The following is a 59377-nucleotide window of genomic DNA, read 5'->3' as shown; positions in this document are numbered from 1 at the left end:
TAGCCCCTGGACCGCCAGAGAAGTTCCTGGATAATTCTTTATTTGCAGTCTGTAAGGCTTGGAGAACCGCACTCTGAAAGGAATACTCAGGGACAGCCTCTAGTGGACTGACAAAGTTTATTATCCAGCTGCGCAGTTTTATGGTCTCAGGGAACAGAGCATAAAGCAGACTTGCCCGTAGCCTTTCTCGAAAAACATCAAAGCATTCAAGCATAAAATACAGTTCCCACCGCCCAAGACATAACATAGCTTTGGCGAAACTCTAAAGGGAGTCTTATCATGAAACAACAGTCCTTGCTCCCAGAAACAGGTGGTCAGAAGGAAGCCTTCGAATGCCTCAAGACCGGGCGTATAACCCTTCGTTATCCGTTCCCAGCCTCAGGCCCTCGGTGAATGCTCATAACCCTTTGTTATGCTCGTTCCAGCTTCCAACCTTCATCACGAGTGGAGCAAATACATTTTCAGTATTTGCTCAAAGCCTTCCAGCTCCTCCACACAGTCCATCCTGCACATTGTAAGATATTGACCAGCATCCTTAGCCTTCACCCTCTAAATGTTATTTTCACTCCCACCTCAGTTGTGACAAACAAAAGTATCTCCAGACATTATCCACTATCCTGAAGGGATGAAATCACCCTGCAGTGAAAACCATTCCTCATGGAACTCCAACTCCTTTGCCTCCTGCCTTCTGGGACCCCAGAGGTAGAAAGTATGATCACATTCCCTGGACTCTCTTTAGACAGGATTCTGTGTGTGAGACTCAGAACATGGCCGCGAACATACATCAAAGAGCAGCAGACAAGTGATTTTTCTGACAAGCACAGTCATTGAGGTGTTTGTTTTGTTTTGTTTCTAGAACAGTAGTGATGATGGCCTAGTCTTAGGCCTCATGTGTGTTGAGTGCAGTGGCAGCAGTGTGATTTTGTTATAACAATCCATACTTTGACCACCTGATGTGAAGAGATGACTCATTGGAAAGACCCTGATGCTGATAAAGATTGAAGGCAAAAGGAGAAAGAGGGCAACAGAGAATGAGATGGTTGAACGACATCACTATATCAATGGATATGAGTCTGAGCAAACTCCAGGAGATAGTGAAGGACAGGTAAGCCTGGTGTGCTGCAGTTCATGGGGTCACAGAGAGTCAGACACTACTTAGTGACTGAACAACAACTGGATAACTGGATATTTCTCTTCGCTCTATTTCTCCTCATTATGTAACATCTACGTTGGTTTCTTGGCACTTGAAGAAATTTGAAATGAATTCTTTTCTGGTTAAACTGGATACAGATGATTCTGTTATCTGAAATGCAGTCATTTTCCAGGACTGTGTGCAGAAAGCATCACAATGTAAACTGGCTTTGGTTTCATGAGAAAGGTAGGGAAACAATACTAAGAATTTAGACTTTGAAGACTGGAAAGCTTGTGAACCTAGTTATATGACGTTCAACAATCCTTAGATGGCAGAACTCATGCTGACCAAGCTTGTTACATTAACCAATATGTTAGGGAAAATTCAAAATGTTAATGTGTATGTGCTGGTTATTGCTGCTTTCATCAAAGTCTGGCAAGATACAGATCAACTCAAACTATAGGCGAAAGGAAATAGAACTTGGCTAAAAGAGGCCATAGGCTTGTTGCCTGCAATCTAAGTAGGTTAAGTCTTCAGTAATTTGGAATCTTGCAGAGTTAACAAAATTCAACTCTGGTGTTTAACCAAATGAGTTGAAAACTTATGTCCACACAAAAACCTCCACATAGATGTTTACAGCAGCTTTATTCATAATTGCCAAAACTTGAAAGTAGCCAAGATACCCTTCAGTTGAATGGATAAATAAAATGGGATATATCCAGACAATGGAATATTATTCAACATTAAATAGAAATGAGCTATCAAGCCATGGAAAGACCATAAAGGAAACTTAAAAGCATTTTATACTTTTAAGTGAAAGAAGCCAACTTGAAAGGGAAGCCTGTATGATTCCAATTCTATAATATTTTGGAAACAGTAAATCTGTAGCCACAGTGTTTGCTGGGGGTTAGATGGGAGGAAGAGATGAATAAGCAGAGCACAGTGAGTTTAGGAGAGTGAAGCTACTCTGTATGATACTATAATAGTGGTTAAATGTCATTACGCATTTGTCAAAACCCGCAGAAGGTACAACACCAGAGTGAACCATAATATAAACTGTGGACTTTGTGTGATAATGATCTGTTGATTTTTGTTCATCTGTTGTAACAAACCTTCTACTCTGGGGCAGGATATTGATGGTGGGAGAGGTTGTGCTTGTGTAGGGGAAGTGAGTATATAGGAACTCTTTTTTCTGCCCAATTTTGCTGTGAACCCTAAAACTGCTCTAAAAAAAAAGTCTATTAAAAAAAAATCAACTGTTTTCTTACTCCAAAAGTAAAGACTATTGTTTAACCTTAAAAAGAAATAAGTTTCAGATCTCAAGTTTTTTCAAGCAAGTCCCTTAAGAGTTGTTTGTCTGATAATGGGAGCTAGTTTATTAATAAACATCAGACTAAGCAATATCTTCCCATTTAATCCTCTTTAAAACAGGCGTAACATAGCTCTCATTAACAGAGCTGGAGGGTGGACAAAGGATGGTGGCCAGTAAGTCTTCTAGCTTAAAACTTCACAACACGTGCTCAGCTGTGGTCATAAAGGAAAAAGGACTGATGTGTTAGAAGCCGTGATGCACAGTCCAGACCCCCTTTAGGACTGAAAGACAACTCTTCAGCTGCTGGGAGTGTTCTCAGCTGTCAGTCTTATCTGGGAAATAACTGAAGAGAAGTATCAATACTTCACTAAAGGACACACCACCCTTCCTGAAGACAGCCTGCATCCAATGACTTGTCAGCACAAGTATGTACAGTCCCAGTCCTCTCAGCCAAACTTGAAACTTCTCTAAGGGACCAGTCCAGTTCCAGATGTTCCCCTTGTTGGCTGAAGTCTTTCCTGAGACTGTATCATAGCCTCATTATCCCTCTGCTTAATACTTCTGTCTTCTCTCTCCTTCCATTCAGTGATCCCTAGAGCACTCTTTACTAAATTTCCTGCGTGCTCATCTCAGCCTGAGACTGCTGTCCAAGAAACTTAACCTTCAGAAACTAGGAAGAGACTTCAGAGCCCAAGGGTTAGGGCAATTGGAAGCACAATTGTAGGAACTGGGCCAGTGTTGCAGCAGGACATCATTGCTCTTATCAGTAGCTACCTTTATTTCCTTTATACCCTTTTCTGTATAGAAATGTGTGTTATCTTTTTCCTACAAGCTGAAAATAAATCATATCAACATTTTTACTTTTGGTTTGAAGTATCTTTCTATATAATATGGAACACTGAGGAACCGTAGTCTAGAAAAGATATGGAGAAATATGTTATTTATATCACAATGGACAAAACATTAACTGATTAGAATTTATTATTGTCATATAATAATTTAAACTATGGGTACTATGTTTATTCTTCACTTGGGGACTCCAGTTGTTCTAAAAGCAGGCCTCCTTTGTGTTGCTATATCATTGCAAATAACACTTTACTCAATAATCAAAAATGCTTATGAATTTTTAAAAAAATACTATCATAGAAATGTAGGGAGCATATGACTTAACTTTTAGTTCATAAGTCATAGAACCATGAGAAGGTACATGCAAATCTGATGCAGAGAATATGTGTCGTTCAAATAGCTCAACTTTGGACAAACTAGTAAGGTAAGATGTTGATATTGTCTCTTGGAGAGGGATGTGTGTTCAAGAATGTGTAAGTGCTTGAAGCTTTGGGCCTTTTTAGTAATGGAATCTAGACATTTAGTTGTGTATATTTTTCTTGCCTAAATGAAAGATTTTATTTCCAAGTCTTCCTTGCAGGAAAATGTGGTTATATGACTAAGTCATGTTCAGAGTGTTGTTAAGTGCAAGCTTGGTATTGGATTACCAGAAAATCTCCCTAAAGCATCTCAGTCACCCCCAAGGTCTGCTCCCCTTGTCCTCTACCTCTTTCTTTGAACCTATAACTCAGACACGATGCCTGGAGCTGAGCCCGCTCATCTTAGATCTTGGCCCCAGAAGATGGATGTCACAGTTAAGATAGTGAAGCAAGAAAAACCAGGATACAGGGGTGCTGATTAATGAGGAGCCACAATATCAGCCCTGTCCCACCTACCTCCATACTTCTTTTGCATGTAAAAGAAACAATGTTCTATTTTATTAAAACCATTACTACTTTGGACTTTTCCTCTATACATAGTGAAAATTGCTCAGTCATGTCTGACTCTTTGTGACCCCATGGACTGTATAGTCCACGGGATTCTCCAGGCCAGAATACTGGAGTGAGTAGCCTCTCCCTTCTCCAGGGGATCTTCCCAACCCAGGAATTGAACCCAGGTCTCCCGCATTGCAGGTGGATTCTTTACCAGCTGAGCCACCAGGGAAGCACATAGCTGAATTCTATCTACACTGATATGGAACTCAAGTGATGTAATCCTAGAATAGCCCTTTGACCCATGCCATCACTTTTCCTAGAGAAGGTTAGGGAAGTGCTGCCTAGTGGTCTCCATAGTTACCAGGTGCACGAAGCTTCACAGGAGATGAGCTAGGCTTGAGAATTTCTAGCTTCTTATGGTTCAGCCTCACCCACACTATTTCTAAAAGAAATTCCATGAAAGTTTTAAAAATGTAGCAAGTTTCCTTTTGTATTAGGATAGATGATTTACTGGACATTAACATTTTGACCTTTGCTGGGAATTTGCATGATGGAGAACAAAACATTATTCTTTACTATTCTACTGCCACTGTAATAGCACAAACTGGCTTAAAACAGCACGAATGTATTCTTTTACAGTTCTAGAGAATCAGATATCCAAAGTGAGTCTTACAAGACCGAAATCAAGATGTCATCAGAGCTGGTTTATTCTGGTGGCTCCAGAGAAAAGAATCCACTCCTGTCTCTTCCAGCTTCTAGAGGCTGCTGGCATTCCTAGGCTTGTGGCCGTACCACTTCAATCTCTGCTTCTGTTTCCTTCTCTTCCAACCCCAACTCCTTCTGTTTCTCCCTTATAAGGATAATTGTGATCACATCAGGCCTACCTGACCAATCCAGGATAATTTCTCTCAAGACCCTTAATTTAATCAAACCTGTGAATTAGCTTTTGCCATATAAGGTAGCAGGGGTCAAAGGGCTTAGGATGTGGACACATTTGGGAGGCTGACCACATTTATCTGGGCATCTTGATTAGAAATCATCCAGGAAAGATTTTTCCCTAATTTAAAAGCAGTATAAATTGTTACATATGGTTACTGTTAGATAGGGTTGCCTTTTAAAAAAGGTGCTTTCAGTAAATTGAAAACTACTATTAAAATGATTAATGGAAAAAACAATTTGCTGAAAATATAATAGGCACAGTGGTGAGAGTTGATATATGCAGCATATGCACTATAAAAAATTTTTAAACAGTAAGAAAACTACTGATTCCATTATTTTGATAAACAGTTAATTGTACAAGAATAACAATTCACAAATGACAAAAATATTAGGCATAAAAATCCAAAATGAATGGAAAGGTTTACTTTTTAAATTATGATGATAATAATAAGATATTACTAATGGTAAGGGTACAGTTAACCAAATCTGGATGCTTTCATATCTTGCCTCTAGAAATGTACATTGGCCTTTCTTTATGTTGCACAGGGTTTCAAGGATGCTAAAAATGCTCTACTCAGTAATACTACATTTGGGAAATCATCCAAAATGCAGCAGAGCAAAAATGCTTATCTTTATGTGAAAAATTAAGAAAACTTTAACATTCTGCAATAGGAAAATGACTAAATAAATACTGTTATAATTATAAAATGAAATATTACTTAGCTATTTAGATGTATGCTACTGGGGAGTATTTTTTCCTAAATCACTTGGAGAAATGCCCAAGGTAAGGGCATGGAAAGCAGTCCTACAAGGCAACTGAGCAGCAGCTAAAAGTCAGCTCAGAAGCTGGGAGAACATGCTTTTCCTGGACCTGGCCTTTCTGAGTTTCCTTTCAAACCATCAGGGGAGAAAATTTAAATATATAATTATTTACGTATATTAGCACTGACTCCAGTTAGCATGAAAAGGATAACCAGGCCCCAAATCTAGTCAGTTACCACTGATACCATTTATATGAGTCTACGAAATGCAGAATGAAATGCTATACTTCTGAACTGATTGGTGAAAGGCAATTAGTTTCTGCCCGGACTTTGAGTCCTCCCTGCTTTTCTGGTCCCCTGGGAACCTTCCTTTAGACCTCTCATTTGGGGATCTCTTCATTACTAAGCAACTGAAATGTCTGGCACAATTGGACATCCAGGAAGCTGCTGGATATATAACTATATAATTTCAGATGTGCTGCAGTCCACGGGATTGCAAAGACTCAGACACAACTTAGCAACTGAACAACATGTAACTTCAAGACAAATTTCTCCCAAATTCTTTCTTTGACTTATTCCAAAATAAAGCTAACTCCATTTTGCTTTGCTATGAAATACTATTTACTTCATTTGCATGTTCTTTTTCTCATAAAGCCATGTAAATAAGGAGAGGATTCTAGTGCTACAACAAATGCAAGTGAAGCACATGCTGCTGCTGCTGCTGCTAAGTCACTTCAGTCGTGTCCGACTCTGTGTGACCCCAGAGACTGCAGTCCACCAGGCTCCCCCATCCCTGGGATTCTCCAGGCAAGAACACTGGAATGGGGTGCCATCGCCTTCTCCCGAAGCATGTGCAGTGCCGCTCTGAAAAAGACTTCCACTTTATTTGGTCTGATTCCCACTGTGCTCTTAGCTACTTTCACTTTTATACTTAAAGTGATGTGAATTTTTCAAGTTTCTGCCTGCTTTACATGCCTGTGTATTTTGGTGGTTTTTTTGTTTTGTTTTGTTTTGTTTTGTTTTTACTATTATTCCCATTGATTGGCTGATCTTCACAATTTCTCCCAAATTGACTAACTTAATACTGTCATTTCTACTAACTAGCTTTCATGTCTTCCCACTTTCTACAAAATAGATTCCCCTTAAGAAGAATATTACCCATTGAACAGGCATGTAGAAAAGCAAAATGAAAAGTTGTATATTCAACATTGTCATAAGTATGCAAAATTGATGTGTTAGACTGGGTGATCCAAAAAGCAGGCTCCTTGAAATAGGCAAGGATTAGATTAGGGGAAATCCCTATGAGAAAAAAAAAAAAAAAAAAGCCAGGGAGAACTATTAGATTACAAAGTAAGTGTGATCCTGAGTGAAAGCAGGAAGCAGGTTGCATGGAACCATGCTTGAGTGCTGCCTACTGCGAGGGAGGTTTGGCGAGATTCTAGGGGGATCTTTAAGCTAAAGTAGATCATTAAAATGATGCTGGAAAAGATTGAAGGCAGGAGGAGAATGGGATGACAGAGGACGAGATGGTTGGATGGCACTACTGACTTAATGGACATGAATGAGTTTGAGCAAGCTCTGGGAGATGGTAAAGGACAGGGAAGCCTGGTGTGCCGCAGTCCATGGGGTCGCAAAGAGATAGACATGACTAAGCGACTGAACAGCAAAATGGTACAGATGAACCTAGTTCCAGAATAGGAAGAGAGACACAGATGTAGAGAATGGACACGTGGAAACAGGCGGAAAGGGAGTGTTGATGAATTGGGAGATTCGATTTGACATAAATATACTACCATGTGTAAAACAGATAGCTAGTGGGAACCTGCTGTACAGCATAGGGAACTCAGCTCAGTGCTCTGTGATGACCTAGAGCGATAGGATGGAGGCAAGGTGGGAGGGAGGTCCAAGAAGAAGTGGATATATGTATACATATAGCTGATTGACTTTATTGTACAGCAGAAACTAATACATGTAAAGCAATAATACTCCAATAATAATAATAATAATAAAGAACAGTCCTGTGTCTTTCAGAAACGCACCTGCCTTGGTGTTTCTGTTGTACTCAGTCACTGGCTAGGAAACAGAACCTCATGGCACAAACAGGGTGATCAATCTCAGTGTGAAGAACCTGGGGCTTTTGGTCAATTACAACCCTTGTATTTGTAAATCTACAGGGTATGCCACCTGTCTTTTCCATGTAAACCCAAACAAGTTCGTGGCTTCAGACCCTAACATTTTGCTGATATCTGAAGCTGCAGGCACATCAGAGCATGTGCATACCCACAAAAGCAGAAGATGAAACAATTTGCAGAGCAATGATGCATGTATAAACTGGTTCATGACAAAAACAATGAGATAAACATACAAAATGGCATAAAAATAGAAGCACATACAAATATAGTACACACAGGTGCCTAAGGAGAAGTCTTCTCTCTCTGTGCCCATGCTTCAAGGATACAACCAAACAAGACATAAGCAGTCTATACAATTCATCTGAGTGGGAGGAAAGACAGGAAAACACAATTACCAGAATCCTGGTTTTGTGCTCCTGTGGCTATGATAAGTGGTTTCATGTTTGTTAAACTTAAAATATATGTTACTATTTTTGTCTCTTCTTGAATACTTCATGACAAGGTTCCAGGTAAGTCTAATGATTCCTGCTTTACAGAGGAAATAATCGGACTCAAAGAGATAATAGATTCAGAATTAAGTAACTTGTTAAAGGACACATATCTAGTAAATAACAGAACCAGAACATTTTAAGTCTACCAATACAGAAGTAAAGGGAACAGGGTGTTTGGGCATATTGCATGTATATATACTTTTTGATTGCAAGGAATTTTTTTCCCCCAAAGCATCCTCAAACTTTTGCATCCAAGGGTATTTTATATTGGTTTTTAATTTTTTTATTAACCCTATCCACCTCACAGTATGAGACTGATTCTCGCACCAAAGGGACACTTTAAAGAGCCAAGAGGAGGAGCTCGATATCAAGTCAGCATCCTTGCCCATCTCAGGAGTGGTGGCAATAACTGTGATCCTTTTCTGTACTCCACTGTCAGTAAGTGACCCCTGCCTTATTTACCCATCCAGCCCTCCAGTCATGCTGTGAATACACAACTGCTCAAGAAAATTAGAGATACCAAGGTAACATTTCATGTAAAGATGGGCTCGATAAAGGACAGAAATGGTATGGACCTAACAGAAGCAGAAGATATTAAGAAGACACGGCAAGAATACATAGAAGAACTGTACAAAAAAGATCTTCACGACCTGGATAATCACGATGGTGTGATCACTCATCTAGAGCCAGACATCCTGGAATGTGAAGTCAAGTGGGGCTTAGAAAGCATCACTACGAACAAAGTTAGTGGAGGTGACGGAATTCCAGTTGAGCTATTTCAAATCCTGAAAGATGATGCTGTGAAAGTGCTGCACTCAATATGCCAACAAATTTGGAAAACTCAGCAGTGGCCACAGGACTGGAAAAAGTCAGTTTTCATTCCAATCCCAAAGAAAGGCAATGCCAAAGAATGCTCAAACTACCACACGATTGCACTCATCTCACATGCTAGTAAAGTAATGCTCAAAATTCTCCAAGCCAGGCTTCAGCAATATGTGAACTGTGAACTTCCTGATGTTCAAGCTGGTTTTAGGAAAGACAGAGGAACCAGAGATCAAATTGCCAACATCCACTGGATCATGGAAAAAGCAAGAGAGTTCCAGAAAAACACCCATTTCTGCTTTATTGACTATGCCAAACCCTTTGACTGTGTGGATCACAATAAACTGTGGAAGATTCTGAGAGAGATGGGAATACCAGACCACCTGACCTGCCTCTTGAGAAACCTGTATGCAGGCCAGGAAGCAACAGTTGGAACTGGACATGGAACATCAGACTGGTTCCAAATAGGAAAAGGAGTACGTCAAGGCTGTATATTGTCACCCTGCTTACTTAACTTATATGCAGAGTACATCATGAGAAATGCTGGACTGGAAGAAACACAAGCTGGAATCAAGATTGCCAGGAGAAATATCAATAACCTCAGATATGCAGATGACACCACCCTTATGGCAGAAAGTGAAGAGGAACTAAAAAGCCTCTTGATGAAAGTGAAAGTGGAGAGTGAAAAAGTTGGCTTAAATCTCAACATTCAGAAAACAAAGATCATGGCATCTGGTCCCATCACTTCATGGGAAACAGATGGGGAAACAGTGGAAACTGTGTCAGACTTTATTTTGGGGGTCTCCAAAACCACTGCAGATGGTGACTGCAGCCATGAAATTAAAAGACGCTTATTCCTTGGAAGAAAAGTTATGACCAACCTAGATAGCATATTCAAAAGCAGAGACATTACTTTGCCAACTAAGTTCCATCTAGTCAAGGCTATGGTTTTTCCAGTGGTCATGTATGGATGTGAGAGTTGGACTGTGGGGAAGGCTGAGTGCTGAAGAATTGATGCTTCTGAACTGTGATGTTGGAGAAGACTCTTGAGAGTCCCTTGGACTGCAAAGAGATCCAACCAGTCCATTCTGAAGGAGATCAATCCTGGGATTTCTTTGGAAGGAATGATGCTAAAGCTGAAACTCCAGTACTTTGGCCACCTCATGCCAAAGAGGTGACTCATTGGAAAAGACTTTGATGCTGGGAGGGATTGGGGGCAGGAGGAGAAGGGGACGACAGAGGATGAGATGGCTGGATGGCATCACGGACTCGATGGACATGAGTCTGAGTGAACTCCGGGAGTTGGTGATGGACAGGGAGGCCTGGTGTGCTGTGATTCATGTGGTTGCAAAGAGTCAGACACGACTGAGTGACTGAACTGAACTGAACTGAACGGATACTTTGACCTCTTCCAGGCTTTTGGAGGATATAGCTCTTTCCCTGAGGAAGAGGCCCAATGGCTAGACCCTTTTTACATCTCCTGTTCTCAAGCCTGTAGATCTTTTTGCCCTTCATTCCTGTGGCCTCTTTATGAAGCTGATCCATCCTTGTAAATTTTCTGGAATTCAGATCTTCTTTAAGCTGTTACATTTCTTCTGCTCAAATCAAAGCTTTGCTATGACTTTTCAGTCCCATTCTCGGTACAACGATGACTGCTGTTAGCAAATTAGCAGTTTCAATTTGTTCCACCATCTTATTAATACAGGGCTTCCTGATATTCATGTTATCCAAATGAACACCCATCTTTGGTTCAGAAATAATTATTGATACAAGTTACTGATCACTTTGCATACATTACCACATTTAGCCAACATAACAGATATTACCATCTGTGTTCTAAGAACAGAAAATGGAGATGTAGAACAGATTTAGTTCTCTGGAAGCAGACATCAAAATAGACTACAGATCAACATCTGTGAAAGAAAGGTGGTGGAAGGGAGATCGGGCAGAGAAAGACGTCAGACTGTAAGCCTGACATAATCTTAGCTGTGTCAGCTGGGAGCTCTGAGTCAAGTATTGGCCATCAGCATTCCGTTTGGAGTCAATGTGGCTGGCCCCAAATAGATATCTTTTAAAAAATATATTAGGTGTTATAAAATTTTTTTCCAAATTTTATCTAATTAGCATAGACATTTTTATATGAAAAAAATCTTCAGAATAGGGAATCATGAAGGTTTTAGCTGAGATAAACAACATTTTTAGAACTTCTTTCTGATTTGGGATAATATCCTGAGATCCTTGGCATTGTGGCTTACATCTTTTGACTCCTAGGACAATTTTAAAGGCACAGTGAGCTTATCTCAGCTGCTATAGGTCATTTGTATTCCACCTTGAGCATGGGAAAGAAAGCTGTGTAAATATTACATAAATATTTTGCAGGATGTTTACTCCAGTAATGGAAGTATTAAGAAGCTACATGTAGTTGCTCTGGGTTACAGTGTGGTGGTTGAAATGCCTGAATATTTAAGTCTCAACAGTAAAGGCTGATATGAGGCAAGTACAGTGCTGGTTGACTGAGCTCTTTAAAATCAGGAAAAGTTATTTTTCATCTTTGTGCCTCCAACCATTCAGTGTCTATTTGAATCAGTGAATACATGATAACTGTCTTTTAACCTCAGTGTTAGTGGTTTAGCCACTAAGTCATGTCAGACTCTTTGCAACCCCTATTGTCCACCAGGTTCCTCTGTCCATGGGATTTCCCAGGAGAGAATCCTGGAATGTGTTGCCATTTCCTTCTCCAGGGGATCTTCCCAACCCAGGAACTGAGCCTGTGTCTCTTGCATGGCAGGCAGATTCTTTACTGTCTGAGCCACCAGGGAAGCTCTTAATTTAACCTTTGACCTTGAGTACTTAAAGTCATGAAATTTAGCCTTGGAAGAAAATCACCAGCCTCTCAGACAAAGACTTACAAAATCAACTTTTGTCAATGACCACATATGTCACAAATCTAGATTTCTCACTTGGAATCTCAGATGAGTGAATTTAACTATCTTCTATTATTAGAAGTGGAGGTGACAAAAATGGTTCCACATTGATCCTGAGCTATCTGATATTGAACTTTCATTTCTTCCTTTATTGTTTCTATTCTATGTAATTCAGATAGTTATCATAAGAATGTTGAAAAATGCTGAAATTGGAAGTTTCCTTTAGTTGATATTCAAGATGTTATTTAGCTTAAAACTTGAATATTTAGAGAAAACATGTAGCCAGTACTAATGATGATCTTATCCCATTGATATTTATCTACAGACTGAAGACAGTTGCCTTTCCTTCCTTTGTTGAGGCAGGGTTTCTTATAACTCATTTTCTCCATAACCTCAGATGAATCTCCACTGGCCTAATGACAGGAAGCATTCTCATCTTTTTATGACATGATATTTGGAAGATAAATCTAAAATCTCTAACATAAAAGAAGTTTCATAATCACAAACTGTGAAAAGGTGGGGAAATATATACTTATTATAGGTAGTTTTTACCATGAATTTTCTGACCTTGGTTTGATTAAAATCTCAACCTAAATATTTCACCAATATAAATTTCTTTAGAATTTAATTGTTCATTTCACTGAACTTGGAATGAGAAAAACCCCAATATGGGGCAAAAAGGCTGACACAAAAGGAGTATTTAAGGACTGAGCTGCTTTACAGATCAAAGCATTTGAAACTGAACAGCCAATCTGACAAGAAGCAAAAACCACAGAACAGAGTCCCACCTAGTCTTTGTTTTGTTTCACAAAATATTTGGGCTCTTCTTACTGTCCTCTCCCACCTCCTCTCTCTTTGTTTATTTTATAGATGTCATTGAGGTAGATAACCTGATCCAACTCTGAAAGATTCAGGGGAGGAAGGGAAGCTTTCTACCAGAACATCCCTGATATAAACAGGAAATGAAGACATCACTCACTGTGCTTGGAACTGGGAAATTGTTTTGGGGCTTCTTCCTAATTCCTCATGTAGGCATTTGGAGTATCAATGGTAAGACACCGACTTCTTATATATTTCTAGGGGGATGTTGGAAGCAATGTTCTCCCTTGCTGATCTTAGTAGGATGTAGTGTTTTTGCCTAGTGGATAATGGTAGATGAAACCAAGTAGTTGGATTTGCTCACTGAAGACATGGTAGAAAGAACATAGACCAAATTAGAAAACAGTATTTAAGTCAGAGTTTGGCTGGTTTTCTTAAAAACATATTCTGATGGTAAGAACAGAGAATTGGGCAAATGCTATAAATAGTTCAGTATAAATTTATCACTATACTAGCAAAATTGTTCTGGATGTCATGCTGTTGGCGAATAAATAGCTTCTTCTTTTCAAACTGAGACTAGAGGAGTGTTGGTTAGGTTACGTGTTGGATAACTGGGATTATACATGACTCCATGGTTACTCTGGAATGGTGGTTTAGTCGCTAAGCAATGTCTGACTCTTGCAACCTCATGTACAGTAGCTTGCCAGGCTCCTCTGTCGATGGGGTTCTCCAGGCAAGAATACTGGAGTGGGTTGCCATTTCCTTTTCCAGAGGATCTCCCAGACCTAGGAATCGAACCTGGGCCTCTTGTGTTGCAGGCATGTGGCTAAATAAAGTCTCCTTAATTGCTTCATGGGGCATGTGCCTTGAGAATACTGAACGAGACAATGCTGAGAAATATGGGATCAGTGCATTCTGTCGCTGCTTTTATTATATTGTAGGTTAAAGGTGTCATGTGATATAGAAAACAGCTTAAATTCTGCATTGATGTTTGGCCACTTTTGCAAAAATTTTATACAAGTGAAAAAGTGATGAGTTCACTTGCTCCTTTACTTTGCCAGAGATGCCCATATATTGTAAAGAGGGAGGGGCCATGAAAGACAACAGAAGTTTCTAATTCCCTGGTTGTAAATAGCCTGCCTTAACCCCGCAAGCACATACTCTTACAAGTTTCAAATCAGAAAATATGGTCACTGAAATCCTTTAGCATGTCATCTTCAGTTCTGAAATTGTGTTTTGAAATTTGTCTTCATGATACCAGGATGGCACACAAACAGCTGCAAAATAAAAAGTACCCTTCTCTTAAGCATTTTTATGTTTTTAAGTATTTGGTATTAAGGGGCTTCCCAGGTGTGCAGTGGGAAAGAATCCACCTGCAATGCAGGAGACTCAGGTTCAATCCCTGGGTCAAGAAGATTCCCTAGAGGAAGAAATGGCAACCCACTCCAGTATTCTTGCCTGGAGAATCCCATGGACAGAGGAGCCTGGTGGGCTACAGTACATGTGGTCGCAAAAGAGTCAGACACAACCAAGCACAACAACAACAAAGCTGGCATTGTGCTGATGAAATGTGTAGATGGCCAGCTGTATTTTTCACTTTAGTTACAACTGAGGTTAAATATTATTAAAGAGAAATCATACCAGTTTGAAGAGTGTGCAGTGCTGTGTCACACAGGAGCACAGTTCAACTCTGCTCCTCCTTTCAATGTGTGTCAGAACTGGGTTCATTGACTGGCTCTGCCACTTTCTGCGTGACCTTGGTTTAGTTTCTTATCCTCTCTTACCCTTAGTTTCCTCACTTGTAAAATAGAGATAATAATAATTTATCTAAATTATGGGGCTATTGTGAAGACTACAGATACAATAGGTAAAGTGCACAGCATAGTAAACTCACATAATAAAAGTCTGATAAGAGTTGGGCACAACGTAGTGACTAAACTACAAACATTAATGTTGTTTTTACTAATATTCTTTATACCAAACAATCCACAGAATATTCAAATAAATGGGAAACAAATTTTAACATTATCATTTAAAATAGTTGAGGTTTTGAAGCTAAAAATAGAATTAATAAATGAAGTATATTGTACAATATATTTAGCCCAAAGTGGAAGGAAATGGCAACCCACTCCAATGTTCTTGCCTGGAGAATCCCAGGGACGGCGGAGTCTATGGGGTCGCACAGAGTCAGACACGACTGAAGCGACTTAGCAGCAGCAGAGTGACTCGAATTATTTGAACGATAAAACAGAAAGCCTTGGACAAAGAATTAGCCAGATAGCTTATATATGTTTTTGGATTGCAGCATTACTTGAATTAAATTAGGGGTATATGTTGTTGAGGGGTTTCCCAGGTGGCACTAGACTCAATGGACATGAATTTGAGCAAACTCAGGGAGACAGTGAAGGATAGGAAAGCCTGGCGTGCTGCAGTCCATGGGGTCACAGAGTAGGACACTACTCAGTGACTGAACAACAACATAGGTTGGTGAGATTTGTACTCCTGACAGCTGATGACTCTGTTCCTTTAAACCTCATTTATTTTAACCTTTATATCTTAGGGATTTCCTGTGATATAGTTACTGAATTCTTTACACAGGCACAAAGTTTCAAAGTCTTTAAGAATAGTTTTAAAATAATGTTTCCTTTCCACTTCAAAGCAATGTGAGGTATGCGTATATCTTCTTAGGAATGTGGCTGCATCAGTAATAAGGTTGTGAAAAAGGTAATGTTCTCTACAAACTTCCTGTTGAAGGTCCTCCTTCATAATGAAATAATTCTTGCTTGCATTTTGTGTTTCTCAAAAAAATTTAGGGGGAGCTTTGTCCCTTTGTATCTGGCGTATGATTTCTGTCTGGATGGAAGTAATAGAAGTGTTAGCACATATACATGGACAGATGGGTTGGTTATGCTGGTAAGAACAAGGCTCCGAGTGGAGATGCTCTTGTCAGTAGCCTGCCCCATCCTCAGTGAGTGACTCCAGCTGAGAGGCCCTGGACCACTTGATGCTCAACTTATTCAATCTGAAGATCAGCCAAGGATTCCAGCATCAAGCATCCAGGAGCACTGCAGTTAATGTCTGGCTACTGTGTAGACTATACACGTTCTGAATAAAGGCAGGAGGAACTCTTGAATCCATACTCCACCTTCCTCCCACATTGTGTTTCTCCAGTATGAGTAGGCCATATCCTTGGGTCAGAGCAGAAACGCTGGAGCAAAATCTCTCATTCCTTCATATTCTGGTTTTGTAACACAGTGTCTTTATCAGGATTATTTATCTGGATATGCTTATTTGTTCCTCTTGAAATACACATGTTTTATGCCAGAAATGGAGCTCAACCTTCTGCCAAATGCCTGTATATTGTTATCACAAAAGTGCCTGCTATAAGATATGAGTAATTTATATGTAGATGTCTAGGAATACATTCTTCAGTTACAGGATTTCCTGGATTAAGGTTTGAAAAGACTAATTCCTGTGTTGATCACAGCCTTGAATAGACTTTAATTAATTATTACTGAACTCTTTAATTATTACTTCCTCTGTCCCACTATCAAAATTTCCGCTATTGTAATATTTAAGTCAGTTTATCTTACTTCCCTGGGACTTTCCAACTTAATTTCCATTGTTTGTGAGTTTCACCTTTACTTACATTTTAGAGTTGTTGAAAGAAAAATATTCACAGGCATTTGTAACCAGGTTCAAAGATAAAACCAATCTTTTGCTTTTTTTCTTGGAAAGGCAATGGTAGAGCAGGTAAGATCATTCCAGATTACTAGATTACTCTCCCATCTCTGCCATTTACTGCTTCTCTGATTATAACCTCTCTGGTTCTCTTTCCTCATCTAAATTACAGGGACAACAATGATATTGAACTTATAGGGATGTTGTTAGTAGTAAGTGAATTAATTCTGTAAAACTCTTAAAATAGTACCTGAAGTTTATTAGCTAAAATCACACAGTAAGTGCTGTGTAAGTTTACTGATAATGGTTTAGTTTTCTTTTTCCCCCCATTTAGTACAAAACTTTATTAGCTTGATAGTCTCCTTAAGGCAGTATTGGGAGATCATCTCTCATTTGAGGTTTACAAAAAGTTGTCTGTAAACAACTCTTTTTTACCAAAAAATATCATTTATTTATTTGGCTGAGCTAGCTCTTAGTTGCAGCTTGTGGGGTCTTTTTCTTTTTAGTTGTGGCTTGTGTGATCTGGAGCTTCTCAGGTGGTGCTGCGGTAAATAATCTGCCTGCCAATGCCAAAGATGCAGGTTTGATCCCTGGGTCAGGAAGATCCCCCGGAGAAGGGAAATCCCATGGGTAGGAGAGAGGAGCCGGTGGGCTACAGTCCATGGGGGTCTCAAAGAGTCAGATAGCACTGAGCAACTGAGCACACACATGTGCGATCTAGTTCCCTGACTAGGAATTGAACTTAGGCCCCCTGCTTTGGGAGGATGGAGTCTTAGCTTCTGGACCATCAGAGAAGTCACTATAAACAACTCTTGATATCATTATCTCCTTGGTTATGGACTCTGATTTCCATGGTTCTCAACGGAAGAAATTACTTGTTTGCCTGTGTACACATGCAGGGGAATCGTGTTAGTATGCTCAGAATCTAAATATGTACAATATGAGGTTCACATTGAACACAGATAAGAAGAGTGATAGAGAGGCCATCTAGACAGTCATGGGGAAACATTAGGTTTGTCTGGTAGAGCTCTCTAACTTTTTTTCTCATTCCTGATAACCACATTTATCTTATAAGCATAACATGGAACTTAAATATATCACAAACAACCCATTGTCCAGAAGTGACTATGAGGAGGGCTGGGACATTTAGATTCTAGCTGGGTGGTGATTATCCCATTTTTTTTTTCTTCTGTGATATTAGGAGAATTAATATTGGAGGGCCATTGGCAGTTTCTGCCCACAATGATAATGCTAAGTATCTTCTAGGGCTTTGAAGATACCAATGAATCGCAGTATAATCTCTGTAGTATAATATCTTAGGAAGGTGAGGAAGTATCTATAAAAGAAGTAGAGATGGACTTTCCTTGTGTCCTTCCAACAGCACAAAATGGAAGGACGGTTACTCTAAATGTCATACATAGCCACTCAAACACCAAAGGCAATATTTAGAAATGTTGGTTTCTTATAAAATGCCAAAGGTTCTCTTGAATGCTACTGTTCACAGCTTCTAAGGTACGCTCTAGGCTTTTCCTGTCCTGCTTTTTTTCCTAAGGTCACTTTGGGCAAGGTGGAAGGCCTAGCATCTCTGAAGGACTGGCCCAGCTTTGCCAGAGTCTTCCCTGCCCAGAACTATCTTCTAAAATGTCAGTAAGAATCATTTCTCTGTAGGGTCTATTGAACTGGCTAGACACTTTTGCTATTCCAGAGAGGTGATTACACACTGGCTAACACACTCTCCACCAGGTACTCATCCTCATCATATAGGACAGGCAGAACTCTGCAAGACTGGAGTGAATCCTCTGGCCTGGGGAGACAAAGACATGACCGGTAGGGAAGAGTCACAGGGGGGTCATTTGTCACTTGGTGGGAAAGTAATGAAGAAGTACTCAGAGAAAGCGTGAGAAAGCACCCAGAACAAAGATTTTTTTACTTCCTAGTTTTGACCAAGTCTGGCCTTCCTCATTAGTATAATTCTGAAGAATTTCATGTCTCATATAGACAATAAAGAATCTGCCGGCAATACAGGAGACCTGAGTTTGATCCCTGGTTTGGGAAGATTCCCCTGAAGGAGGAAATGGCTACCCACTCCAGTATTCTTGCCTGGAGAATTCCATGGACAGGGGTAGCCTGGCAAGCTACAGTCTGTGGGGTCACAAAGAGTCGGACACGATGGAGTGACTAACATACACATAAAAGGACATTTTCCTATGGAATAGAACCCTTTTTCTATCTCTATAATTTTTGTTTGGCTGGTGAATATACAGATCACTGCTGATCCCCAAAAGCAGCTGGAAGTGAGTGTTCAGAGCAGAGGCACTTGGGGCAGGCACTGTGGGTTTCCACCTGGACTCTGCTGCCCACAGGCCTTGTGCCCTTGGACAGTTACTCAACTGCCGTGTCACTTCTGTAAATTCATCCTATCCAAAATATAGTAATGCCTGGCATTGATTATTATGTATTGTGAACCAACCACAGTGCCAACAACCTTCCTGTGTGTTCCCATGTGCTTTCACAACTACTCTTCTAGATAAGAGTTTGTGCCTTGGAGTTAGCCAGGCCTGGGTTCAAGTCCCAGTCCTGGCTCTGACTCCCGCCAGCTGGGGATCTTAAGTAAGTGGCTTAACTTCTCTATACTTGGTTTCTCCCACTTAAGATAAAGATAATAATAATAATAACTCCCTTATAAAATTGCTTTGAGGATCAAAAGAAACTATGTAGGGTACGTAATAAGAACTCAAAAATATTAGCATATCCCTGTTTTCCTTCTGTTGGGAGCACCTAGGATGGGTTCATAGTACTTTGATAATGTGAAATATGATGCAATTGTGGGCAAGTGGCAGTGAAGAGGAGGCAGTGATTCTGAAGGCTGATTTTCCAAATGTGACAAGCTATCTGACCTGGTGATCACTGAAGTTCTCTGCTTGTCCTATTCTTTAATATCTCAGGGAAAGGAAATGGTGCAGGCACTTTGTATACTTTGCTGTTTGACAAAGCTGTGGCAAATACTAGAATGACTGTATCAAGTCAAAAAAAATTTCAGAGTTATGGGAAACTAGGTAAAACCAAGAGCTATATGGCTTAAAATCTTAGATTACTCAATACTACTGAATTAAAGAGATAGACTTCAAACTATTCTCCAAAGTAATCACATCACATTATGAGAAATTCTAGCCCTAGAAGAAATTGTTTCAAAATGTGCTCTATAAATACCACATGAAAGCAAACTTAAAGTTTTCACATACCATTTTAAGAAGATTTTAAGAAGAATATAGTAATAGAAAATGAGTGTGAAAATTCTCTCTATTCATTTCATGGTCTTTGTGTTTTAAGTAAAGGGAATAAATATGAGTTCATACCATATGTATTCTTGGGGTGAAGTTCATTCTTTCCAGCTCCATTTTTGCTAAAGGAATTTTATATCTTATAAGTCTGTGTGTGGCTATGTGTGGTGTATTTGTGTTTAGACAAGGACGGATTGCCTCTCCCTAAGGCAACCAGTATCAGACAATATGCACAGAAAAGGGAAAAAACCTTGAACTATTTTTTCATACTATTTCTAGGTCTGTGACCTCTATTATATTACATCTTGTTTGTCAGGTAAAAATGTGTGACTCCTTCATCTCACCATAGGGATTGAGATCAGCAAATCTTCATTGCATCCCTGAAATCAAGCCACAGGGTTTTCCATTAACAAAGATCATCCTTTAAAACAGAGTTTCTGATTTTAACAATGGATGTGTACACCCTTATTCAAATTTCCCCAGATATTCCCAGCACTTCTGGAAATATCTGACTTGTGGTATGGGTGTGTTTACAACAGAGTTAAAATAATAAGTTTAATCAACACTACGTAATACAACATTAAATTAGTGGTTTCTGCATGCAATGGAATTCCCCTACCCTCATCTCAAGTCACCACATTTCTGATTTTGTGAGCCAGCTTGTGATGGGAAGTAGGTCATGTGGGCTTCCTGATGCTGTACATGAGATTCCTTGAGGCTGTCTGGGTGGATGTCCTTCCAGGATCTTTGATGTGTGATTACACGGCAGCTTTTGTTATGTGTGGACTGGCCTTGCCTCTGCCCTAAGTCCTGGAGGAGGAAATGGCAATCCACTCCAGTATTCTTGTCTGGGAAATCTCATGGACAGAGGAGCCTGGTGGGCTGCAGTTCATGGGGTTGCAAAAGAGTTGGACTTAACCACTAAACAACAACAACATGCTTAAGTCACTGTGTCATGGGACCCCCTAAACCACACCAGTTTGCAAAGGAGAGGCACATGTTTCCCTTCCTTATTAGTACCCATCTCTCTGCTCTACCCCTCTGCACTCTAAAGCAAGAAAGATCACACTACCAGCATCCTCTGAAGGCCTGTTTCTTCCTGAGTCTGAAGACTAATCTTCTGAGGCCTCCCCATCACATATCTGAAGTTTTTGTTAGTTGTTTTTCTACCATAGTACCTTCTGATAGAAGCTAAAATCCTGGTTCATGTAAGAGAAAATTATTGGCATATTATGTCATGGGCTTCCCAGGTGATGCTAGTGGTAAAGAACCTGCTTGCCAATGCAGGAGACATAAGAAACTTGAGTTTGATCCCTGGGTTGAGAAGATCCCCTGGAGAAGGGCGTGGGAACCCACTTCAGTAATCTTGGCTGGAGAATCCCATGGACAGAGGAGCCTGGCCTGCTACAGTCCATAGAGTCGCAAAGAGTCGGACACAATTGAAGTGACTTAGCACGTACACATACTTGTCACAGTCATTTTAGCTCTTAAAAAAATTATTTATGTACATATTTATGGTCAACTCTAAAACAATCTTTGGTCAAACTAAGGCACTCAGGCTTCATTACTGTCATTCATTTATTTCAGTGAATGTAACTATTTTGAACTTTCCATAAATGTAAGAATTTTTCAATAGAGAGGTTAAAATCTGTTGGGGTTTTCCTCATGGCAATAGTTGTAATCAAGGTATATCATCTTTAAAAATAAGAAATAACTATTTCATTCAAGATTCATAACTATAAACCTCTTTTTTTCTTAGTTGTTATTAAGTTTTACAAATTACTTACTCTCTTCAGCTCCTTATGGTATTTACACCTGTGGCTAGGCTTGCTCAGCTGGAAGATATTGGGCCATCCAGTTTTTTGTGGTTGGCATGCCTTTCTGATTGGTTGATCTGGGTATCTGGATGACCACGGAGTGTCATTTCTTAAATATTTTGAGTATCACCCCAAATGGACATAAACCAGGCCTTTCTACACTACATACTTATAAGATCTAGTTTTTCTTTCGTGCTTAGGTTATAACCACTAAAGGGTATGTTGAGATGCATATATCCTTCACCTTGACATTTTGAGTCCACATCACAAAGGACTCAGGGCTTCCCTGGTAGCTCAGATGGTAGAGAATCTGTCTGCAATGCAGGAGACCTGGGTTTGATCCCTGGGTTGGGAAGATAGCTGGGAGAAGGGAATGGCAACCCACTCCAGTATTCTTGCCTGAAGAATTCCATGGTGGGCTACGGTCCATGAGGCTGCAGAGTTGGACATGACTGAGGGACTAAGCACACACACTCTAAGGAGTCAGCTGTGTCTGTTCTGTGTCCTTAGCACACAGACAGGATAGGAGTTGTGAGCAGGGGATTTTTCTTTTCATGAAGCTCTCTCTGTTCAGTCTCAGGGTACATCATGCTTCTCACTTTCATACTTTTTCTAAGGCCATCTCCTTTTGCTATCCCTGGGAAGCAGAAGATCTCCTTTTGCCATCCCTGGAAAGATGGGAAGATCAGAAGACTGAAGCATAAATACATATTTAACTATAACATAGTAATGCATGTCACGCAAAATAGCATGGGGCATTTTGTGTGGCATCAAGTGGATGTGGGTTGCTAGAGTGTGTTGTGGAAGGGGGAGGGGGATAAGGTTGCATAAATAAGCAGGGAATAAATGCCATTTGATGAAGGATGGACATTTTTCAGTAGGCACTGAAGACTTTATAGGGTTTCAGGCAAAAAAAAAAAATCATGCAATTGACTTTTAATTTTAAGAATATAAACTGTGACAGTACTGTGGAGAATGAATTTGGTTGGGGAAGGGGAAAAAGGTCAAGTTTGGAATGCAGAAGGCTAGTTGTTAAGCTGTGACAATAATCCTCATGAAGTAGAATGAGACCCAAATTAAGGCAGTGGCATGAAAACAAATTCAAAAGATATTTTGGATGCTGAATTAACTTAATGTGGTGGCTGAAGGAGTGGGGCAGGAGACAAGGATGGCACCCAGGCTCTAGCCATGTGATTAGGTAGACAGTGATATTATACTGTGATAATGGAAAGGGCACCAGAACTGCCCTGGGGTGAGAATTGGAGGCTGAGAAGATTCAACCTCCTCCTTGAAGTTTTCTGTGATAGTCCAGACAGACAGAAAGGCTTTCTCCCTCTAAGAGATCTGAAAACTCTGAGAGATTATATCTTGTCAAGATTTAAAGAAAAAAAAAGTCATATTGGAAAACTGAAGAGCCAAGTGAGGCTCTTTCTGTATCCCCTTAGCACTGGAAACTGTTCCATTACTAAATAAACATGAACAGTGTGATGTCCACACTCCTGGGATGTGGGCAGTAAGGGCGTACATTATCTGTACAGAGTTTTAAAACAAACAACCAAAGTCAATCTACTTTTAATGACCACATACCAGCAATTCTGAACAATATCAGTGATAAAATATTTCCTCCACACCCAAATATTTTGGTCTAAGTTCTAAATAAACACTGTGGTTACTCCTGAGTTTTAATAATTTATATGTAAGTTTCAAATGAGTACATTTTTCAGTACTTTCCCTTTGATAAATATTACATCTACATGAAAGTTAACTTAGAAAACATCCCTGTTAGAGAGGTGGCCCTGAACACATACAAATTCAGCTACATATGGACTTTCCTGGTGGCTCAGTAGAAGAGACTCCATCTGCAATGCAGAAGGTGCAGGAGCTATGGGGTTCGATCTCTGGGTTGGAAAGATCCCCTAGAGCAGGGCATAGCAACTCTGTAAGAACCCCAGTATTCTTGCCTGGATTAACCCGTGAACAGAGAAGCCTGGTGGGCTACCGTCCATGGAGCTGCAAAGAGTCGGACATGACTGAATCGACTTAGCATGCACACAGGCGTGTTCACTTCAAGAGTAAATTTATAATGTTCAGAATTACTTGAGCTTACTTTAGGCATAGTTTGTGTCTCAAACCCCTGTGGTACTACATATTTCTGCATTTAAACAGTAGATTTTAAATAAGCAATAATATCATAGTGATTAGAGAGACAAGGAAACACAATGTAAAGTTTCATTTCTTTTGTTCCATGTAAATATTTTGAATATTTGTTTAAAATTCTAAACAGTGAAACAAAACACAGACTGTGAGGTGCAATATTTTTTCATGCATGAAATAAAGTTTATATCTGAAATGTTTTATTGATTGATATCTTTATAATTGAAATGCTTTATTGACTAATAGCTATATAGTTGTAGATTTATATTTTATAATCTTTAAAGTGTTGTTTTAAAATTAAAGAATGAATCAAGAAAATAAAACTTTATGATAGTAGTAGTTGTACAGTATAGTAATTGTTTATATTATATTTTTTATAGAACTTTAGTTTTAGTTACTGGAAAATTACTTATATAAACCACAATATCAGGCTGCAACTAAAGGATTCGAGTTCACACTGTTTCAGTTCAGTTCAGTTCAGTCGCTTAGTTGTGTCTGACTCTTTGTGACCCCATGAATTGCAGCACGCCAGGCCTCACACTATTTAGATACATATAAAAGTATTAAATAAATACCTATGCACTTTTCCTTTTTTTGCATTCTCTTTTTCAGGTATTTTAAAACTTTCATTTTTTTTTTAAATAAATTTTTTAGCCATGTGGTATGTGGGATCTTAGTTCCCCTACTGGGAATCAAACTTGTGCCCCCTGCATTGGAAATACAGAGTCTTAACCACTGGACTGCCAGGGAAGTCCCTGCATTGCTTTATATATGAAGTTTAATGACAAAAAAAAAAAAAAAAAGCCAGTTTCTTTTCTGGCCATTTTATTATTTGTTTCATTTCATGATTATTTCTGAATACAGAAAAAAAAGGTTGTTAAAAATGATGCACTCTGGGCATCAATTATACTAGGTATACCCTAGCCATGGAATATATATTCTGTAATAATGCAGTAGCAATTTTCATGAGAATTTTTAAAAGGAGAGGCTTCCTAAACCTATAGTGACATAAAAAGGGATACTTCATCCTATAAGAGCCTGGAGATAGTAGAGGTTTCATCATTCACTGCATGCATTTATTTTAATTATTTTTAGCATTGAAAATGTCCTACCCATTAGATATAAATATTTGAGGAAACAGCAGAAACAACAATAACTAATATTGACTGATATATCCAGCCAAAAGCAACTGCGATCGGCATTCTTTTCCAGGAGATGTTTGGCAAGACAAACCCCTTGGGAAGAGCTTTGGATATCCTGAGTGTCATAAAATGATTATGTGCTGTGTTGTGCTTAGCTGCTCAGTCGTATCCAACTCTTTGTGACCCCATGGACTGTAGCCCAGCAGGCTTTTCTGTCCATGGTGAGTCTCCAGGGAAGAATCCTGGGGTGGGTTGCCATGCCCTTCTCCAGGAGATCTTCCCAACCCAGGGATAGAACCCAGGTGTCCCACATTGCCAGCAGATTCTTTACCATCTGAGCCACCAGGGAAGCCCATAAAATGGTTGGTTGTGCATATTAATAGTTTGGGAAAAGCAGCAAGAAAATGTCAACATGCTTGTCAGACGGAAAATTAGAATTGTATCATTTACCTTAGTGCATTATTCCTGACTGTAAACATCCATTTTAGTTTCAGGCAGGTAGACAGTGTTAACGTCTTCTTTCTAGAGAGAATACCCTTGATGACTTTTAATGCCTGTTCTCAAGTCTCCATCCGTTCTTTCCTTCACTCAAGAAAAATTCCTCTGCTACTCAGTGTGACAGCCAATGATCTTCAGCCTTCTGATAACGTACAAGAACCACAGTGATGTTTCTATTATCCCACTGCAGGTCATTGATATGGTTTGGGCTAACAGCTAACAATCTCCACTTGTAATCCACTTTATGCACTCCTCCCAAGCCCACAGTCATGGAATCCTGGAACTAGTCAGGATGTTCAACAGTGCTACTAGCATTGGGTGATAGCCCAGTAACTAAATGGAAGGGTGATTATTGTTGCTGTTTAGTTGCCAAGTCGTGTCTGGCTCTTTGCAACCCCATGGACTGTAGCCCTCCAGGCTCCTCAGTCCATGGGATTTCCCAGGCAAGAATACTTGGTTGCCATTTCCCTCTCAAGGGGATTTTCCTGACCCAGGAATCAGTCTAGTCTGCAGCTTGCTAGGTAGATTCTTTACCACCAAGCCATCTGGGAGGCCCAAATGGAAAGGTAACATTGTAATAGAATGAGAGACCTAGATGTCTTAGAGACTTAGCATCAGTAACACACTGAGAGAAGTGAAGTTGAATATATGTGTGTAGCAGAGGTTGACTTCCTATTTTTTGTTGTTGTAAAATTTTTTCATCTGCTTTATTTATTTATTTTTCCCATAGTATGTGGCATTTGGGGTCCTAGTTCCCTGACCAGGGATCGAACCCCTGCCCTCTGAAGTGGAAACATGGACTCTTTAACCACTGCATCAGAGAAGTCCCCTTTCATCTTATTTTTTAAAGAATTGAGGGCCAGTGAGGCTGGGTGGCTATCAATATCACACAGTCTGTTAGCATTTGAACAACCAGGTTTAATTGAATATTCTCATTTTTAGCTATTTATATGAACTTTATAAATATTCCAAAAGAATCAGGCTCTGTGTTTTCTCATGATAGATAAACAACATTTAAACTTCTCTCCCCATACCCCAGTGCTTATTCCATTTACTCTGAAACAACTAGTGATCTACATATCAGTCTTTTCAGAAAACCATGATCCAAGAGTGTATCAGTTTCCTGAATCTGCCATGAGATACCTGGATAGTGTACCTTTTTCCCTTCAACTTCCTCAGACTTAAAATACTTCCCCTGTCCTGTTTACTGCTCTGATTATCAAAAAGCTACTCACTCACTAAGGTTCATCTCAAATATAAACTTTCCATTCAGCTTTACCCCTATAGTCACAGTTGAAATTAATCCTCTGCACACCCAAGCAAGGTCTGCACCCTTTTATAGTGTTATTTCATTCTCCCATCTGTCAAGCCTAATTCCCATTAGAAGGCAAGCCCCTTCAAGGGAGGTACCTTGTCTTATTTATTTCTATACCCCCTAATAACTAGCATACAAGGTCCCTCTGAGCCTTCCTTTCAGTTCAGTTAAACTTGAAGAGTGGTAGTTAGTAAATTTATTCCAGAAAAGTGTCATTGATGGCTAATCTTACCTCACCAATTAAATGATACATTCTTTGAGGTTAAAAAGCTCTTTACCTATAACTATTTTGTTTTTCACGATGCTGGCACAGAGTTGCAGGCTTCATAGACTATGATCGACTTATCCAAGAAAATGAAAACAGAAATTAGAAGGCTGAAGTAGTTTATTAACTTCAGGGAGGGGAATAGACTTTTTAAAAGATGGGTTTCACTTGACCTTCCTGCTTTTGACCTCTTCCCTATTTTTGTTGCAGTTCCAACCACTTCCAGGCATAATGTTTTTAAACACTTTCTTTTGGTGAATGATTTTACCCTTCTTCCTCAATTTTTCAATAACCTCATAACCTGACTTTGAATCTGCTTAATTTTTTCTGAATTTTTGGAAACCAAAGGTATTTAAGTGACCAAAATCAGATTGATTATATTCTTTGCAGCCAGGAATGGAGAAGCTCTATATAGTCAACAGAAACAAGACCAGGAGCTGACTGTGGCTCAGATCATGAACTCCTTATTGCCAAATTCAGACTTAAATTGAAGAAAGTAGGGAAAACCGCTAGACCATTCAGGTATGACCTAAATCAAATCCCTTATGATTATACTGTGAAAGTGAGAAATAGATTTAAGGGCCTAGATCTGATAGATAGAGTGCCTGATGAACTATGAAATGAGGTTCATGACATTATACAGGAGACAGGGATCAAGACCATCCCTGTGGAAAAGAAATGCAAAAAAGCAAAATGGCAGTCTGGGGAGGCCTTACAAATAGCTGTGAAAAGAAGAGAAGTGAAAAGCAAAGGAGATAAGGAAAGATATAAGCATCTGAATACAGAGATCCAAAGAATAGCAAGAAGAGATAAGAAAGCCTTCTTCAGCGATCAATGCAAAGAAATAGAGGAAAAGAACAGAATGGGAAAGAGTAGAGATCTCTTCAAGAAAATTAGACATACCAAGGGAACATTTCATGCGAAGATGGGCTTGATAAAGGACAGAAATGGTCTGGACCTAACAGAAGCAGAAGATATTAACAAGAGGTGGCAAGAATACACAGAACAACTGTACAAAAAAGATCTTCATGACCCGGATAATCACGATGGTGTGATCACTCATCTAGAGCCAGGCATCTTGGAATGTGAAGTCAAGTGGGCCTTAGAAAGCATCACTACAAACAAAGCTAGTGGAGGTGATGGAATTCCAGTTGAGCTGTTTTAAATCCTGAAAGATGATGCTGTGAAAGTGCTGCACTCAACATGCCAACAAATTTGGAAAACTCAGCAGTGGCCACAGGACTGGAAAAGGTCAGTTTTCGTTCCAATCCCAAAGAAAGGCAATGCCAAAGAATGCTCAAACTACCGCACAATTGCACTCATCTCACATGCTAGTAAAGTAATGCTCAAAATTCTCCAAGCCAGGCTTCAGCAATACGTGAAATGTGAACTTCCTGATGTTCAAGCTGGTTTTAGAAAAGGCAGAGGAACCAGAGATCAAATTGCCAACATCCACTGGATCATGGAAAAAGCAAGAGAGTTCCAGAAAAACATCCATTTCTGCTTTATTGACTATGCCAAAGCCTTTGACTGTGTGGATCACAATAAACTGTGGGAAATTCTGAAAGAGATGGGAATACCAGACCACCTGACCTGCCTCTTGAGAAATCTGTATGCAGGTCAGGATGCAGCAGTTAGAACTGGACATGGAACAACAGACTATTTCCAAATAGGAAAAGGAGTACATCAAGGCTGTATATTGTCACCCTGCTTATTTAACTTCTATGCAGAGTACATCATGAGAAACGCTGGACTGGAAGAAACACAAGCTGGAATCAAGATTGCCGGGAGAAATATCAATAACCTCAGATATGCAGGTGATACCACCCTTATGGCAGAAAGTGAAGAGGAACTAAAAAGCCTCTTGATGAAAGTGAAAGTGGAGAGTGAAAAAGTTGGCTTAAATCTCAACATTCAGAAAACAAAGATCATGGCATCCGATCCCATCACTTCATGGGAAATAGATGGGGAAACAGTGGAAACATGTCAGACTTTATTTTTTGGGGCTCCTAAATCACTGCAGATGGTGACTGCAGCCATGAAAGTAAAAGACGCTTACTCCTTGGAAGAAAAGTTATGACCAACCTAGATAGCATATTCAAAAGCAGAGACATTACTTTGCCGACTAAAGTCTGTCTAGTCAAGGTTATGGTTTTTCCTGTGGTCATGTATGGATGTGAGAGTTGGACTGTGAAGAAGGCTGAGCGCCGAAGAATTGATGCGTTTGAACTGTGGTGTTGGAGAAGACTCTTGAGAGTCCCTTGGACTGCAAGGAGATCCAACCAGTCCATTCTGAAGGAGATCAACTCTGGGATTTCTTTGGAAGGAATGATGCTAAAGCTGAAACTCCAGTACTTTGGCCACCTGCTGTGAAGTGTTGACTCATTGGAAAAGACTCTGATGCTGGGAGGGATTGGGGGCAGGAGGAGAAGGGGAGGACAGAGGATTAGATGGCTGGATGGCACCACTGACTCGATGGACGTGAATCTGAGTGAACTCCAGGAGTTGGTGATGAACAGGAAGGCCTGGTGTGCTGTGATTCATGGGATCACAAAAAGTCAGACACGACTGAGTGACTGAACTGAACTGAACTGTCTATGGTCTCAGAGCAATTGTAAATATCTAAATATTCAAGGTTTTCTAAATGTTCTGTGCAGGCCACTTATCTCAATCTGATTCTTGAAAATGCAAACAGTTTACAATTAACTTTGAACAGTGTTTTTGAGATGTAAGCATAAATTACAGTGAGAGATTTATTAAGTGATAGGAAATAGCTAAAAATGAGAATATTTATGCTGTCCAGAATATGGAAATAAAGTGGAACATTATGCTAGGCAAAGTGATACATGGAATGCAGGACCATTATTTGCCCCCCAGCTCAACGCCTGACTAGTCCTCAACCTTCTTTATCTTTAAAAAAGAGTTTTGATTATAATCTCAGTTATACTTATATAACTGTAACCTATGATACTATGAATCTATTAAAGTCTGTAAATCTAATAATTTGCAATCACTGAAGGAAATTAATAAAGAGGATGGGTGGAATATGTTGCTGAAGCAAAAGTCACTTAGTCGTGTCCGACTCTCTGCAACCCCATGGACCATACAGTTCATGCAGTTCTCAAGGGCCAGAATACTGGAGTGGGTAGCTGTTCCCTTTTCCAGGGAATCTTCCTCCCAACCCAGGATTGAAACCAGGTCTCCTGCACTGCAGGCATATTCTTTACCAGCTGAGCCACAAGCTGAGGAAGTGTACAAAATGGGGAAAGACAGAGCCAAAAAAGAACTATAAGGATATAGGAAAAGGAACTCAGAGAGAAAACACTCTTAAGACTTCACTGGAAAAAAAATAAGATAAAAGATATGAATCGCTACATAGCGCCTAGGCACCTTGGCCTCTTTTAGTTCTTTTGTTTCACCACCATACAGTGTTGGGCCCATGGTAGAATATTTCATGATTTATATGCACTCATGAGGTAACTGACAAAAAGATTAAGCAGTTGTCATGAACTGGTGCAATTTCTCGTGCTCCTTTATGCATAAGTCTTTAAAAGCACCATGTTGTTGTTCAGTATCTAAGTCGTGTTTGACTCTTTGCCACTCCATGGACTGCAGCATGCCAGGCTTCCCTGTCCTTCACTGCCTCCCAGAGTTTGCTCAAATTCATGTCCATTGAGTCTGTGATGCTATCTAACCATCTCATCCTCTGCTGGCCTCTTTTCCTTTTGCCTTCAATCTTTCCCAGCCCCAGGATCTTTTCCAGTGAGTCAGCTCTTCAGATCAGATGGCCAAAGTATTGGAGCTTCAGCTTCAGCATCAGTCCTTTCAATGAATATTCAGGGTTGATTTCCTTTAGGATTGATGGGTTTGATCTCCTTGCAGTCCAAGGGCCTTCTCCAGCACAATTTGAAAGCATCAATTCTTCAGTGCTCAGCCTTCTTTATGATCCAACTCTCACATCCATACATGACTACTGGAAAAATCATAGCTTTGACTATATGAACTTTTGTTGGCACAGTGATGTCTCTACTTTTTAATATGCTGTCTAGGCTTGTCATAGCTTTCCTTCCTAGGAGGAAGTGTCTTAATTTCATGGCTGAAGTTGCCATCAGCAGTGATTTTGGAGCCCAAGAAAATAAAATCTGTCACTACTTCTACTTTTTCCCCATCTACTTGCTACAAAGTGGTGGGACCAGATGCCATGATCTTAGGTTTTTTAATGATAAGTTTTAACCAACTTTTCCCCTCTCCTTTTTCACCCTTATCAAGAGGCTTTTAATCTCTTCACTTTCTGCATTAGAGTAGTATCATCTGCATGTCTGAGACAGGCAAGGTGGTCTGGTATTCCCATCTTTTTGAGGATTTTCCAGTTTGTTGTGATCCACACAGTCAAAAAACATGATATTCTCCAGCAATTAATAGATGGATGCTGCTGCTGCTGCTGCTAAGTCACTTCAGCCGTGTCTGACTCTGTGTGACCCCATAGATGGCAGCCCACCAGGCTCCCTCGTCCCTGGGATTCTCCAGGCAAGAACACTGGAGTGGGTTGCCATTTCCTTCTCCAGTGCATGAAAGTGAAAAGTGAAAGTGAAGCTGCTCAGTCATGTCCAACCCTCAGCGATCCCATGGACTGCAGCATTCCAGGCTCCTCCATCCATGGGATTTTTCCAGGCAGGAGTACTGGGGTGGGGTGCCATTGCCTTCTCCATAATAGATGGATACTTCCACATAAATGTACATTCTAAACAATTGAACTTGCCCCTTTGGAAGCCAAAACATTTTTTGAAGTAACCATTTCTGATGAAATTCTTTGTAAAACAGACTGAACACTTCTTTGTTTCTAAAATTGGATGGTATTAATATTAAACATAAAATTTTATTGTTGATTCAATGTTATCATTATAAATAAGTTATTAATCTGTATTATATAACATAATTATGCTCTGGGTTAAATAGGAAATAATAATGGAATTGTAAGAATTGTGAATAAAAATGAGATAAATTTTGAATCTTGTAATATTTATTTTGTTTGCTTGGAGAGAATTTCTTTTTCACATATCTTGGCTATAAATTATATTTCAGATGCTGAGGTAACCAGGTATAACCTTTCCTGATAAGTTAAGGGTAACAGAACTTATTCAATAACATAGAGAATTAAAACATTTTTTCTTAGCTTCAGATTTTATGTGCAACTGACTATTACTAACAGAAGTCTCAAAGAAGATATTAGAAAAATCTGTTTCCAGGAAAACTTGCTCTTCCCACCAAAACAAAGGAAAATATATTTCTTGTATGTCAGGTCAGTAGGCAGAAATTCCAGAAGAGGTGGATAACTGCTCTTCTTCCCACTTAGGAAAACATAAAAAATTCAATTATTTCAAAACATCCTCTCTTCAGAAATTTATCTTGTATTGCATTTATCTTGTACATGCAATACAAGATAAAGGAATAGAAATTTTTCAAGGTATGTGTCATTAAAGCCATTGAAACACAACTTTAAAGAAATGTAATGCCAACTATCATAGGGAAATATTTGTCTACAAAAATTTCTTCTCTCCCAGTTATTGACCTATACCTGAGCTAGTAATAGAAAATTACTAATTACTACTCAAGAAACAATAGCAGAGTAGTGGATAATGAATTATAGAGTAATGGACTCTAGTATGAGTTTAAATCTTGATTATTTTAATTATTAGAATATAACTTTAGGTAAGGTCTTTATTACCTCAGTTTCCTTATGCAGAAAACAAGATTCATAATAATACAATATATTATTTTGTTGTGAGGATTAAATGACTAAAATATGTAGTATGTTTTAAACAGCCTCTGGAATATAAGTAACAAGAAGTTATTATTATTTGCTACTATTGGAATAGCTTCCCTTGTGGCTCAGCTGGTAAAGAATCTGCCTGCAATGCAGGAGACCTGAGTTCAATCCCTGGGTTGGGAAGATCCCCTGGAGAAGAAAAAGGGTACCCACTCCAGTATTCTGGCCTAGAGAATTCCATGGAGAATTCCATTACTGAGTGACTCTCACACTGGAGTAGCTACATGATAATAAAATAAACCTAATTAGAATGAAATATAATTTTATAATAATAAACTGTCAACATTTTAGAAATTGAGGAAATCATTGAACAATTGAGAAAATTGTTTAATTTTTTTAACAAATAGTTATTATGTATCTACTATGTGTCACAGCAGACACTCTGCTAGTAAGGGTTAATATACTGTAAAATGTTATCTGAGAAAATTATAAAATCATGTGTAATAAATCTTTCACAGAAACTGTTGAGGTGGCAAATATTTAGTCCTTCCAAAACAGAATTGATTTTAATTTTGCTTTTTTCTTCCAGGAGACAAGTCATGTGATATACAACTTTACATTAAGAAATATTCCATGTTTGTTGTATCATCAGGGGACCCATTTGAACTGGAATGCCCTATGAAATATTGTGCTAATAGACCTGCTGTGACCTGGTGCAAGCTTGAAGGAAACAATTGTTTACATCTTGGTGACAGACTTCAGGGGTCTATGGGTTGGGAAGAAAGGAAGCTTATTTCAGTTTTTATTTTGCATTTTAATCAAGTGCTTGCTAGTGACAGTGGGTCATACCGCTGTTTTGTGAACTCTTCATCTGGATTCATTGAAAGCCACTCAGTTACCATTAATGTGACAGGTGAGTTCTAGATATCAAGACTATCTAATTTTTTTTTTTTTGGTCATGTTTTAAGAAAAAGAGGGCTCAGATTCTCAAGTGATTATGTTAGACATTGAACTCATGTTAAATCATAAATTGTGATGTGTGGTCATATATGTGTCTGTGTGTTTTGGAATGAGACAGTGAAGAGTAGAGAAAAATATATAATAAAATTGTTGGTCTTGCTTCTAGAGGACATAACATTTATTTGATAAGTCTAAAATTTTATCACAGAATCATGAGAAAAATTGCGGTGAATATCAAATTAAATAGTAGACAGCTTTTTACTTTTTGCCCTTTAAATTTTTTTTCTTATATTGATCAGTTCTTGACTTTTTGATAATAAATCCTTGACCTTATGTTGGTTTTGCTCAGACAATTACACCCTTGTTAATAGTTCACAGCTTGCACAGAGGGCAATCAGCACACAAACAATCTGACTCCTTGATGAGTTTTGAGAATAGTCATTGGTTTCGCTGCCGCCCAATCCCTCCTCAGAGGCCCTCAATAGGCTCAACAACAGAGGAAGGACAGGTCATGTTGGGCCAAACTATGTTGAATAAAACATGAAAAACAAATAGAGAAAAGCAGAAGACAGTAAAAAAATAGTTGGTCTATGAAAATTCCACAACTAATATCATTGGGCTTCCCACATAACTCAGTTAGTAAAGCATCTGCCTGCAATATGGGAGACCTGGGTTCAATTCTTGGGTCGGGAGGTTCCCCTGGAGAAGGAAATGGCAACCCACTCCAATATTCTTGCCTGGAGAATCTCAAGGACAAAGGAGCCCAATATCATACTCAATGATAAAAAATTGAAAGCTTTCCCCTCAAGAACAGGAACAAGACAAAGATGTCTACTTTTGCCATTTCTCTTCAGTATTGAACTGGAGGTTCTAGCCAGAGCAAGTAGGTAAGAAAAATAAAAGACATCTATTAATAACTTGGAAAGGAAGAAGTGAAACTATCTCTTTTCACAGATGACAGGATTTTAAATATTAGAAAATCCTTAAAAATCTGCACAAACCATTATACTAGATCCACTAAATGAATTCAACAAATTTGTGTTATGAACACAGACAGTGACAGTTTTACTTCTTTCTTTCCAATCTGAATTCCTTTTATTTCTGTTCCTGTCTGATTGCTATGGTTAGGACTTCCAGTAGTGCATTAGATAAAAGTGGTGGAATCGGCATCCTCGTCTTCCTTCTGATCTTAGAGGAAATGTTTTTAGCTTTCCTCAAATTGATTACAATGTTAGCTGTGGGCTTGTCATATATAGCCTTTATTGTGTTGAGGTGTATTTCCTCTGTATCCACTTTGCAGACAGTTTTTATCATGAGTGAACACTGAATTTTATAAAAGCTTTTCCTGTACCTATTGAAATGAGCATATGTTTTTTATTCTTCAGTTTGTTAATCTGGTATATCATAGTGACTGATTTGCAGATATTGAACCATCCTTGCATCCATGGGATAAATCCCACTTGGTCATGGTATATGATCCTTTTAGGGTATTATTGGTTTCTGTTTGCTATTATTTTTGTGAGGATCTTTCCATCTATGTTTATCATTAATGTTTGCCTGTAGTTTTCTCTTTTTTTATGATATCTTTGTTTTCTTTGCATCAGGATCATTCACCATGATTTTTGTATGTATGTCCATCAGGAATATTGCCCTATAATACTCTTTTCTTGTAGTTTTCTTAATTTTCTATCAGGATATTACTGGCCTGGTAAAATGAGTCCAGAAGCTTTTCTTCCTCTTCAATTTTTGGGAATAGTTTGAGAAGGATAGAGGTTAAGTCAGAGCTGAAATTAAGATCTACAATCTGTCTCCCTTGAGGCCTAACTTCAGAGGGAAGGGAGGCAGCATTCCCTCCTAAACTGTATGTCCCAAGGGGATGACTGGAGAAGAGTGTGAAGGGTGAAGTAGTGAGAGGGGACATCGAAGAGCAGTGTAGGAGACATGAAGGGCATTTTGAGTTCCTTCTCAAGATTTCTATTCTAATTTCCTACTCTCTCACCTTCTTATCATTCCCTTTTTATCACATTGATGATTCGCACTCCTGAGCCCAGTAGAAATTCTCCAAGACTTTGCTTTGACTTTCTACTCTTGTCTGTCAACAGCCTTCCACTCTGTAATTGGTTCCCTCCTGGAGCTTCATGATCAGCTCAGACCTTCACTATCTTCCTTCTAAAGATTCCAATTAGTTGTATGAACTACTTGTCTTTTAATTATCCCCTCTTTTGGTTCATTTCAGCCAAAAATCTTCCTGACATACTTAGGCTTCTTTCATAATGCCATTCTTTAGTTGAGTCCCCTGCAGAGCATTCTCAGTGCTTACACTATTGGGCTGACACCAATCTGCCTCCACCTATCAAAATTCTACCCCTCCTGTCAAGCCCAACTCATTTTCTAATTCTATATGAAGTTGTCTATGTTTATCCTAGAGAAAGTGACTTCTCTTTCCTAGTAATTTTTGTGTTATTTAAGGTCTTTGCCTCTCATTTATCACAGATTTCCTTGTACCACAGATATGTAGGGAAATGTCTTTTATCCCATGAAGGGTTATGATACACTGGCAAGCAGGAACTACGTCATATTTCTTTGGATCATCCTTGCTTCCTTTACAATAGTCAAATGACTCATTTAGAAATTGTCTTTGAATTGGGTGTGGATTTTCCTTTTGTGAAGTGATTAAAACAAACATAGCAAGAAGAGTGTCAAAGAAAAATTATTTTCTTTCTGTATCAGGGAGTACTCAGTGAACTGAGCATGATGTAAGGAGAAAAATATACTCTGAAATTATATTTTAAGACCATGTTTTTGGTAAATAAATTTTGGAGCTATGATATAAAATCTTTCATTTTTTCCCTTGAAGTATCTTTCTTATGGATTATTGGAACTTTTCCTGTTTTTGTGCCTGACTCTGCTTTGCTTTCTATGTTCAAGTTAAAAATCAGTGGGTTGCCTGGTGGCTCAGACGGTAGAGTCTGCCTAAAATGCAGGAGACCCAGTTCGATCCCTGGGTCGATTAGCCCTTGTGAAAGCAGGATTGTGATAGAGTCCGTGTTTGGATGCTTATCCAATTGTTATCCAGGAAAGCGATTATCTCCCAGAAGGAAGAAAAGCAGTTTGCAAAGTCTCGGGAGGAAAGTCAACAGAACAGTCTCTGAAACATACACTGGCCTGCAACTCTGTTCTCTCCAGTCTGTCTTTGGTCAACCACTCCCTGATTAGGAGCTTCACAAAGGCAGATGGTGATGATTTTAGCAGGAGAGTGGGGGTGCAGGAGTGGGCAGAAGGTGAGAAGCACTATCTTTTCTTCAGAATTAGTTCCCACCACATCATCAAAAGTCTTCTTTCCTCGTAGCATTCATTCTATACTCCCCTGGAGCACCTGCTGAATGTATATCTTGTTATTCCAAGTGCTAAAAGAAGTCCTATAGGCTGAATTGGTTCCTTATACTTACGGAGGTGGAAAGAGGGAGTCAAAGCAGACAGAGAAAGGTTCGGTTGTATTTATACAGTCTCTCTTAAAAAAAAAAAAAGTTTTATTTTGTATTGGGGTATAGCCGATTAACAATATTGTGATAGTTTCAGGTGAACAGCAAAGGGACTCAGCTATACATATACATGTATCCACTCTCTCTCAAACTCCCCTCCCATCCAGGCTGCCACAAAACATTGAGCAGAGTTCCATGTACTATACACATTTTGGTTTTCCGTTTTATGTGTAGCAGTGTTTTATAGTCTTTCTTTAAGACTCAAAATAAACCCAGGGACTTTTGTCCATGAACTTGAAGTGAGGATCTACACATTTTCCAAACTGCCTTTCAGCTGAATTATTGAATTCTCTGTTAGTGTGTAAATACAGATGTCTTCTCAGAGACTAGCTCTGATTTTGGACAAAACTGAGTAGAACCTTCACTGTTTTCACAACCAATTTCAATTCTTTATCTTGTTTTGCTGTTTCAGAACGGACTCAAAATAATTCAGAGCATCCTCTTATAAGTAAGTATCAAACTTGCCAAATAAAATCAAGAAAATAGATTGTTATGTGGTTGGAAAGTAATACAGGTTCCATCTTCTTCGTTGAGTGGATTTGTTTGTACTAAGTTATCTGTTGTGGGAAATAGTCCTGTGCTCCTATCCATTCCCCTCCCCCAGACAGCTAAATTTGTCCCTGTTTGTAATAAGCTGGCTGCTCGCCCAAACTAAATAGCAGCTGCCACATGAACAATACAGTATTTGTTACCACTCAATTACCAAACTACTTCATGCCCAGATCCAGTAGCTCCTGACCACATCTACCCCAAAACCAAGCATATGAGGAAGGAATGTATAACTAGGTTAATATATCTAAAAATAAAGCCTTCCTGAACAAACAAAATTGAGCACAAGTACAAAGTTAAAAGATTTATGATGAATTCTGATATTTTCTATTTTGTTATCTTTCATTTTTTGGCTTCATTTGTTATCTGTTAAGTTGTTGCATGACCCACTAGTAAGTTACAACCTATCATGGAAAAACAGGGCCTTAATGCACATTGTGTGTGTCTGTGTGTTAGTCGCTCAGTTGTGTCCAACTCTTTGCAACCCCATGGATTGTAGCCCACCAGGCTCCTCTGTCCATGGGATTCTCCAGGCAAGAGTACTGGAGTGGGTTGCCATTTCCTTCTCCATAACGCACATTAACATTGATCAATAATAATGGGAACCAGTTGTATGCCCATAGAAGCATATCTGGAGATACCAAAGATATTTGAAGTTAATAAAAGTATTTGGAAATATCAGGGTTAATGAGACAACACAAAGCATTAAAGGAACTTCAATTTTGTTTCAAAAACATGTTGGCTTGAGTCCCGGTAACTGCCATTTACTAGCTGTTGGATTTCTGGCAAGTCTTGGGACAATTACTCTTCTCAGAACAAGTGACTGGATTAAAAATATATATATACTCCTTACTTTTCTTCTCCTCTGTTTGTTGTTTTCTGTTTACTTTTCTTAAGTAATCATTTTGAAAATTGAATAAGACATTGTAAATGAAAGGGCATGGTGAAATACTTTCTGAGAGCTGTTATGGATAGTGTTTTACAGGCGATTAGCCCTAGCAGAATTGAAAGATAAATTATAGCCACTCATATACACTCAGCATTAAAGCAAGAGGTTGGGGAGAGGACTAAGTCTGGGGTTCTTGGGAGAAACCTCTTAAAAGAGAAATAGAGGCATCAGCTAGAGCTCCATTCAAGTTCTGACAGTTCAGAGGGTGTTACTTCATTTGTCTCATATTTTCTAACCGTCTTGAGTATTAACTAACATTTCAGATACGAAGAATGCCTCAAGACCACTCTCCAAGGAAGAGATGGTAGCCCGACAATGGATCCTTTATAGTTTGCTTCCTTTGGGGGCTTTACCTCTGCTTATTACCTGTTTCTACCTATTCTGCTGCCTTAGAAGGCACCGAGGTGAGTTCCGTCTTCTCTCTGCTGCTCTGTGCCACACATTTGAGGTTCATTTACAGTGGCTGATAGATTTTTAGTTAATTTCCAGTGGTTTTTCCCACAATATTCTACTATAAACCATGGACAGTGATGTCATGGGGAATAACTCATCTTTCCACCGGAAAGCCAAATGGATAAATTCAGATCTCCTCTAGTCTTAAACAGGCATGCTCACCACAACAAAGGCTTGTGGTGAGGAGGTAATATTGCTGGGACTTATTCATTCTACTTGGGTCCATCATAGGAGGAATTCTTCTAACATTCAGGGTGTTGAAAAGGAGGTTGAAATAATTTCATAGATCAACATATGTGCATTGAATTAGTTTGTCTGGTCCTGTTTTCCACAGTCATATCACATTATGCCAGTCATCCACACCCCAGTCTAAATGAAAACCCAATGTCCCCAAAGGAAATTCTTATGTCTGTGCTGACTGTCGCGATCATAAACAGATGCTTGAACTGAATCCCTACCCAACAATAATGCATTTGAAAAACGTGGTTGACTATGATCAGAGAGGTGATATTTTGAAAACAATTACTTTCTATTTCTGTAAGAATTCACTTAAGGTCATTAGCAAACACTTAAACACGTAAGAGAGAGGGGTATGACGAATTCTGGTCTAGCTGGGGTCGAAACCAGGTCACTCCTCTCTCTCTTTCCTTTTTCCCCCTCAGTCATCTTGTTTAATTCCTTTTTCCACAGCAGCAGCCACAGTGTAGCTATAGAAACTAAGCTGGACAAAGCAATCCTTATTGCTGCCACAAGAAAAAGCTTTGTCTGAGCAAAAGAGCTCTTGGTGTTTTGTGGTGAGGACTTCTGGAGCCTGGAACCTTCTCAGGATGCTGAGAGACTCCTCTGTGACTCCAACTCCACTTCTGCAACACCAAGGCTCTTTCAATGCGCCCCCCCCCCCCACCACCACCACCACCACCACCGACCTCCAGTTTCCACCACCTTTCTTGAGGTAGCTGGAGCTTCAGGAAAAAAAGCAAGGATAAATCTTTTGATTTACCACATTCAAAGTGAACTAGGCCAGAGGAGATCCCAGCTGTCTAGGTGACAGGACAGCTGGGAGTGTGGCATTACATACAGAATGTCCCCAGAAAAAAGATTCCCAGGTTTTTAAGGTGCTGGGCTAGGTCCTGTGCCCTCCTCTTGGCTATGCCATAGGCTCTTCTGGAATGGGAAGTGAAGAACCAAAGAACAAAATGGACAGCACGAATTCTCACAAACAGAGGTTTGTGTGTCATGATGGACATAGCAAATAAAGAAGCCCAAACTAATAATAATGCTGTAGATGGTGTGCATGTGGGTGAGTTTGCGTGGGGAGGCATCCCCACTTCTGGGACTGAATATCAACCTAGCAATCTGATTCTAGAATCTGTATTCTTAAATGACCCTAACTTACAAGGAATTGAGGAAGAATTTTATTTTGTGCTGTTCTTTACCTCTTTTGGTTTTTTATTTTATTTTTCTTTTTGAATTGCAGGGAGACAAAAGAAGCTTTCTAATTCAACAGGAAGGGATACTAACCTGGTATGTTTAATGGTATATAACACAACCTGTGTTATACCATGCTAATATTTATATATTTTTAAAAATTTAATTGAGTCTATGTAACACCATATGCCAAGCACTATTCTAAATGCTATATGCATTTACTTACTTTTAAAATGTGTTTATTTTACATTTACTTTAGTTGGTAGCAAAGATTCTTCCAGGTTGTTATTTAGTTGCTAAGTCATGTCCAACTCTTTTGCAACCCCATGGACTATAGCCCACCAGGCTCCTTTCTCCATAGGATTTCCTAAGCAAGAATACTGCAGTGGGTTGTTATTTCCTTCTCCAAGGGATCTTCCAGACCAAGGGATTGAACCTGTGTCTTCTGCATTGGCAGGCAAATTCTTTACCACTGAGCCACCTGGGAAGCTCTTCCTTGAGATTAGCAAATCTCATAAGTGAGTCTTATTAGGCATAGAAGGCAGTGTAGAACCTAAGCAGAAAAGTCAGAGTCTGAACTATACAACATTGACTCTGTTCTCAACCTGTTCTGTGACTTCAGTCTATTGATTTATTCTCACAAAAGTGCCTTAAGTGTTTCCAGAAGGGTTGTTGTTCAGTTACTAAGTTGTGTCCGTCTCTCTGTAGCCCCATGATCTACAGCAGGCCAGGCTTCCCTGCTCTTCACTATCTCCTGCAGGTGGGAGTAAATAAAAGAATGAATCACAAATAACCTCATAAAATCAAGTATGATTTCTTAATGAGTCATACCAGCAGATAAAGAAGCATGACAACAGGTCTAGTTACTATGCAAAATCACTCATAATGTGTGTGTGTTCATTAAGGAGGAGACCTGGTAGACAAAGCAAAAGGTTCTTCAGAAGCAGAGCAGTTTCCCCACAAGTTCTTGGAATACCAGTTTAGACCTTTCCTTTGGCTTCAATGTTCTGTAAAGACTGGAGCTCAAAATAGAATGCAAAATGAAGCAACATATTTCTGGAAAAATATTTTACGTAGCTCTGATTAAAAACAGATAGTCATAAACAAGGTACCACGAAAAGAACTTGTGTGGGTGTGGGTGTTTCCATTAGGAGTATTAATAAAGGTGTATTCAACGTCTTAAAATTTCCAGAAATGCCAGAGGCAGATATAACCAATAGTTCTACATATAATATTAAATGGTACTCAGCATTCCCCACCAGGTAGCTTAACACTAAATAAAAGTAAATAAATTCAAATTAAGAAACTTGTATGAAATTTTTAGTATTATTGTGTTGGGTGCTAATGTTTTGTTTCTTCACATAGGGAAATTCTCTTAAATGTGATTTCCTTTCTTTCTACAGTGAACAACAACAAACTACACTCTGTTACAATGAGCCCTAAAAGCTATGACAGCATTTAAAACAATGATCTAGGGGCTTCCCTGGTTCCTTAACCAGTCCAGTGGTTAAGATTCTGAACTTCCACTGCAGGGGCCTTGGGTTTTATCCCTGGTCAGGGTACTAATATCAATCATGCTTTGGCAAGGTAAAAACAAAAATCTAAATAATTTACTGGGCATGTAAAGCCCAGGTTGGCCAGAATATAGTTACATTTCTTTCTGTGTAAACTGGATGAATTATTTATGATTTTTAGTTGAACTCAAGAGGGGGTTTTTCTATGTGTACAGTTATCAGGGAATTTTGTCTTATGATCTTCATGTATTTCGTAGGAATTCAGAGTTTTGCCCCATTTGAGTTATCAAGCATTTCAGAAAATAATCAAAGAGATACTGTATTAGATCTTTGAGACTCAAATTTTGTTAAGAGGGAATTATATGTGAACCAGTGGAATAGAAATCCAAAGTAGAGAAAGGATAATATAAAACATACCTTTAAAAGTCAAAATTTTAATCCTATTCCAGGATGTCCTTAGAGGATATGAAAGTACTTGTTTAGTAAAAATAAATGAATTACATATTTTCTGAAGTGCTTTACAGAATGTGGAGTGCTATACAAATATAGAATAAGACAGCTGCTTCAGTTTTGCCATCTCTACCCACCACACCATGGTGCACCAGCCTTGTGGCACCCACCCACTTTGATCAGGTGCCAGAAAATAGGTTCAGCCACCATGTTTTCTTTTACCTAATTACTCTAACAAAGTTTTCCATGGAAACTAGCCATCTTTTGGGATGGGAGGCAGGTAATTGAGTTGACAAACTACATAGATTGAAAAATATAACAGAGACCTTGTTGATATGTTAAAGATTTATGGCTAGTTATGAGAGGGTAAGAACTCCGGGAGTTGGTGATGGACAGAGAGGCCTGGAGTGCTGCGATTCATGGGGTCGCAAAGAATCAGACACGACTGAGCGACTGAATTGAACTGAACTGAACAGGCAGGTGTTGGAGAAGACTCTTGAGAGTCTGTTGGACTGCAAGAAGATCCAACCAGTCCAAAGGAGATCCAACCACTAAAGGAGATCAGTCCTGAGTGTTCTTTGGAACGACTGATGCTAAAGCTGAAACTCCAGTACTTTGGCCACCTCATGCAGAGTTGACTCATTGGAAAAGACTCTGATGCTGGGAGGCATTGGGGGCAGGAGGAGAAGGGGATGACAGAGGATGAGATGGCTGGATGGCATCACAGACTCGATGGATGTGAGTTTGAGTGAACTCCGGGAGATGGTGATGGACAGGGAGGCCTGGCGTGCTGCGATTCATGGGGTCGCAAAGAGTCGGACACGACTGAGTGACTGAACTGAACAGGCAGGAAGGCCACGGATCTCCAAACGGAGGAAATAGGCTGCAAGCATCAGACATTTTTTTATCTCTCTCTTAAGTGGCAGAAGGAAACAAACTAGTGATATACTTTTCCCTCTTCTCTATACTAATTTAAAAAGAGGTTTTTCTTAAAATACTGTGTTGCCATAATGACACCTGGTTCCACCTGAACTTAACTTTTCTCAAATTTTGAGCTAACCAATACATTTTTCTCATGAAAATATTTGTCTTAAGCTATGTTATATGCTATGCATCTACCTCAGACTGTCTTCAAGTCAGTTCTCCTAAAGGCTCAGAACTGACTTTACAAACCAGTATGTTATACTCATACATGTTCTCTTAATCCATGTAAACAAAACCATTTGTATGGTAATCTGCTGTTCTTCAAGATTCAAATCAATCATAATATGGCCCAGGATGACTCCCCTGGTGCCAAGATTATCTCAAAATGCATCTTGTGGGTGAGGAGCCTCGTGTCATTCTCTGAGTTTTGAGACATTCCTTTCTTTCATTAACAGACTGATAGTAACTGTATAACATACAGCTACAGACTAGCAGGCAGGTATTCTTTCTGCCCCCTTCTGATGTCTATGTCAGAAGCTCTCTCTATCTCTTTTATACTTTAATAAAACTTTATTGCACAAAAGCTCTGAGCCATCAAGCCTCATCTCTGGCCCTGGACTGAATTCTTCTCCAGAGGCCAAGAATCCTGGTGTCTTTCATGGTTCAGCAACAAACTTTCAGTTATTAGGTCACATGACAGTCTTCTTCTCCAGAGCTCTCCAGAAACTTTAGTGAGGCTTCTTTGAGACACTTTCCATCTGAGTCAAGAGACAAAGAAGCTTAAATGAATCTTGCTTCTTTCAATCATTCAGCCTCGGTGTTATTTCCTAGGCAGCTAAGCCATCGGAGGGAGGCAGTATACTCAGCATTTAACACTTCATTTGTCAGAACCGAGTTAGACATGTTTGCATGGTGTGTGTGTGTGGGTGTGTGTTAGTTACTTGGTCAAAACTGACTATTTGAGATCCCATGGACTATAGCCAGCCAAGCTCTTCTGTCCATGGAATTCTCCAGGCAAGAATACTGGAGTGGGCTGCCATTCCCTTCTCCAGGGATCAAACCAGGCTCCCCTGCATTGCAGGCAGTTTCTTTACCACTGAGCCACCAGAATAGAACTCTGTATACATCACAAAGTGGATGACAAAAGAGCAGGTAAGGCATATAGGTTATCAGGTTAGGCATATCAGGTAATGGGCCTGATACCTCAAAGAAATTAGGCTAAACCTCAAGAACATAAATTGACTGGTAACACTGGGATTTAGAAAATTGAAATAACAAGTCTTAGCATTAAGATGGTATCTTCATTTTTTACCAGCTGGGTCCCTTGTATAGGTAGAAATAGCTAACAAATAACTGGAAAAAGTTTTTAAAAAAATCAGGTTTCAGTACTTTTAGTTTACGTAAGTTCTCATCTTTCTTGAAAACTTTAAGATATTTGACTCAATTTGGAAGTGTAAGAATATCCTTGTGGTGGAAATAACAACTGGAGTATTTTTACAAATTTTTCTAAGCTTTGTCCACCCACATCAAACTGACAGCAACTTCCAGTCCCAGGTTTCAAATCATAATAATATATCTTGGTTAATATTTATTCTTCATAGTATTTATTCTTTTTGTCCCTTAGAGAGTAACTGTTCTGCTTTATCTTTACTTGTTTTATCCTAAACTGTGTTAATGCTATACATTATATTACACATCTCCTAATGTTCTGAAGGGATATTTTATGCTTTTCTTATTAATCTGATGTGTGGTTTCCATTTCAAAGAGGGGCCAAAAAGGGTTCTGTGAACTCAAAAATTACTGTAAATAAAAGGGAGGTGAAACCCAGTTCTATGTGACAACCTAGAAGGTTGGGATGGGGTGGAAGATGGGAGGGAGGTTCAAGAGGATTGGGACATATGTTTACTTATAATTGACTCATGTTGATGTATGGCAGAAAACTTCACAGTATTGTAAAGCAATTATCCTCCAATTAAAAATAAGTAATTTTTTTTTAAGCACAAAATAACTCTTTCAGAAGAACATAGTGGTCTTTAAGCCTTTCATCCTTTAATAAGTGAGAATCTGCTTTAAGGAGTGATGTCAACACCTGTAATGAAGAATAGATTATTTCTCTCCATGTATAAACACTCAATTTAGCCTACACTCATAGTTTCCTAGTGGATACGCACTATCACATCCTTAAGTTGTAATTAGAGAAATCTTTTTTTCTCTCTCTCTCTTTTAGGTTGATGCCCCCCAGTTCTTTAGGAGTGAGCCATCTGAAGTCAACATCATGGAAAGTTCCCAAACATTGCATTTGGAAACTGGAATTTATGATAACGACCCCTGGTTCAGGGTCCGGAGAGAGTCTGGGGTTTATTTTAACCTAAGTCTGGAAGAAAACAAACAGGGCATTGTTTATGCTTCCCTGAAGCATTCGGTCATTGGAATGAACCCAAGACAGGCAACAAATGTGCAAGAAGCACCTACGGAGTATGCAACCATATGTGTGAGGAGTTAAATCTGGTCCTGATCTCCCACCAGTGATCAGCAACTGATCTGTCAGTCAGCACTACTACTGAAGACCAACAGAAAGTCAAACAATGGTCCTTGGCTTGAGAAGTTTCACTTTCAGGAGGTTCACTTTGGTGCTTGGGTCTTAAGCATCCACAGGACAAATGACTAAAATTTCTCCCAGAAACTTTTTTGGGAGCTTTTAATGTTTATAGCCTTGGGCAGTAAAATCTTTTTTCCAAAGCCAAATGATGTCATTTTTAGACATCACTTTTAGACCCAGCTACATTTAACCTGATACACAAACTCAATATTTTCTTTGGGACTACAGAGAATGTAGGACAGAAAGGTTTAGATTCTCTAGATCATTTCACTATATACTCTTGAAAAAGAAGTCCCAATTCAGATAACTAAACATAAATACGGTGATGATTGTGTGTCTGTTTCCAGTCTTTCATAATAAGAAAATTTTCTTTATCAATCTAATATTGGAATTTCTTAAATGTAAAGGAGAAATAATTTTAAACTTGATGATATAAGAAAAGAATGGAAAGAATAAGTGATGCAATAAAGATGTGGAATATACCAACTGGATACAGGGTAGATGTTCCCCATGCCTGACAAGCAAATGCTTATATCGATCCTGTTAGATTACTAAGCAAATAGAGGTAGTAAATATAGCAATTAATGTATGATGCATTTATAAAGTGACTGTGAGTGGGTAACATAGACTAATATATATGAATGTGACATAATGCTACTGAGTTATTACATTGGGACAAAAGTAATTGCAGTTTTGAACTGTGAATTTTGAATCATTATAACTAGGTTCAAAGACATCTTTATTAATCAGAATAGGAGCCATTACAATCAACACGTTTTTGCCAACAAGAAATAAGTTTGTTTATTTCTGTAGCACAAAATTCATACTTCAGGATTTGACAACTCTTGGAAAGGATTTTCTGCCTACTGCTGGTTGTGGAAGCATTTTCCCTGCAAAATCTTGTCCAGATGCTTGAAGAAGTGGTAGTCAGTTGGTGAGAGGTCAGGTGAATATGGCAGATGAAGTGAAATTTCATAGCCCAATGCATTCAACTTTTGAAATGCTGGTTGTGTGACATGCGCTTAGGCATTGTCATTGAGAAGAATTGGGTCCTTTCTGTTGACCAGTGCTGGCTACAGGAGTTGCAGTTTTCTGTGCATTTCATTGATTTGCTGAACATACTTCTCAGATATAATGGTTTTGCCAGGACTCAGAAATCTGTAGTGGATCAGACCAGCAGCAGACCACCAAACAGTGACCATGACTTTTTTTTTTGGTGCAAGTTTAGCTTTGGGAAGTGCTTTAGAGCTTCTTCTTCATCCAACCACTGAGCAGGTCATTGCTGGCTGTCATATAAAATCCAGTTTTTGTCACACATCACAATCTGATTGAGACAGTTCTCAATCGTTAACATTTTGTTATTGTTGCATAGAGTAAGAGAAGATGACTCTTCAAAATAATGATTTTTTTTAAAATTTGCAGCCTGCTTACGAGGCACTGACTTATAGAGCATTGTCACCTTTCCAATTTGCTTCAAATGCCAAGTGACCATAGAATGGTCGACATTGAGTTCTTTGGCAACTTCTCCTGTAGCTGTAAGAGTATCAGCTTCAATGCTTGCTCTCAATTGGACGTTGTCAACTTCCAATGGCCAGCCACTATACTCATCTTCAAGGCTCTCGTCTCCTTTGCAAAACTTCTTGAATCACCACTGCACTGTATATTTGCTACCAGTTCCTGGGCCAAATGCATTGTTGATATTGTGAGTTGTCTTTGCTGCTTTACATCCTATTTGAACTCGAATAAAAAGATCTCATGAATTTGCTTTTTGTATAGCATCATTTTTATAGTCTAACATAAATATAAAATAAATAGCAAGTAGTAAATCCATAGCAGAAAAACATAAAGAAAGAAATGCACATTAAAATGATGTATAACATAACCATATTTATTTAAGAATATATTCCAATATCAAAGACCAAAGTTCAACAGTGCAAAGCTGCCATTTCTTTTGCACCAACCTATGGATTTCACACATTGGAGAAGGAAATGGCAACCCACTCCAGTGTTCTTGCTTTGAGAATCCCAGGGATGGGAGAGCCTGGTGGGCTCCCATCTATGGGGTCGCACAGAGTTGGATATGGCTGAAATGACTTAGCAGCAGCAGCAGCAGCAGCATGGGATTCCCTGGTGACTCAGTTGGTAAATAATCTGCCTGTAATGCAGGAGACCTGGGTTCAATCACTAGGACAAGAAGATCCCCTGAAGTAGAAAATGGCAACCCATTCTGGTATTCTTGCCTGGAAAATTCCATGGACACAGGAGTCTGGTGGACTAAAGTCCATGGGGTTTCAAAGAGTTGGACATGACTGAATGCACATGCACACTCAGTAATATACTAGTGGGAGTCTGAATAAACGTAAAAATCATTGTCAACAGGTATAATCAAGTAAGTGCAGATTAATGGCTTAAACTGCTTCATTGTTTACCTGATACCAAATTAAAAGCACAATTAATGGAATGGAGAAAAGTCCAGAATATTTAATTAGCCAGCATGGGTCAACATACTACAATTTACTGTATCTGTATCTTGCTGTTCTTCTTACCAAAGATTAGGGGCAGATCATACATGGTAAAGTAGTGCAATTTGATAGCCATTTACTTTATTTTTTTTTAACTTTTTATTTTTACTTTATTTTACTTTATAATACTGTATTGGTTTTGCCATACATTGACATGAATCCACCACGGGTGTACATGCAATGCCAAACATGAACCCCCCTCCCACCTCCCTCCCCACAACCTCCCTCTGGGTCATCCCCGTGCATCAGCCCCAAGCATGCTGTATCCTGCATCGGACATAGACTGGTGATTCGATTCTTACATGATAGTATACATGTTTCAATGCCATTCTCCCAAATCATCCCACCCGCTCCCTCTCCCTCTGAGTCCAAAAGTCCGCTATACACCTCTGGTCTTTTTTGCTGTCTTGCATACAGGGTCATCATTGCCATCTTTCTAAATTCCATATATATGTGTTAGTATACTGTATTGGTGTTTTTCTTTCTGGCTTACTTCACTCTGTATAATTGGCTCCAGTTTCATCCATCTCATCAGAACTGATTCGAATGTATTCTTTTCAACTAGCCATTAACTTTAAAATAATGAGGTTGCAGCCACTTAAAAGTAAAGCAAGAAGAGATGAATTTCTGAATTTCCAGTGTACATGGTCTAATTATTTCAAAAATAGCTTGTAACATTCAACAGCCTGAGGCTCTTAGGATGCTCAGATGCTTCTGAGAATAATACAATAGACCTCATACAAAGTGGATAACAAAGGTTAGGATCTATTTCAGCAAATACATAAACTACTGCAAAAGTGAATGTGGGATGTGAGAAAGTATGTGTGTGTTATTGTATAGAAGGGAGGGTAGATGACTTAGAGAAATGGTTAAAAAAAAAAAAAAACTGAAAAAACTGACATTCCATTTCAGCTTACTAAAGAAACTCAAACTATTAGAGTAAATGGGTCATTAAAGAAAACATACGAAAACAATGTATTATGTCATGGCAGTTAATATGTTGATGGCAAAAGAATTTCCAGACACGTAGTATCACAGAAAGGAGTAGGTTTATTAAGAATAAAGGGCAGAGAGAATGTGGACGCTGCAAGCACAGAGGGCTGACCTCCTGACAGGCTAGCGAGAGTTGATTCTTTAATGGGTTAGGAGCCAATTTTTATAGCCTCAAGATAAAGGAAATTCCTGCAGAAGGTTGGGTGATTGATTAGGGTGTTATAAGGTGAGTACCAGAGTGAGCATTTTTGCCTAATATGGGTCAGGAAGCTTGCTGGTGATGTTCAGCACAGCTTTGGCCATGGTTCCAAAGGGGCTCAGTCAGTTCCAGAAATGACTTTGGATATGGCTCAGCCTCTGTGGCCTTGGTGAAGGCCTTGTGGCTTTGGGGAAGGATTCCACAAGATGTGGGGATGGGAGTATGACATTCTATAAAAGTTTTTGTTCCAGAAAGACACAACTGAGATTTGGTAGCAGAGTTTTCCTTATGTAACACTGGCATTCAGATTTTGCTGCATAGGATTGGGGTTGTGGAAGTTGTGTTAGAGTCGCTGTCATCTAGACACTATGACAGCACCTCTCCTAGCATTTTGAACAACCAGTTACAGGGAGGCTCTTTCAGCCAAGACACACTTATGGGTAACTAACTGCAAAAGATATACTAGAATAGCTGCTATGCTTTTAGAAATGAAAACAGGAAGTATGGGGAGGATATATTTAGCTCTCCTTATCTGATAAACACACAAAGCTGAACGGTTTCTTCATGATTTTCTTGAATTTAAACAACAAAATATTTCTATTATTGAGACATTCTTAGCATATGTTATGGTAAAGATAGCATTAATGATGATTGCCACTTTAAAGGATTTATACTTATATTTGTACCATGCTACCCAAACCACAAATCATTTACATTTTTTATTCCTTCTTAATAAAATGTGTCAGAGTTATACATGTCCCCAATAAATCTATTTCAGTATTATCTACATGGTTTATATCATTAATAAAATATGAAAAATGTAGTAATTTAATGAATATTAAACTTGCTGATTATTCCCAATAAGAAGATAAAGTTATTAAAAACATTTGGAATCAATTTGGTATTGCTTTATATACAAAAGAAGTGTAGAAATGAAAGAGAATGATTCTCCAACCTTATGGAATATAAAACAACTTGAAAAACTTTCAAAACTGCAGATTACGAGCTCCCAGCCCTAAGAAATTCTGACTCAGGAAATTTAGGATATGACTCCATAATCTTCACCGTTAAAGGACACCCCAGGTAATTTTAATGTAGGTTTCCCAGTGGATAGGCTAATTTGTTTTATGTGGTTAATTTGACAGCTTTGCCCACTAATTGAAACTTTCTAGGCCCCAGAATGGATTATCTGGCCTGATTATACTTACAAACACACACACACACACACACATGCACGCACGCACGCATGCACGCATGCACGCATGCACGCACACACACACATATATATACACTTCTTTAAAGAGCAATTTTAGGGTCAGGGAAGTTGAGTGGAGAGTACAGAAAGTTCCCATATGTCCCCTGCCCTCAAACAGGCACAGCCTCTTACATCATCAACATCCTGGTCTAGAGCAGTGCATTTATTATAATCAATGAACCAATCCTGATACATCAACCAAATTCCATAGTTTACATTAGTGTTTCTTGGTGTTGTAACTCTTCATGTCTGACAAATGTATAGTGAAGTATCAGTCAGTTCAGTTGCTCAGTAGTGTCTGACTCTTTCAGACTCCATGGACTGCAGCATGCCAGGCTTCCCTGTCCATCACCAACTCCCAGAGATAACTCAAACTCATGTCCATTGAGTCAGTAATGCCATCCAACCATCTCATCCTCTGTCATCCACTTCTCCTGCCTTCAATCTTTCCCAGCATCAGGGTCTTTTCATATGAGTTAGTTCTTTGCATCAGGTGGCCAAAACATTGGAGTCAGCATCAGTCCTTCTAATGAATATTCAGGACTGATTTCCTTTAGGATGGACTGGTTGGATCTCCTTGCAGTCCAAGGGACTCTCAAGAGTCTCCTCCAACACCACAGTTCAAAAGCATCAATTCTTTAGCACTCAGCTGTCTTTATAGTCCAATTCTCACATCCATACAAGACTAATGGAAAAACCTTAGCTTTCACTAGATGGACTTTGTTGTCACAGTAATGTCTCTGCTTTTTAATATGCTGTCTAGGTTGGTCATAACTTTCCTTTCAAGGAGTAAGCATCTTTTAATTTCATGGCTGCAGTCACCATCTGCAGTGATTTTGGAGCCCCCCAAAATAAAGTCTGTCACTGTTTGCACTGTTTCCCCATCTCTTTGCCATGAAATGATGGGACCAGATGCCATGATCTTAGTTTTCTGAATGTTGAGTTTTAAGCCAACTTTTTCACTCTCTTCTTTCACTTTCATCAAGAGGCTCTTTAGTTCTTCGCTTTCTGCTATAAGGGTGATATGATCTGCATATCTGAGGTTACTGATATTTCTCCCGAGAAACTTGATTTCAGTTTGTGTGTCATCCAGCCCAGAGTTTCTCATGATGTACTCTGCATAAAGTTAAATAAGCAAGGTGACAATATACAGCCTTGAAGTACTCCTTTCCTGATTTGGAACCATCTGTTGTTCCAAGTTTAGTTCTAACTGTTGCTCCCTGACCTGCATACAAATTTCTCAAAAAGCAGGTCAGGTAACTAGGTATCTCCATCTCTCTCTCTCTCTCTTTTCTAATATAAATTTATTTATTTTAATTGGAGGTTAATTACTTTACAATATTGTATTGTATTCATCAACATGAATCCACCACAAGTATACACGTGTTCCCCATCCTGAACCCCCCTCCTTCCTCCCTCCCTGTACCATCCCTCTGAGTCGTCCCAGTGCACCAGCCCCAAGCATCCAGTATCATGCATCAAACCTGGACTGGTGATTCATTTCATATATGACATTATACATGTTTTAATGCCATTCTCCCAAATCATCCCACCCTCACCCTCTCCCACAGAGTCCAAATGACTGTTCTATACATCTGTGTCTCTTTTACTGTCTCACATACAGGGTTATTGTTTCCATCTTTCTAAATTCCATATATATGCATTAGTATACTGTATTGGTGTTTTTCTTTCTGGCTTACTTCACTCTGTATATTCGGCTCCAGTTTCATCCACCTCATTAGAACTGATTCAAATGTATTCTTTTTTAATGGCTGAGTGATAATCTATTGTGTATATGTACTCACAGCTTTCTTATCCATTCATCTGCTGATGGACATCTAGGTTGCTCCCATGTCCTGGCTATTATAAACCGTGCTGTGATGAACATTGGGGTACACCTGTTTCTTTCAATTCTGGTTTCCTCGGTGTGTATGCTCAGCAGTGGGATTGCTGGGTCATAAGACTTCACTTTCACTTTTCACTTTCATGCATTGGAGAAGGAAATGGCAACCCACTCCAGTGTTCTTGCCTGGAGAATCCCAGGGACGGGGAGCCTGGTGGGCTGCTGTTTATGGGGTTGCACACAGTCGGACACGACTGAAGTGACTTAGCAGCAGCAGCAAGGCAGTTCTATTTCCAGTTTTTAAAGGAATCTCCACACTGTTCTCCATAGTGGCTATACTAGTTTGCATTCCCACCAACAGTGTAAGCGGGTTCCCTTTTCTCCACAGCTTCTCCAACACTTATTGCTTGTAGACTTTTGGATAGCAGCCATTCTGACTGGCGTGAGATGGTACCTCATTGTGGTTTTGATTTGCATTTCTCTGATAATGAGTGATGTTGAACATCTTTTCATGTGTTTGTTAGCCATCCGTATGTCTTCTTTGGAGAAACGTCTGTTTAGTTCTTTGGCCCATTTTTTGATTGGGTCGTTTATTTTTCTGGAATTGAGCTGCATAAGTTGCTTGTATATTTTTGAGATTAGTTGTTTGTCAGTTGCTTCATTTGCTATTATTTTCTCCCATTCTGCAGGCTGTCTTTTCACTTTGCTTATAGTTTCCTTTTGTGCAGAAGTTTTAAGTTTAATTAGGTCCCATTTGTTTATTTTTGTTTTTATTTCCATTACTCTGGAAGGTGGGTCATAGAGGATCCTGCTGTGATGTATGTCGGAGAGTGTTTTGCCTATCTTCTCCTCTAGAAGTTTTATAGTTTCTGGCCTTATGTTTAGATCTTCAATCCATTTTGAGTTTATTTTTGTGTATGGTGTTAGAAAGTGTTCTAGTTTCATTCTTTTACAAGTGGTTGACCAGTTTTCACAGCACCACTTGTTAAAGAGATTGTCTTTAATCCATTGTATATTCTTGCCTCCTTTGTCAAAGATAAGGTGTCCATAGGTGCATGGATTTATCTCTGGGCTTTCTATTTTGTTCCATTGATCTATATTTCTGTCTTTGTGCCAGTACCGTACTGTCTTGATGATTGTGGCTTTGTAGAAGAGCCTGAAGTCAGGCAGGTTGATTCCTCCAGTTCCATTCTTCTTACTCAAGATTGCTTTGGCTATTCGAGGTTTTTTTGTATTTCCATATAAATTGTGAAATTATTTGTTCTAGCTCTGTGAAAAATATCATTGGTAGCTTGATAGGGATTGCATTGAATCTATAGATTGCTTTGGGTAGCATACTCATTTTCACTATATTGATTCTTCCAATCGATGAACGTGGTATATTTCTCCATTAGTGTCCTCTTTGATTTCTTTCACCAGTGTTTTATAGTTTTCTATATATAGGTCTTTAGTTTCTTTAGGTAGATATATTCCTAAGTATTTTATTCTTTTCATTGCAATGGTGAATGGAATTTTTCCTTAATTTCTCTTTCTATTTTCTCATTATTAGTGTATAGGAATGCAAGGGATTTCTGCGTGTTGATTTTATACCCTGCAATTTTACTATATTCATTGATTAGCTCTAGTAATATTCTGGTGGAGTCTTTAGGGTTTTCTATGTAGAGGATCATGTCATCTGCAAACAGTGAGAGTTTTACTTCTTCTTTTCAAATTTAGATTCCTTTTATTTCTTTTTCTGCTCTGATTGCTGTGGCAAAAACTTCCAGAACTATGTTGAATAGTAGCGGTGAAAGTGGGCACCCTTGTCTTGTTCCTGACTTTAGGGGAAATGCTTTCAATTTTTCACCATTGAGGATAATGTTTGCTGCGGGTTTGTCATATATAGCTTTTATTATGTTGAGGTATGTTCCTTCTATTCCTGCTTTCTGGAGAGTTTTTATCATAAATGGATGTTGAATTTTGTCAAAGGCCTTCTCTGCATCTATTGAGATAATCATATGGCTTTTATTTTTCAATTTGTTAATGTGGTGAATTACATTGATTGATTTGCAGATATTGAAGAATCCTTGCATCCCTGGGATAAAGCCCACTTGGTCATGGTGTATGGTCTTTATAATGTGTTGTTGGATTCTGACTGCTAGAATTTTGCTAAGGATTTTTGCATCCATGTTCATCAGTGATATTGGCCTGTAGTTTTCTTTTTTTGTGTGGTATCTTTGTCAGGTTTTGGTATTAGGGTGATGGTGATTAGAATGAGTTTGGAAGTTTACCTTCCTCTGCAATTTTCTGGAAGAGTTTGAGTAGGATAGGTGTTAGCTTTTTTCTAAATATTTGGTAGAATTTAGCTGTGAAGCCATCTGGACCTGGGCTTTTGTTTGCTGGAATATTTCTGATTACAGTTTCAATTTTCGTGCTTGTGATGGGTCTGTTAAGATTTTCTATTTCTTCCTGGTTCAGTTTGGGAAAGTTGTACTTTTCTAAGACTTTGTCCATTTCTTCCACGTTGTCCATTTTATTGGCATATAATTGCTGATATTAGTCCCTTATGATCCTTATGTATTTCTGTGTTGTCTGTTGTGATCTCTCCATTTTCATTTCTAATTTTATTGATTTGATTTTTCTCCCTTTGTTTCTTGATGAGTCTGGTTAATGGTTTGTCAATTTTGTTTATCCTTTCAAAGAACCAACTTTTGGCTTTGTTGATTTTTGCTATGGTCTCCTTTGTTTCTTTTGCATTTATTTCTGCTCTAAGTTTTAAGATTTCTTTCCTTCTACTTACCCTGGGGTTCTTCATTTCTTCCTTTTCTAGTTGCTTTAGGTGTAGAGTTAGGTTATTTATTTGACTTTTTTCTTGTTTCTTGAGGTATGCCTGTATTGCTATGAACTTGCCTCTTAGCACTGCTTTTACAATGTCCCACAGGTTTTGGGTTGTTGTGTTTTCATTTTCATTCATTTATATGCATATTTTGATTTCTTTTTTGATTTCTTCTGTGATTTGTTGGTTATTCAGCAGCGTGTTGTTCAGCCTCCATATGTTGGAATTTTTAATAGGTTTTCTTCTATAATTGACATCTAATCTTACTGCATTGTGGTCAGAAAAGATGCTTGGAATGATTTCAATTTTTTTGAATTTACCAAGGCTAGATTTATGGCCCAGGATGTGATCTATCCTGGAGGTTCCATGTGCATTTGAGAAAAAGGTAAAATTCATTGTTTTGGGGTGAAATGTCCTATAGATATCAATTAGGTCTAACTGGTCTATTGTATCATTTAAAGCTTGTGTTTCCTTGTTAATTTTCTGTTTAGTTGATTTATCCATAGGTGTGAGTGGGGTATTAAAGTCTCCCACTATTATTGTGTTATTGTTAATTTCCCCTTTCATACTTGTTAGCATTTGTCTTACATATTGTGGTGCTCCTATGTTGGGTGCATATATATTTATAATTGTTATATCTTCTTCTTGGATTGATCCTTTAACCATTATGTAGGGTCCTTCTTTGTCTCTTTTTACAGCCTTTGTTTTAAAGTCTATTTTATCTGGTATGAGTATTGCTACTCCTGCTTTCTTTTGGTCTCTATTTGCATGGAATATCTTTTTCCAGCCCTTCGCTTTCAGTCTGTATGTGTCCCCTGTTTTGAGGTGGGTCTCTTGTAGACAAATATATAGGGGTCTTGTTTTTGTATCCATTCAGCCAGTCTTTGTCTTTTGGTTGGGGCATCAACCCATTTACGTTTAAGGTAATTATTGATAAGTATGATCCCGTTGCCATTTACTTCATTGTTTTGTGTTCGAATTTATACACCCTTTTTGTGTTACCTGTCTAGAGAATATCCTTTAGCATTTGCTGGAGAACTGGTTTGGTGGTGCTGAATTCTCTCAGCTTTTGCTTGTCTGTAACGTTTTTGATTTCTCCTTCATATTTGAATGAGATCCTTGCTGGGTACAGTAATCTGGGCTATAGGTTATTTTCTTTTATCACTTTAAGTATGTCTGCCATTCCCTCCTGGCCTGAGAGTTTCTATTGAAAGATCAACTGTTATCCTTATGGGAATCCGCTTGTGTGTTATTTGTTGTTTTTCCTTGCTGCTTTTAATATTTGTTCTTTGTGTTTGATCTTTGTTAGTTTGATTATATGTGTCTTGGGGTGTTTTGCCTTGGGTTTATCCTGTTTGGGACTCTCTGGGTTTCTTGGACTTGGATGATTATTTTCTTCCCCATTTTAGGGAAGTTTTCAACTTTTATCTCCTCAAGTATTTTCTCATGGTCTTTCTTTTTGTCTTCTTCTTCTGGGACTCCTATGATTCAAATATTGGGGCGTTTAACACTGTCCTGGAGGTCTCTGAGATTGTCCTCATTTCTTTTAATTCATTTTTCTTTTTCCCTCTCTGATTCATTTATTTCTACCATTCTATCTTCTAATTCACTAATCCTATCTTCTGCCTCTGTTATTCTACTATTTGTTGCCTCCAGAGTGTTTTTGATCTCATTTATTGCATTATTCATTATATATTGACTCTTTTTTATTTCTTCTAGGTCCTTGTTGACCATCTGATGATGTCCATATGTAGAGTCTTCTCTTGTGTTGTTGGAAGAGGGTGTTTGCTATGATCAGTGCATTTTCTTGGCAAAACTCTATTAGTCTTTGCCCTGCTTCATTCCGCATTCCAAGGCCAAATTTGCCTGTTACTCCGGGTGTTTCTTGACTTCCTACTTTTGCATTCCAGTCCCCTATAATGAAAAGGACATTTTTGGGGGGTGTTAGTTCTAAAAGGTCTTGTAGGTCTTCATAGCACCGTTCAACTTCAGCTTCTTCAGCGTTACTGGTTGGGGCATAGACTTGGATAACTGTGATGTTCAATGGTTTGCCTTGGATACGAAAAGAGATCATTCTGTCATTTTTGAGATTGCATCCAAGTACGGTATTTCAGACTCTTTCCTTGACCATGATGGCTACTCCATTTCTTCTGAGAGATTCCTGCCCACAGTAGTAGATATAATGGTCATCTGAGTTAAATTCACCCATTCCAGTCCATTTTAGTTCGCTGATTCCTAGAATGTCGATGTTCACTCTTGCCATCTCTTGTTTGACCACTTCCAATTTGCCTTGATTCATGGACCTGACATTCCAGGTTCCTACACAATATTGTTCTTTACAGCATCGGACCTTGTTTCTATCACCAGTCACATCCACATCTTGGTATTGTTTTTGCTTTGGCTCCATCCCTTCATTCTTTCTGGAGTAATTTCTCCACTGATCTCCAGTAGCATATTGGGCACCTACTGACCTAGGGAGTTCTGCTTTCAGTATCCTATCATTTTGCCTTTTCATACTGTTCATGAGGTTCTCAAGGCAAGAATACTGAAGTGGTTTGCAATTCCCTTCTCCAGTGGACTACATTCTGTTAGACCTCTCCACATGGACATCACCAGATGGTCCACACCAAAATCAGATTGATTATATACTTTGCAGCCAAATGGAGAAGCTCTATACAGTCAACCAAAACAAGACCAGGAGCTGACTGTGGCTCAGATCATGAACTCTTTATTACCAAATTCAGACTGAAAGTGAAGAAAGTAGAGAAAACTGCTAGACCATTCAGGTATGACCTAAGTCAAATCCCTTATGATTATACAGTGGAAGTGAGAAATAGATTTAAGGGCCTAGATCTGATAGATAGAGTGCCTGATGAACTGTGGAATGAGGTTCGTGACATTGTATAGGAGAAAGGGATCAAGACCATCCCCCTGGAAAAGAAATGCAAAAAAGCAAAATGGCAGTCTAGGGAGGCCTTACAAATAGCTGTGAAAAGAAGAGAAGTGAAAAGCAAAGGAGAAAAGGAAAGATATAAGCATCTGAATGCAGAGTTCCAGAGAATAGCAAGAAGAGATAAGAAAGCCTTCTTCAGCGATCAATGCAAATAAATAGAGGGAAAAAACAGAATGGGAAAGACTAGAGATCTCTTCAAGAAGGTTAGAGATACCAAGGGAACATTTCATGCAAAGATGGGCTGCATAAAGGGCAGAAATGGTACGGACCTAACAGAAGCAGAAGATATCAAGAAGAGGTGGCAAGAATACACAGAAGAACTGTACAAAAAGGATCTTCACGACCCAGATAATCATGATGGTGTGATCATGCATCTAGAGCCAGGCATTCTGGAATGTGAAGTCAAGTGGGCCTTGG

At 39.0% G+C, this 59377-nt stretch overlaps 1 protein-coding gene across 1 annotated transcript; it reads left to right on the top strand.

Moving 5' to 3' along the window:
- The first annotated feature begins 13235 nt into the window (after positions 1-13235).
- On the top strand, positions 13236-46284 carry BTLA (B and T lymphocyte associated). Its single transcript, XM_052648475.1, has 6 exons — positions 13236-13323; positions 33602-33925; positions 37927-37962; positions 39276-39416; positions 40943-40989; positions 46009-46284. Exons 1-6 carry the CDS (start codon positions 13236-13238, stop codon positions 46282-46284), a joined length of 912 nt encoding a protein of 303 aa, XP_052504435.1.
- The last annotated feature ends 13093 nt before the right edge of the window (positions 46285-59377 follow it).

The sequence above is a fragment of the Budorcas taxicolor genome, chromosome 1 (genome assembly GCF_023091745.1).
Source record: "Budorcas taxicolor isolate Tak-1 chromosome 1, Takin1.1, whole genome shotgun sequence".
Lineage (NCBI taxonomy): Eukaryota > Metazoa > Chordata > Mammalia > Artiodactyla > Bovidae > Budorcas > Budorcas taxicolor.
The sequence above is the reverse complement of the archived record's forward strand: the minus strand, read 5'-3'. Positions and strand labels throughout refer to the sequence as shown.

Bases quoted from the DNA above. Each gene is read 5' to 3' on its own strand.
- BTLA (XM_052648475.1), top strand. From the start codon at position 13,236: ATGAAGACATCACTCACTGTGCTTGGAACTGGGAAATTGTTTTGGGGC. The intron at 37,963-39,275 runs GTAAGTATCAAA...CTAACATTTCAG, and splicing joins TTCAGAGCATCCTCTTATAA to ATACGAAGAATGCCTCAAGA. The intron at 40,990-46,008 runs GTATGTTTAATG...TCTCTCTTTTAG, and splicing joins CAGGAAGGGATACTAACCTG to GTTGATGCCCCCCAGTTCTT.